General features: G+C 33.7%; 7 protein-coding genes across 10 annotated transcripts in view; 4 read left to right on the top strand and 3 right to left on the bottom strand.

Annotated features, from left to right (window-relative positions):
- LOC132704863 (inhibitor of growth protein 1) overlaps window positions 1-846 on the bottom strand; it is a 2,472-nt gene extending 1,626 nt beyond the window's left edge. Inside the window, exon 1 of one of the 2 annotated variants that reach the window (XM_060675158.1) lies at window positions 1-846. This exon is cut by the window's left edge and continues 63 nt beyond it. In XM_060675158.1, the coding sequence (XP_060531141.1) occupies window positions 1-73 (73 nt within the window). In that variant the 5' untranslated portion in view covers window positions 74-846. The other variant, XM_060675159.1, reaches the window with a different exon arrangement.
- A 1,457-nt stretch (window positions 847-2,303) lies between these two features.
- On the top strand, window positions 2,304-8,730 carry LOC132704795 (DNA polymerase subunit gamma-1, mitochondrial). Its single transcript, XM_060675048.1, has 6 exons — window positions 2,304-3,960; window positions 4,047-4,408; window positions 4,463-4,741; window positions 4,858-5,064; window positions 5,418-6,397; window positions 8,592-8,730. The coding sequence occupies exons 1-6, from the start codon at window positions 2,378-2,380 to the stop codon at window positions 8,622-8,624; spliced, it is 3,444 nt and encodes a 1,147-aa protein (XP_060531031.1). The 5' UTR covers window positions 2,304-2,377; the 3' UTR covers window positions 8,625-8,730.
- On the top strand, window positions 7,345-9,161 carry LOC132704796 (probable RNA-binding protein EIF1AD). The gene has a single exon (XM_060675049.1). The coding sequence runs from the start codon at window positions 8,594-8,596 to the stop codon at window positions 9,101-9,103; it is 510 nt and encodes a 169-aa protein (XP_060531032.1). The 5' UTR covers window positions 7,345-8,593; the 3' UTR covers window positions 9,104-9,161.
- Window positions 9,162-9,166: 5 nt separating this feature from the next.
- Window positions 9,167-10,220, bottom strand: LOC132704797 (cytochrome b-c1 complex subunit 8). Its single transcript, XM_060675050.1, has 3 exons — window positions 10,070-10,220; window positions 9,841-9,998; window positions 9,167-9,353 (listed from the first exon to the last, which is right to left on the bottom strand). Exons 2-3 carry the CDS (start codon window positions 9,992-9,994, stop codon window positions 9,259-9,261), a joined length of 249 nt encoding a protein of 82 aa, XP_060531033.1. The 5' UTR covers window positions 9,995-9,998; window positions 10,070-10,220; the 3' UTR covers window positions 9,167-9,258.
- Window positions 10,221-10,500: 280 nt separating this feature from the next.
- LOC132704775 (cytoplasmic 60S subunit biogenesis factor ZNF622-like) lies at window positions 10,501-12,120 on the bottom strand. The gene is made up of 5 exons (XM_060675012.1): window positions 11,857-12,120; window positions 11,292-11,800; window positions 11,040-11,233; window positions 10,715-10,929; window positions 10,501-10,658 (listed from the first exon to the last, which is right to left on the bottom strand). The coding sequence occupies exons 1-5, from the start codon at window positions 11,955-11,957 to the stop codon at window positions 10,547-10,549; spliced, it is 1,131 nt and encodes a 376-aa protein (XP_060530995.1). The 5' UTR covers window positions 11,958-12,120; the 3' UTR covers window positions 10,501-10,546.
- Window positions 12,121-17,193: 5,073 nt separating this feature from the next.
- Window positions 17,194-29,425, top strand: LOC132705462 (uncharacterized). The gene is made up of 4 exons (XM_060676049.1): window positions 17,194-17,333; window positions 26,005-26,151; window positions 26,689-26,818; window positions 28,708-29,425. The coding sequence occupies exons 1-4, from the start codon at window positions 17,268-17,270 to the stop codon at window positions 28,869-28,871; spliced, it is 507 nt and encodes a 168-aa protein (XP_060532032.1). The 5' UTR covers window positions 17,194-17,267; the 3' UTR covers window positions 28,872-29,425.
- A 2,793-nt stretch (window positions 29,426-32,218) lies between these two features.
- LOC132705427 (bombyxin B-2-like) lies at window positions 32,219-64,724 on the top strand. 3 transcript variants are annotated; one of them, XR_009619427.1, is made up of 5 exons: window positions 32,238-32,617; window positions 33,255-33,328; window positions 34,453-34,599; window positions 34,802-34,940; window positions 35,033-35,194. XR_009619427.1 is itself a non-coding variant. In XM_060676013.1 (4 exons), the coding sequence occupies exons 2-4, from the start codon at window positions 33,269-33,271 to the stop codon at window positions 63,297-63,299; spliced, it is 411 nt and encodes a 136-aa protein (XP_060531996.1). In that variant the 5' UTR covers window positions 32,219-32,617; window positions 33,255-33,268; the 3' UTR covers window positions 63,300-64,724. The 3 variants fall into 3 exon arrangements, 1 of the variants encoding a protein (XP_060531996.1); XM_060676013.1 differs by lacking the exons at window positions 34,453-34,599; window positions 34,802-34,940; window positions 35,033-35,194 and adding exons at window positions 58,878-59,055; window positions 63,127-64,724 and having other exon boundaries at window positions 32,219-32,617; XR_009619428.1 differs by lacking the exon at window positions 34,453-34,599 and having other exon boundaries at window positions 32,598-32,617.
- Window positions 64,725-71,930: the final 7,206 nt, after the last annotated feature.

Below are 71,930 nucleotides of genomic sequence, written 5' to 3'. Positions count from 1 at the left end.
TTTCCACGCAGTCGAGATAATTTTCAACATAAGTTGCAGAATAAACTGCCTCCACAGATACTTGGTTCAACATTTTTTATTCCGCCATTTACAACTCATTATTTTCAAAACAGTTTCCCTCTAATTTTAAAATAATAGGAGATCGAAAACCACAGATCAATTGAAACAATTTTTAGATATATAAGAAAAAAAGAATTTTGTTCCAAAGAACAAGAATGAAAAATCTTGATTTGCGCATAACTAAGCCAAAGAACAGTAAGTGCTTTTTTTTTGAGTTAATTGACTAGGATATCTCTATATTTCGGCTTGTGCAGAGAAAAATCGAACTAATAATTATTTTTACGGCACCCAAAGCTCTTGGTGGCCTCGAACCCACAAGTGGCTGCAACTGGAGTTGACAGGTGTATGTCTATTGCGTTGCCAACCGAGCTGGTTGTCCTCCAAACAAGCTCCTTGAGTTGTATGGTCAAATAGTTTTCTTCTGCTATGTTTTGCTGGCAATGAAGTTTCCGAGGGAGGCAATACGATTACGGGTTAGCCCAAAGAGAATAAGATAGACTGGAAGGCTCCCATTAGTGGCGATGTTAAAAAGCGTACACGAGTTTCAATGTCTCTGGTGATTGTATTCAGTCATGAAAACGCGTGATAGACAACTATATTATATTGGTTGCGTACGGTTCAATTCAGTTTAAAGTTTGAAAGGTAAAATGTGAAAAAAACATTATGTCGAAATAGTTTTACTTTTTTTTTATTAAAATATAAATCAAGTGCTGTTATCCGTTACAATACTGTAGTATTTTCAGTGTGACGCATTACTTTAAACCGCCATGACAGTACTTTACTACTTGGGCACAAATAATAGATGGCATTCGTAACAGTATACGCGACCTTCCCAACTATCTTATACTCTTTGGGTTAGCCTTTGGTTATTATATCCAAGCGAACCGTTCTCTTAGGAACGGACTATATCTCTGGAACGACTTTATGTTTAGAGACTTCAAGTTACCCCTAAACCTAATAAAGAAGAAGCCTAATGTCAGTCAGAACTGCGGTTTCGGAATGAGAATGGTTCGGCTGGTAAGACGTTAGACCTGCCTACTGGATTTGCCGAAGGTTGTGGGTTCGATGCCCACTGGGTGCCATGGGTAATTGTTAAAAAAAAATTGTTTATAAGTTATAACTTGGTTGTATGCTGGCCGAATTGCCTAATGAGACACAGGCCAAGTAAAGCCTAATTTTAAAAAAATGCGGTTTTATCTGCCATTCAATTCCATTCCTTACCTACATCCACGTGTTTTAATTTAGTTTTATTTGTTAAGCTGTTTCGTCAGGGCGCAATATATACATGTATTTTGAACAGATACTATTAAAAATGTATGTATTTTTTACGGGCAATTTTTTGATAGTAGACACGATGACATTTTGGTGCAATTTAAAGTTTTTTTTTTTAAATTTTGATAGAGTAAACAGTACTTTTAAACTTTTATTAGCGTTAAATGATTAGTTTTGGGTTGTTAAATTAGTTAAATGGTTAAAAACATAACGTTGATGCGATTGAGGATAGTGGACGGGTTTGTTTTATATTTTTCAATTGTGCTGGCAAATTGCTTTGATATCAATGCCAAAAATTGAGAGTGTGTATGTGAGTGTTCTTGAATGTCTCCTGTTTCCACGTACTATATTCATAGAATGTATAAGTTTACTTGTCAACAAGGACGTTAACTCCCCATCCTCGGCTGGGCGTATGATCTTAGTATTATTGCCCACCTTAAGATAAAAGCATTTTCTGTTTTGTTTTTATATAATTTATATATCTATGATCGAGAGCATTGCACGCGGCGGTTTAACCTCCGTTCGCTCCCGACAGAATCCCCTGTATTCGTCCTCAAAAGTTTGATATCGGTTTCCACTGTGTGGACTTAGTGTTGTTAGTGTTCAGTGCATGTTTTAAAGTTATAATCGTCGTCGGGCCCGTCGTTTTTCCCCGTTCACGCCGGTATGGAGGCCGGATGGGCCCGGATGGTCCGCGGTGGAAGCGGGGGGTGTCGGTTTTTTTTGGTATCGGTCAAATTTGTTTTTTTGCTAGTTGAGCAAATATTGGTTATGTCTTCTTTGTACGTGTTGGTCAATGACCAAAAGCGAAGATCCTCGACGGAAGTCGGCAATGGGCGAATGATCCTAGCAGTCGAGCCCAACATTTTTTTGTGAAACGCATCATTGAATTGAATTATATCTATGATCGACTGTCGTTACTCATTTGTTAACCAATTTTCAAGAAAATCAGCAAAATATTGTTGGTAAGTTCAAAAATATTTAATTTCCGAATACTGGGACCTCCTAGATTAGTACAGAACTGTTTTCACATGAACTCTAAAAAATGATTGACCTCAAAGGCTTTTCATATAAACAATTTCTTTTGAAACTTGGTACTTGGTCACAATACAGGAGAACAATATCTCTTATGCCAAAATCGAGAAAAAAGATATTTGCCCCTAACCCAAATAAGCGAAAACTTGTTATAGAAAAAGCTCTGCCAAACGCCCCAACCTTTGTAAAAGAATTAGGGCCCAGGAAAAACAAACTCGGCATTCAAATGCTCTCAAAATTTATCTATGATCAGGTTTTCCTAGAAGATTATAGAGAGAAATGCAGTGACCAAGTTTTAAATGAAAGTAGGCAGGAATTACTCAAGCATAACATGTCTTGCAAAAATGTTGAAATCCAAGAAGATGTCAACTTTAAGATACCTCCCCTTTATGGCCGCAACATTGAAGAACATTTTTATAAAATAGGGGAACAACAGCTGAAGCCATATAGAGACCTTATGAATGATCTTGTGGAGACTATTCCTCAAATACCCAAGAAATGGTTGTTCTGTCAGGGTTGGACAAGATATGCCCCTAATTCTTTGCCAGAAAAAGTAGATTTTCCATTAGAAAGAGCATTAGTTTTTGATGTAGAAGTCTGCATGGTGGCAGGAAAACTCCCCACATTAGCTACTGCAGTTTCATCCAAAGCTTGGTACAGTTGGGTAAGCCCAGCACTTATTAATGGCTCTAGTAAAGCTGATGCTTTACACCATTATACTTTAAGTGAATTGATTTCTTTTGAAAGCACATCTCATGATGATGGCAGCATTTTAAATGATTTTCAGAAAGAGCCAAAGGTGATAATAGGACATAATATTTCCTATGACAGGGCCAGAATCAAAGAGCAGTATTGGTTAAATAAAACTGGCACTAGATTTGTGGATACAATGAGCTTACATGTTTGTGTTAGTGGTTTAACTAGCTATCAGAGAGCTGTTATTAAATCTGACAAATTTTTGGAAGAAGATGAAAGTTGGAAAAACTGTAGTTCTCTTAATAATTTGATTGATGTGTACAAACTATACTGTAATAAAAAACTAAATAAGGAAACAAGAGATATTTTTGTAACAGGAACATTAACAGACATAATGCAAGATTTTCAAAAGGTTATGAGATATTGTAGCACTGATGTGCTTGCTACCTATGAAATATTTCAGAAGCTTTACCCCTTATTTTTGGAAAGGTTTCCCCATCCTGTTACGCTAGCTGGTATGATGGAACTAGGTACTGCATATTTACCAGTAAATCAAAATTGGAATACCTATATTTCTGAATCGGAACAGACATTTCAAGATCTGGAAGCTGAAAGTAGAATACTTCTCGCTAGACATGCTGATAATGCATGTCAGTTACTGCACGACAACAAATACCAGGAGGATCTCTGGCTTTGGGATCAGGACTGGGACACCAAGAGTCTACGGTTGAAGAAGTTGCCTGAGCAAAAAAAAAATAAATGTGAATCAAAATCTATTAATTCAGAAACACATACCGATGAAGATGTGGATGAATTAGAGGAGAAATTCAAATATTTATGGAAAACTAAAGAAAGCTTGTCTAGTGTGCAAGTACTTTTACCTGGATATCCTAATTGGTAAGTAACATTTCTGAATCCAAGTAGCTATTATACAGCCTATAGTAGCAGTAATTAATTTTTCTAGAATGTAATGATACTTTCAGGTACAGAAAAATTTGCACAAAGTCTGGATCTACACCTGATTGGATTCCAGGTCCTCATTTAATAAGTACATCAATGAAAATAACACCCAAATTACTTCACTTAACTTGGGAGGGTTATCCGCTACATCATGTAAAGGAAAGAGGTTGGGGTTTTCTGGTCCCTTATTCCGACGACTGTGAAGTTAAACGCAGCCTGCCCCTGAAGCAGTTACTAGAAAAATGTCCATTGTTAACAGAAAAAAGCAAAACAGCTGATGGAGATGTTGTGTTATCAAATATAACAAAAGCAGTTGAAGACCATTTAATGAGCAAAGAATATTACTCGAAAGTAAAAAAGGATAAAACTGGAGGGCTTTATAAAGGTAGTATGCATATTTTTCAAAGTTGACTTTACTGACTCAATTAAATAATGGTAGGTGCTGGAGTATGGTGCAACATACAAGTAGAAGATTGTTGTTGGTTTTTTAAATTACCACATAAAGATGGAGCTTCGTATAATGTCGGTAATCCCTTGGCTAAAGACTTTCTAAATAAATTTTCAGAAAATGTGTTGGCAAGTGACTCAAAAAGTGCAGAAAATGTTTTGACTATAGCTAGAAAATTGTCATATTGGCGAAACAATCGCAACAGGATTTTAGATCAGATGGTTGTCTGGTTACCGGAAGATAGTTTTCAGAATCATTTGCAACATAAAGGTAAAAAGTCCATTTAAAAAGTAAAAAGTTACCCAAGTTGACATACATAGATTACTAGAAATTTTGTGTATGTATGCTTTGTTAACTTAACCTTTAACTTTTTTTTAATTTTGAAGGATTTACGTATGGAGCAATCATACCCCAAGTTGTGGTGTGTGGTACTTTAACTCGAAGAGCTATGGAACCAACCTGGATGACTGCATCAAATGCTCATTGTGAAAGAATCGGCAGCGAGTTGAGAGCAATGGTTCAAGCACCACCAGGTTATTATATTGTCGGAGCAGATGTTGACTCTCAAGAATTGTGGATCGCCAGTGTACTTGGTACTGATATTTTTTAATACGCTTGGCATAATATAAGAAAAAAATTTAATAAAATTTATATGTCGTTAGAGTATAATAAAACCTTTTTATTACCTACATTGGCTGAATAGTTCACCAAATTTGATGTTTTCCATGCTTAATAATCATATTAGATTTCTACTTTAAAATAGATTTTGTAACATACTTATACTTTTTTTTCAATTTATGAATCTAAGTTAGCTTACCTGTAATGTCACCCTGTTGGCCCATCATATTTAGTAATTATTTGCAATTTATATCAGTATTTTTTCTTAAACTACTTTTTTAAATGCTTGATATATTTTAAATGTTTGATATATTCATGTTCATTCCAGGAGACTCTCATCATGCTAAAATGCATGGCGCCACACCATTTGGTTGGATGACTCTTTCGGGGAATAAGTCCAATGAAACAGACATGCATAGTGTAACAGCGAAAGGGGTCGGTATTTCTCGGGACCACGCAAAAGTGATTAATTATGCCAGAATATACGGAGCAGGTCAAAATTTTGCAGAAAGATTACTAAAACAATTTAATCCGTCCATGTCAGAGACTGAAGCTCGCAGCAAAGCTCTAAAAATGTTCACCCTAACCAAAGGAAAAAAAATCTACTACCTTAAGCCTGAACATTTACTTGATTTTCCGGACAAACCTTACAACCAGTGGCAAGCCTTTGAAATAGCAAAATCTTGTCGTAAAACAATTGACGAAATGTTTTTGAAATCCAAATGGGTAGGAGGAACTGAATCAGCAATGTTCAATCGTTTGGAAGAAATTGCAAACAGTCCTAGTCCATGCACACCCTTTTTAGGGGGTCGCCTAACGCGGGCCCTAGAACCTAAAACCGCCGCAGAAGATAAATATTTACCGACCCGGGTCAACTGGGTAGTACAATCGGGAGCGGTTGACTTTTTGCATTTGATGCTGGTGTGCATGAAGTGGATAATGGGAGGCAAAGTTCGGTTTTGTATTAGTTTCCACGATGAGGTCCGCTATCTTGTGCCCGAACAATATAAATATCAAGCAGCTCTGGCATTACACGTCACCAATCTTCTCACGAGAAGTTTTTGCTGCTATCGATTGGGTCTGGCAGACGTACCACAGTCGGTTGCCTTTTTTTCCAGCGTCGAGGTGGACACAGTTTTAAGAAAAGAATGTGGTAATGACTGTCAGACTCCTAGCAACCCCCACGGGTTAGAGAAAGGGTACGGAATTAAAAGCGGAGAATCATTGGATATTTATCAAGCTATTAACAAGGCTGCCGGCGCTCATACCTGCTGGTATGATGATAAGAAAATTAAAGAGTTTGAGGAGGTGAATCATTTTTGAGAGTTCCTTTTGCTTCTTGTGCCTGTTACTGTTTTCAACTTTCACAGTTTACCGTTTCACTATATTTTAATACATTAACTTTTAGCAGAGTGTTATGTTTGTTGTTTCTCATTATGGAAGGTTTCAACCATATTCGAGAGTTGAAAATCATCACAGTTAATAGAAAACCACGAGAAAATTCTTCAATAATTTGTCATTATTTTGACTCTAAAAACTCTTATTTCGCTAGTTAAATTAAATTCACGAATAATTATGTTTCTTCCGTCACTAGGTAAATTTAATGTAGAGGCCATAATTATGATAAAAATGTTACCATCGCCATGCCATCTTTTTTTTTTCTGCAAAATTTAATACGTGTATGTTAACTTCTTGAAAAAATACCACAAATTTTTATTGTTACAAAAGTACAAAAGTATTATTAGCATAGGCAAAGATTCCATATTCAATATCTAATTGCCATGTGGAGCATCAAGCGTGTTATATTTTTCTATGTGGAACACCTTAAACAACCTAAATCGATAACCGTTTAATAATTTAAAATAAAATGACAAAAGCTCAAACGCGCCGAAATACAAACACCGACCTTCAACATCGGAAAAAACTTGATTAAAATCTCAAATTTAATTAATGGAAAATTAAGTTTTTACTTGTTCCATTGTTGTAACAGTATATATTTACTTGAACATCTGTAAAAGTGGCAACGGTATTATGAACTTTTAGAATGACGTATAAATTTTCTCATTGAACATTAAGGAGGTCAATTGGATTTGAGAATTCGCGGAAATATGAGAGTTATATTCATAACTCGAGGCTCTTTCTATTGAAATACGTTTTGTATTAGAAAAAACATGTGACTGTATACAATATTTTTCTCATTTTTAATTAAAAAAAGCTCTAATCATTAACATTTATATCTTACTAACATTGGTCTCTACTCCACTGTTGGGTAAAATTTTGGTCACCAAATGATCAGGTATCGCAAAAGTCTGATACAAACCGTCCTCAAATGGAAAGTTTACCTTAATATCACAGGATTTTGTTGTAGTAATTCGTGTGTCCAAAGATTTCTCTGACATATAGAGCCCAATTTTCTCACAAGATATTAAATCCAAACCAATTACTTTTTCAAAACAATGCAGATTGCATTCTTGACAGTCGGTAATCTCAATTCTTGTAACTGATCTCAGTAGCACAGTCACCTTATTGCACATGTCAAGATTTACCGATTCGATTGCATTTTCTATAACTACTGTACAGTCTTCACAGTTGTAAAGAAATATGCAGTCGCCTTTCTTTGCTGTGTTTATTATAACACCATGGTTGCCCCTCTGATGTTCTATTTTCCATTTATTTTCAAAGGATGTGATTTCATTAGAGGTTGTAGATCTATGTTTATTAAATACTTGTTGACCAGCATCATCTTTATTTATTTCCTTAAGGAGTGCTTGATGTTCCATCATTTTCTTTAAATTAGGATTGTCTCCCAATGGTTGAGAAGCTGGCAAGTTAAGCGTTCCCAACCATAATATACCATTTTTAAAAAAGCTTATTATAAACAGTGATAATTCTTCATAAGTTTGCATCCAACTTGTAAACCACTCCAAGTGGACTTTTCCTAAAGTTTCGATTTCAGTTTGAGCCTTCTGTTTATAAAACTCAATATAATTATTTAGTTTTGGAATAAATTTGTCCACTTCGTCTTCGCAAAACCATTCAAAGATTTTAATACTCTTGCTTACCAATGTAATTTGAAAAATGTGGTCGCTAGCTTTGGACTCTGCTGCAATTACTTTGTGTATTTCCCGAAGTATTGGTTCTGTCAGATATTGTTCATTTGAGGGGTTGAATGGCTTTTTGTATTTACAAAGGGTTTCCACCAAATTGATCGTCTGCCGAAATACATTGTCAACTGTAATACTTTGTTTGTAAATGAGACCATCAATTGACTCAGAATAGCTTTTGTATTTCTTGAAGGGATTTCTGTATATTTCTTTTAACGTGGTTACACTCATAATTTTGATATTACTGCTTGACATTTGAAGTGACTTATCGACAACTAAAAAAAGTGTCACTAAGAGCGGAGGCAGGGGGTAGGTGAATAACGCAATTAACGCAAAGAATGGCGACGAATTAGTTACTGTTGCCTAATAATTTGGGATCCTTACGGTATTTATTTCAGAAATGTCAAGGGCAACGAAAAGGAAGCACGTAATGTTGGAAGTTTTACATGATGACTTCTCACACCCATCAGAAAATCAACAAATTGTTCGAGTTTTGGTTAGTCGAGGGAACAATTTACTTGAGGTTGAAAGTACAAATGGCAACACATTTCTTGCGTCAATGCCAACTAAATATCGAAAAAACGTTTGGGTTAAACGAGGTGACTTTGTTCTTGTGGAACCTATAGAAGAAGGTGATAAAGTTAAGGCTGAAATTGTCAGAATTTTAACAAATCAACATGTGAAATACTTTAAAAAGGAAAAAGTGTGGCCAAAAGAATTTGATACTCAAGTCGAGAAGGAAAACAATGAGGATGATCTTTTCGTTAATACTAATAGACATTTTCCAAGTAATGAACCGAGCGATGAAAGTGATACTACCGAGTCAAGCCATGAAAGTAGAGACACTGAGGATGAACAAAACAGTGATAATGAAACCAGTGAAGAAAAGAAAAACTTAAATGCAAACTAAAGGTTTGTTTAACAACCAATTTTTTGCTTTTCATTTTAAGGGAATAAAAATCTTTTAATATGATTAACTTTGTTTTTACCTGTCATTGTCAATAAAACAATCCAAGTTACCCTAATCTAATAGGTATAGGTACTACTATTTATTAAATGGAAACTCTATTTATCATTTTCAAAGTCTGCTGGGTTTTTCCTCAACAATCGACGATGTTCCTTTTCTGTTTGGTCATATATTATGTAAGCCAGAGCAAGAGCTGAAAAATATCCTTTTGTAAGTAATGTAATTTAAAGAACATTGAAATTTTAGTAACATCGGGATAAAAAATACAAGATGTTCTGTAATAAATGTGTCATAGCATGAAATAGGTGATTATAAGGTGACTAGTGCCTTCTACATTTACATATTTTAAAAAGTTACATGTAAACTACCAAATTTCTTTTGTTACATAATTAAAAACCATCACAAGTGGTTTTTCAATAAAGTGGCAACACTCCAGATTTGGCAAACAGAATTTAGTCGGTTTCACTTTTTTTAACCATATTTAATTTTAATGATGCAATATTATTCTCACCAGTTTGAGCTTTGGCTCACTTATTACATTATTTTATAATATAATACATTCCATACGGTGTGCACACTAAATATAGAACTTCAAATCTGCAATAACTGGCAGACAACATACTCGAGTAGGGTGTTCTGTTCTTGGCAATTTTTTATCGAGCTGATGTTTAACTACTTACGTGGTACTACATATGGAGCTTGGTCCATAATTCTTCTAACCATATTGGGAACCCCTTTTGATATTATTCCCTTAAATGCTTTCTGTTCGAATGGAGACAGTCTGTAGTAAACAATTCCACGAATTTTAGCCAAATGTCCAAATCCGTGAGCCATTACCCTATAAGAAACATTACATAATCAATAGAATATTGATGCCATGTAATACGGCACTGTGTAAATGGACGTTACCTATGTATGCTTAAAACTGCGTTATTTGTTGTCGATTAATTTGAATTAATTAAAATACTAGACGCGTCTGGCTTAAAATTTGAGAATCTAAACCTTGATATAAACCGATTTACTATACAACACAGATTAATTTTGCTTGGTTAGGCTAAAGCATATGTCACATGTCACTCAGTAATTAGGACAGAGCAGCATGAGCTGCAATTTCCGACAGTTAGTGGAAGCGTGGTGACGTCACCTCGCCAACTCATGGAGAAGAATAACTTTACTTTGACTCCTAATGTATAAGATGTTGTATTGATTTTATTTTTTTTAAGGACCTTTAGGATTTTGTTTGGCAATTTAGAAATTAGTATTATACATTTTTCAATAGATTTCATCGGAAAAAAAACTAGGTACCTGTGTGTTTATAAAAAAAAACAATCAAATCTCTAGTTAAATTTATATATAATTTTTAAGGAAATAATGTCATAATTACACTTAAAAATTAACTTGTTGTCTAAAATGCTTCTGTAATTTGTTATTCTTAATCCCTAACTTGGTCATATATTTGGATTGCAATCGTTTCATATAGTGAATATCTCTGGCTTTCCTGAAATTAATTTTAGGTCTATGCATACTTTATTTGTAAGAAATATTATTACTTACCTCACAACAGATTCCTGTTCAGCAGCAGTCCATCCCAAAGCTCGATATTTGGCAAGAACTTTATGGAGTTTTTTATTATTATTATTGGAAACAGCTAATGCCTTGTTGGGGTTTAAACTTTGCTTATAATATCTCATGAGACTTCTGTGTCCAACTGTTATGCCTGATGGTAGAACTAGTTGATAATCTGAACCATCTAGTTCAGCCACATTAACCTAAATAACATATTTCTAAAGCATTTATACTTGATGATGTGAATATTGATGTAAAGAAATTTTAAACTTTTTAAGAAGATTTGAAGTAACACAAGAAATGTTTTACATACGTCTTCATCTGGATTAATATCTTCATTGTCTGCATCTTCATAAGACGAAGAGTAATCATAAAAATCTGCATATTCAGCTAATGCAATTCCCTCATATAACATTTTACAGTGCCCTTTGTCTATCATATGTTTTCTAGCAGCATCTGCAGAATGGAAGGTTCTACCTTTTTCATTGCACCATAAACACATGAATCCTTTAATAAATTAGAGAAACCAGTAGCAAGAATAATACTTCAAAAAGAGTATACCTACCACAAGTTACCTTTTCATATAAATAGCCCAAAAGACCCTCCATATTGATGCAGTACTCAATGTCTGGTATAAAAAATGAATGCACACTGGTGATGTGTTCCAAATTACTAATAAAATTTCGACTATGATGTGTGCAAAATAAACAATCATTGCTCTCAATAGCAGTATTTATATCTTCCCACTCATCAGAACTCAGTTCCTCAGAATCACTGTCTAATGCAGGATCAAGAACATTGTTTTCATTAAACGATTTGTTTTTATTAACAGAATTATGGTGGGTCACATTTTGCTCTGATGGATTAAAACTTTTCTCATTATCTTTGTGCTTTTTTGAATTCAGGTGATTATTGTATGCATTGCTATTTCCATAATTTTTTTTACATATGTGGCAGTAGACATTACTGTTTTGCTGAAGAGCTTCATTCAAGTTCCGTTGGTTTAACACCTTAAACTGAAAGTCTTCACTGTTAACTGGCGGCAATTCAGCAACTTTTCGTTTTAAATTATATCTGTCAAAATATATCGATTTGAAAAGTGAGTTTATTTTTATTATCATTGTACCCACCTGTGCCAATCTGATTTATAGTGTAATCTTTGAATTTCTGGATCTTTAAACCCAACTCTACAAGTTATACACGTGAAGGAAGAGTGTTTAACAAGGTCCATTTTATTTTATAAAAGAAATAAAATCAACTTGGAAACGTTGTAACTAGGCATCAGAGCGAATAGATATAAAACGTGGCTCCTTCGTACGTTCACTGATGTCAGATATCACTGATATGACTGATATAATAGAAAAACACTAAATATGATTATTCTTTTTGGACCCAACAAAACTTGGCCTAGATTGCTAGAATCATTGGCCCATTACCGATATCTGGCGAGAATTACTATTTACTGGTTAAAAATTAATAATAAAGTTTTTTGATTGATTTGATATTTACACGATGTCGATATTCAAAAATGGAATTTTGTCCAACTACTGTGTGGATGAAAAAAATGTGACAGCGCCGTACAAAGATGTTAGAATTGAAATATGCATTAAAACACAGCAACCTCGCTCTTAATCGAGTCTGTTACTAAAACACAATAAAGTATCTTTTTTTTTTAAATTAATTTACCAACTTACAGATCGTGTGGCTGACTGGGTTCAAAACAGCAAAATATGGAAACAACTTCAGCAACCGTTCTCTCAGATATATTTTTTAAAACAACATTAAGTTACTAAACGCATAAATATTTTATAAATTTAAATTTTAAAATTACAAAGCAGCAGTCGTTTTAATTTATATGCACATTCTAAGCTTCATAAAAAAATAATTCTTTTGTTTAATACGTAGATATGCATTCCATATCCAGTAGAGGTGCATTAATTTATTTCGTACTAATTACAAAAAGTACAACTTTAACTATAACTCAAGTATAATCTGCAATCACAAAAGTGAGTTGGAGTTGGTTTGGCTTTTTGCAGGTCGTCTTTTAAACACATTTTTTTCAATCGCAGTTTCTACCCTTTTGTAGCTGGTAGTCAAGTGTCGAGAATAGAAAGTGTCATAATCAAAACTCACCTAGGTATCTTAATAAACTTTTTATATCCGGAATTCTTGATTCTATTACAAATAATCATTACAAATTTGATTCTCTATTGGTTCTTTGATACAACATTATGTCATTGTCATTATGTCATAGCAAGGTAATCTTCGTTTTAGTTTTATGACTTTTAGTCTTTGTTTGATGGAAAACATACTTATATGACTATAGAAATATATTGTCCCATAATTTATATCTAAAAATTATTCTTTGGTGTTTTAAATTTTTAAATAATTTTAGGAAGAGGGTGTAGGTACGATTTTAGGATGGCAAACAATTCGGATAATAGTGTAAAAATATTTCCTGCAAAAGTTATTGGTGTTGCTGGGAATATTTGTATTGTGGTAGGTATCTGCTAAGAACATTAATTTTATATTTCAGAAAAGCGTTTTTACACCTACAAATTCTTGTTGGGCGAACTGATACAGCTGATTAAATGCCTAGTCATTTTTTCTAATTGCGCATTTTTAGTACGACCAAAATTTCATAAGCAATAAGCAACTATCTGAAAAATATAAGCAGTATTTATTTAAATATTACCTATATATATTCTTATAGGGAAAAATCATTTTTTCCCGCAACCTGCCGCCGCATATATAGGCAAATTATGTTGGTTTTAGGGTGCAAGACAAATATATCGAGGTTATATAGGTAGTTGATTTGATTCTCGACTAGACAAGTACACAAAAAAATAGAAATTGGCCATAAAATAGGTACTTTTCGCAGAAATCCATCCTTCACCATTTAATTTGCTTGTAGTTATTATTGTTCTGTTATGTTGAGAAAAGCACATTCGTAGATGATTTTTCATGAAGTTCCTACAGTTATAGCATCGATTTTGGATGCTACGGCTAGTCCAGGCCCATCTGAAATAGAGTCTACAGTGGGTGGTTTATTTAATTATCTTGTGATTGTCACTATGCCCGTACATTGAAAAAAAAAAATGAAAATTTGATCTTCTGGTGCTTAGTGAAAGTCTGGTAAACGGCATTTGAGTTACGAGTTTACCAAACTTATTGCATACTATGCTTTTTCTACGACCCTTAGTTTTTGGGAACATTTTTGCAAAAGACGGTCCATTCACCGGCATGACCGTCAGAATTGACAAATGTCAAAATTCAAGCCATAGGAAATATCTCCGAAAACATCCGATTGCTCCTAAACCCATGCGGTAAACCCCGGAAATATCCGAAGTGGCTCGGATCCGTAGGAAAAGAAACTGGCCTGGTAAAATGACACTTCCGCATGCTAGATCGGTGTGTAATTAGAAATTTTACAGAAGGGTGTAGAAAACATTTTTAATTCCTACTCTAAATGAAATACCCATTTACGGCTGTGCCCAAAGTGTCACTTTATAAACACTGTCGTGAGCCATACGTCCCTCAGTGTTGTTTTGAAAAATGTACTCATCTAATTGTCGTAGAAACAATACAATTTATAAACTCCTTCAGACACTGGTTTACTAAACAGTCGCTCTGCTGCACTCTGCTCGCTCCTAAACAGACCAAATTGTCGTTTATACAACTTGTTGCATAATATAGTATTTTGAACGTTCGTGTTTTCTAAACTATAGATGCTCTTTTGTAAGTAAATTGATTGAAACTTGAAAGACAAATTGCAGCTATTTATTACTTTAAATAAATATTTGCCTTTAATTTTTATATTTTATAGGTATTGGGGTTAGCAACATGTGTATTGTGCTATTTGCAAATAAAAACCGAAGAAAATGTTCTCAGAAATGCTAATTTTATTGCCAAATACAGCCACATCATTATTCATATTTCCTGTTTGACTATCATTTTATTAGATGTTTATACATTAACACGAAGCATATTTTTCGTGAGTATACCATTTATATTTAAAATAATTTCCTTAAAATGTTTGTGATCCTAAAGTAATCACATATTTACTTTTTTTTTTTCAGAAAAGAAGATTTCACCGTATTTTTGCTGGTATTGGTGTGTTTTTATATTTGCTATTTGAGACAATAATGGCTGTAAATGCTTTGACCTCAAAATTTTACAAAGCTCTTGTTTTTCGTATTCTGGTTTTGTTTATTTTCCGTAAGCAATCTAATTACTAATTACTGCATAATCGACTCTAATAGCTAATAGTTAAAATTATAAGGTAATAATCAGTAATACCCGGTAACATAAATATTTTTAAATACAGATTTAGAGTGTAAATTGTAATTTGGGCATTTTCAATTAAATCTTTGCATTAGTCATATTATTTACATTGTATTTATGGATTTAAAAAATTATTAATTGCGGTTAAATTTACAAACTAAGTGCTGCCGTGTTTCTAATGTGACCCCTATACCGACTTCAGTGTTGATTTTTAGTATTTTTATTTACCTTTACCCTGGCCATATCTAAATTTTACCAAGACGTGAAAGAACAAAGGAGGCGAATAAAGGAGCAGATTTTTGAAAGGCAAATAGCTAGACACCATAAATGTACGTTTTTTCCATCAAAACGTTTCCTTCTAGTATTTAATTGCATCCTTTGTTTTAGTTGAACGGGTTTATATACCACTAAGACCACCAGAACAATCCACATCTTCGGATCCCTAATTGAAAATAAAAGTCATTATTAATTTGTTATTTTGTCTTATGTACTTAAAACACGATTTTATTATTGTTATTTTCCCTGTCACGATCATTAACTCAATGCAAATCAATATACAATATAATATAAATAATAATTAATAATAAAATAAATATAATATAAATCAAAGTATACAATATGATCCCACTGAATTATACCAAAAACAAATTAAACTAATAATAATGAATCCTCGATCTCCAAAATTATATTCTTTAATTAAATTACGCAAACAAGAAATGCCAATTAGTTTCTTTTGCAACAGCACCATCAGTTAAACTTTCAACAAGATAAATAAAAATTTTAGAATATCATACTGCCCTTAAACCTAGATATGTTATAAAAAATTCGTTCGAAATAATCAACAAGCTTAAATACATTAAAATTCCTCCTAAGGCAATTCTAGTTTCCTTGGTCGTAAAAATCTATTTCTTAGTATTTCACCGATTGACGTAATAAACATAATAGAGAATATTCTTACTCAGAGACAAGTCAACCCTATCATGAAACAAGACTTGTTAGATAGTTTAATAGTTCATTTAGCCCAAAATTATTTTACATTTAACGGTCAATTTTTTATTGCTAAAGAAGGATTAATTATCAGAAACCCACTTAGTCCACTACTTGCAGAAATTTTTATTGAAAATTTGAAAAATATCATACTGAGTAAAAGATTTCTTTGGTGGTATAGATACGTAGATGATATTGTTGCTCATTTCACTGGAACGGAAACACACCTGCAGTCCTTGTTGAATCATATTAACTCAATCCATAAGCGTATAAAATTTACTATAGAGATGGAACTAAATAACTCATTAAACTTTCTGGGCTTAAATATAACTAAATTACAGATCAAATTAGATTTTTCCATTTACCATAAACCCTCACACACGGACACAGTAATTCATAATAACTCAAATCACCTTCACACACACAAAATGACTGCCTTTTATTCTTTGATTCACAGACTACTTAATATACCACTTTCCACAGAAAATTTTGAAAAAGAATGAAATATTATAAAACAAATAGCATTTAACAATGATATATAAGATTATAACTAAAAAGCAGTTTGAAATAACCGGGAACTCTATCTATCCCATATTAAATACCGAACCCAAAATTTATAAAACAATAAAATACATTGGAGAATAAAGCAAGAAAATTTATAAACACCTATCTAAATTTGATCTACTTTTAAAACTGAAAACATCATTTTAAAAATTTTTAAAAAACAATAAAACTAAATTACGAAAAACTCAATAGTCTGAAGAATAATTTTCAAATTTTACATAATGAAACAAAAATTAATAAAATGAGATATTGGAATCTATTACTTAATGACCAATTGGATTTAAATGCGTATCTGTTGTAAAAGGAAACTTTATAACCCTACACCGATAATTAAGAATCAATTACTACCTGATTGTATACATAGATGTCGGAATATTTCATATTTTGTATTTGATAAAGGTGTTGTCGAAACAGTTGTCATAAAGTAATAAATAACTGAAAATCTGAGCATTTTTTTGTTTTAATTTTATTGTGCAATGTAAATTTTATAAAGTATATAACTAAACAAACTCCTAAGTAAATCGGTATTGAGTGCACCCTATCGTTTCCTCTCATTTTTGGCGACGAGACGTCTGGCGTCGGTTTTTCGCTCGCCGAGAATCTGCACTCAATATCTGGTCTCCGTTCGAACCAAAACATCGAATCCTTTTCCTGTTATCTCTTTTCTATATAGAGTCTATTGTGTTTGACAACAATTTGGTTTGAAATGAGAGGTTTAAAATTGTGTTGTAGTTATAAGACGTGGGCAATGTTCAATGCGTTAACGAATTTGGTGAGTACAACATTTACCCTCAAAAACTGAATTTATAACAATTACCTTGATGTCTTTATTTATATTGTTATATATACTAGACGATTTTAATATGTCTACGTAATATACAAATGTGAAAATAATATATTTTTTAAATATTACAAATTTATTTTCTATTTCTCTTTTATTGTTAATAATTGTTTATCAAAATATTCAAAAATGTCTAAAATAAACCACAGAAAAGCTTAAAAAGTCATTTACGCCAGTAATGTCGATACGGTATGTATTTTACAAAATTGATTAACCTGACTGTCTATAAGATTTGCGAATATCATACAGGGTGTGCAAGATATCCGGCGCTATGCTAAATGTGTCAAAAATTGGCAGTTATCGACTTGAAATTTGGCAGGGTGGTGGAAGTTTACTTTCTGGGCGTCATCAAACTTTACGAAGCATTTTTTTTTTGGTTTATTTTCAATCCTAGATTATTTTTTCTCGAAAATGATTTGCCCGGTCAGAAAAACCCTTGAACCAGGAAACGCGGGAAATATGGGGCCATAACGTTTTTTTTTAGTTAACTTTTCGATTATGTACAGGGTGTGTCGGTTATAGGCTGAACTAAAAATTAGCCTGTCCGAGGGTAAATTATTAGCTCCAGGTGAAAAAAAAACGTGATCTGGCTTAGGCAGTGATATAGGCTATATCGAGGACAATAATTTTCTTATTTACAATTTTCCTCTATCTAAGCGAGATACAAAAGTATGGCACGAATTTCCAGCAAGTTCGACTCAGTAAACACTGAGGCAGGAAGGATCCAGTACCGAGACAAATTATTTTTTGAGGTTTGAATTTATTAGATTGGCAATGTTCGTGTTAAATATTTAGCGGGACCCTGTATAGTTTTAATAGGCAAAATTTTTCCTGATTTTTTATTTTTGTTTTTCAGAGTTTTATTTAAAAATGTTTGCCGATGGTACTGCGGATCACTTAAAACATAAGCGGCCCATAGCTTATTTCGGTAGATTTTTAAAACAAGGAACAAGTTTTATTCACTCAAATAGTTGATGGATATAAGGATTTGTACACTGATTTTGTTAATAAAAAATCTCAACGGTAATGTCAAATAAATTAGTTTTTACTGTTACAATTTCTCTTTCAGAGATGTGATGGTACGAATTAACGATAACCCCTGTAAAATTTAAAATAGTTAGTTCATTTAGGCAAAAATATATTAAGCTTTAATAAAGGCGTATTTTAGTTGTAAAATAAATATATATATTTTTTTCGAAGTAAGGAAATGTTAGCAACAGTTTAGGCGAAAAAACGTACTAGTAATATCCAGTTGAACTGGCAACGCTGGAGGTGAGTAATTATTTCCGAACGAGAGCACACCATGATCATAGTTGAAAGAAAAACGATTTCGGTCTCCAGCCCTTCTAACAGCCCTTCAACGAGAATCATCTTTTACAATACAGGTTGTTCTTTCAGAATTTGAAACCTATAGACTATATACTGCACCAAAAATATAACAAAATTAACATTCACAAAAAGTATTGTTATTTTTGAAGGAATTTTTATATTATAACCTGGCAGGTATACAGATTGCCCAAATTTCTATGAATAGTCTACTGCTTTTTTCCTGTTTGGAAATATGGTATTAATATAATACATATCAGGAAACAAATTATAGAGTGTGATCAGAAATTAATCCGATCGGGATTAAAATCATTTAAAAGTCGGTTATTTTAAACATATAACAATACTGTTTACCTTATTACTATTGAATAATATAGTGGCATTGATAGTTTTGTAGGGGAGGGAATAATGAACTGAACACTAGTGTAAGAGACTCAATGTTTCCTAGACTTCCTTTTAGAAGCCGCGTGTGGAATAATAGTATACAAGTTCATCGAAATAAATTCTTAATTTAAAATTTGATCACAAACAAAACAAAACTACGGATAAACCCTCGAATTATAAAATAAACGGCCTACCTTATGTGCACTCTAGTGTAAGACCCCCGAGGCCTCTCGGATTTTCTTTCTCCACACCATGTCCATTGCAGCAATGTAGTGGGGGTTACCAATCGCAAACACGCGAAAACTATGCGCGGTAATTCGGCCAAACAAAACCCGAGGGCTCATATTATCGCGGTGAAATGACACGCGTTTTTTACCATAAAGTATATAAAAAATTAAATTAAAATTAAAATTGATAAATGTATTCGATTAACCCCGAATCATAAAGAAATCAATATATAGAAAACCGAGGTAATGAATTAATATTTAGTGTCAATATACAAAATAAATAACCAAAACTGAACATACCGCCCACCAAATACAACGGTATTTCAAAAAACAACAAAAAAAAAAGAAAATAAACAAAATATGCTAATATTAAAGTTTATCAATTGTGATTAATTGGCCGGCAGAGGACATACCTTAATAACCGGTCGTTTGATTAAACCGTTTTGGGTTCTGACAGTGACTACTCGTGGAACACCGTCAGCACCAGGGTGAATGGAATCAATCCGTCCCAGTCTCCACTGGAGGGGAGGTAAATTATCCTCCTTCAGTACAACTAGAGTACCCGGCGTGATAAGAGTGGTATCTTTATCCCATTTAGCTCTCTGTTGTAAAGAATGAAGATATTCCATATGCCATCTTTTCCAAAATGATTGATGCATTTTGGTCAGTAACTGCCACCTATCAAGTCTATTCATAGGAACACAAGTGAGGTCGTGATCGGGAATAGCTGATAAAGGAGCTAAGGAGAGAAAATGACCTGGTGTTAAACTGGATAGATCGTTGGGATCACTACTCATAGCGCAAAGTGGTCTAGAGTTGAGTACGGCCTCAACTTGAGTGAGAACTGTGTAAAATTCTTCATAGGTAAGTAATTGTTCCCCTATGATTTTAGTAATGTGGGTTTTGACGCTTTTAATGCCAGCTTCGTGTAACCCACCAAAGTGAGGCGCTGAAGGAGGGAAAAATTGCCACTCGATTAATTCCTCAGCGGCTGCTTTAGCCATGCAATCTGCTAAGTATCGAGCTGCACCAACGTAGTTGGTACCGTTATCACTGTGCAGTTTGGAGCATCTACCACGTCGACTGATGAAGCGACGCAATGACGCAAGAAAGGCAGAAGTGGATAGGTCTGATACCAGTTCCAAATGCAGGCACTTTGTAGAACAACACACAAAGAGAGATAGATAAGCCTTTTGAGTACGGCAACCTCTATGTCTTGACATCAGTATCTGAAAAGGGCCACCGAAATCCAAAGAAGTACATTGAAAGGGCTTGGCTTGGGTAATGCGGAAACTAGGCAAATCGCCCATTTTTGGTTCTATTACCTGAGGATGTGTTCGAAAGCAGCGGAAACACTTATGGACAATACGTTTTATAGCTCCTTTAGCACCCAAAATCCAAAACCGTTGAGATATAAAATAGCGCAAGGCCTGCTGTCCACAGTGAAGGTATCTTTTATGAAAATCCTCTATTATAAGATCAGTCAACCTATGTTTGTTGGGAAGCAAAACGGGATGCTTCTGATCGTAATCAAGTTGAGAGTGAGTAAGGCGTCCGCCTACCCTGAGAAGTCCTTGTTCATCGATGAAAGGAGCAAGCTTTCTTAACGGCTTGGAACAAACACTCTTATTCGAAAGATTGGAAATGTCTTCATAAAAGGCTTCTGCTTGTACTTGCTTCACAATGCGGAGAAGACTCTGAAATAACTCGTACTCCGTGAAAGGACCCTTTTTAACCACTGAAACCACTTTAAAACGAATGCCAAGAAAACGACGCCAATAAGTAATAAGGCGAAGTATTTTCTGTAAGCATGAATACCTATTCAAAATATCACCAACAGGATTATAGCCTTTTATTACCGTGAGAATGGTCGCTCTTTCTTCTGGTAGTGGTTCGTCCAATTCACCAAGTTCGTGTTTGGGCCACTCTTCGGAGGGACGCGACAACCAAGCTGGTCCCGCCCACCATAAGGGACAGTCAACTAAATCAGACGGAAGGACAGGGCGACTCGCAAGGTCAGCTGGATTGTCTTCTGATTTGATGTGAAACCAACGTTCAGGTGCTACATTGTCTTGAATCTGACTCACCCTGTTTGAGACGAAAGTGCGCCAACGACAGGGCGGTGACCTTATCCAACCTAGGACTATAGTCGAGTCAGACCAAGCATAAATATTTTGTACGTCGGGAATGTTGTAGACATTTAAGGCATATTTAAGCAATTTGGAAGCCATTAATGCAGCACTTAATTCCAATTTAGGAAGACTCAATCTCTTCAATGGAGATACTTTACTCTTAGCATAGAGGAGATAAGTAGAAATTTGGCCATCTGGAGACACGAGGCGAGAATAGATACAACTTCCATAACCTAGCTCTGAAGCATCCCCAAAAGCATGGAATTCTAAACTAACATACTTTGAAATAAAACAATAACGGGGTATTTCTAATGCTGACAGACTTGGCAATTCATTTTTGTAGTCGGTCCACCTTTGGGCAATATCTGCGGGCACTTCACTGTCCCAGTCGATACCTCTCGCCCATAAAGATTGCATTAGCTGCTTAACTAATAGAGTTATGGGACAAAGTAATCCAATTGGATCAAAAATTCTGGAGATTTCAGAAAGTATAGATCTCTTAGTACACGTCGAGTTGAGAAATTGTATGTCGTATGAGAAGATATCCTTCTCTGGAGACCATCTGAGACCCAAAACCTTCAAGTAAGGATCGGATTTAGTGTCAAGTGCGAGAGGTTTCTGTAGAATATCTGAAGGTATAGTAGATAAGAAGTCAACACAATTGCTAGACCATTTTCTAAGGAAAAAACAACCCTCATCCAATAGAGCAATAAGTTGTTGTTTGATATCCACAGCATCCTCTAAAGATTTACAAGATACACATATATCATCAACATACACTTGGGACGCTAAAATTGCTGCGGCCCTAGGAAATCTATCTCTACCCTCGGTGGCTAATTGTAAAAGACATCTCAGAGCAAGGAAAGGAGCTGAATTTAATCCGTAGGTTACGGTTTTTAGGCGAAAATCTTGAACAGGTTCTCGAGGGGAGAATCTCCATAAAATACGTTGGTAGTCTTGGTGGCTGTCATTAACAAGTATTTGTCGATACATCATTTTGATATCGGCAGTAAATGCTACAGGAAACCTTCGAAAACTTAACAGAATACTTACAATTTCATTTTGTAGTTTGGGACCAATCAACAAAGTGTCATTCAACGATCGATCCCGCGGACTGCAAGATGCGTCAAAGACTACGCGCAATGCAGTAGTCGTACTATTCGAATTAGTAACCCCATGGTGAGGGATGTAGAAGTGGCGCTGGGCAACGTCAGAGACAGGAGCAGACACGGGTTCCATATGATCCAGCTCTAAGTATTCCTTCATAAATTTGGAATATATCTCAAATAATGGAGGATCCTTAAGAAGACGGCGCTCTAAGCTATAAAACCTTTTTAGGGCTATGGAGCGTGAGTCAGAAAATAATGGCTCACCACTGGAAAACGGTAGAGTAACGATAAAACGTCCTTCAGGAGTTCGAGAATGAGTCTCGTTAAAAGAAATTTCAGCGGGATCGTCAAGGGTTAATGAAGACTTGCTACTTGGAACTTCCTCCATTTCCCAAAACATTTGAAGAGTTTTATTAATATCCCGGTTTTCTTCCAATAGTGTGCAACAGGAATATGAGGACTTGCTTTTTATACGATCAATTTTACCCATCACTACCCAGCCAAATAATGTATTGAATGCGACAGGTTCCAACTCTTTACCGCACACCTTCTCAGGCAACAAAATTAAAGGGAATAACTCGCACCCGATGAGAGCATCTATAGGTCCAGGAGTATTGTAGGTGTCATCAGAAACGACTAAATTCTCCAAATGTGACCAGTTCTCGCGACTGAAAGATACAGAAGGCATGTAGGAGCAAATCTGCGGTAAAACGATACATTCTATGGGAAAAGAAGGTGTGTTCTTACCCACCGGGCGGACCGTACAACAAGTAACACCATTCGACGATACAGATGTCATATTACCTAACCCATTAATTGGAATGTTCAAACGAGAGCGGGAAAGTCCTAATTTCTTAAAGCATCTTTCGGATATAAAATTGCCTTGGCTTCCACTGTCCAGTAGTACTCTAACTGTGTGGGAATAACCTTGGCTGTCCAGAAAATCCACTTTTGCAGTCGCAAGGAGCGTAAATGCACTATTAGAATTTATGGAAGTGGTGCCACAATGTGGTTGATCTACGGAAGAGTCATTAGCACTGGGCAAAACATCGTCATTAGGTGGACTACGTTCATTACCATGTGCCGACTCGAAATGTAGTAAAGAATGATGGCGTTTCGTACAAGAAGAACAGGTCTTATTAGAACTGCATTTCGAAAATTTGTGAAACGAACTCAAACAATTCACACACAAACGGTTGCGTTTAACTAGTAAATAGCGCTCATGAGGAGTCTTACTTAAACCGACGGAGCAGTTTATAATGGAATGCTGGGTCCTACAGATACCACAATTCAATGTAGGAACGTTATTAGAAGGAGTATTAGTAAAAAATGCTTTGGAGTGATCACCATTATTCCTAGAACCTGACTTATGTTGACGGTTACTGGCAAAAGACTTACTATTATAAATGGTTCCGGCATTTTTTGATTTATTTTCTTCCTGAGTATAGGTCAACGTATCTAAAACCTTACACCTGTTATTCAGAAATAATTTCAACTGCGCAAAAGTGGGTATATCAAATTTTGCGTGCTCCATTTCAAATCGCTGTAAGGTATCAGAATCGATTTTCATTAAGAGTAAATTAAAAAGCAAAAAATCCCATTCCGCAGTAGGAAAGTTCAATAATTTTAATGCCTCCACATTTTCACAAAACTTATCAACAACATTACGCAGTGCTTGATTCGATGGATTTGAAATTTTGGAAATGTTCATTATTTCATTGAAGTAATGAGTCGATAAAAGCCGTTTATTGTCGTATCTTTTTATTAAAGTATCGTAGGCTACTGCGTAATTGTCATCAGTTATAGGAATATTTCTCAACAAACTGAGCGGTTCTCCGGTTACGAGAGTAAGCAGTAATTGAAATTTTTGTGAAGCGGAAAAGTTCATATTATGCACCGAACTCCTGTATAAATCAAAAAATGTCGGCCACTGTTTTAAATTGCCTGAGAAAACAGGTATATCTAAACGGGGAAGATTAAAATTTAGGTAAGGCGGCAAATTATGGCTCTGGCCTGGTGGCGAAGGTGGTACCATCATGGATATTTCAGATTTTATACAAAGTTCACTATAAATGCTTTTAATTGAAAAGTATTGATCATCAACTTCCGCTCGAATTAGCTCCTGCTGCTCAAGCATTACATCCGTTACTCTTTTATCAGAAATTATGTCCAAATGCAACCTATCAAACTCATTATATGTTGATTCTAACGCCGAATATCGTATTTTAAAATCATTAATTTTAGCTGGGTTCTGTGTAGCAGCAGTAGCTAAATCGTAGATTTCTTTCAATCTTTGTATAAAAACGCTTCTTCTATTTACTTTTGAATCTGCCATGGTTTAAAAATATTTTTAGAAATTTTCTATATCATAAAAAAATAGCAAGAAAGAAGAAATTAAATTCAATTATATTAAAATATGCGAACAACCTCGTAAAATCCACCAAAACCACAATTGATAACAAAAAACAATCAAAATATCGTACACAAAATCAAGACCGCAAAAAACTCTAAACGATTTAAATTCTTTACCTGTTTTCCGATACTTCGTCAAATTTATTCAAGGTCGTCTTATTTAAACGCCTTTATAGTGAATGAAATCAAATTTATTTTTACCAATTTAGTATTAGAAAATGAATTTAGAAAAGACAAAATAATTTTATTTTTGAATTACTGATTCTTTAAAAATCCGGGCTCGAAGACCATATGTAAGAGACTCAATGTTTCCTAGACTTCCTTTTAGAAGCCGCGTGTGGAATAATAGTATACAAGTTCATCGAAATAAATTCTTAATTTAAAATTTGATCACAAACAAAACAAAACTACGGATAAACCCTCGAATTATAACATAAACGGCCTACCTTATGTGCACTCTAGTGTAAGACCCCCGAGGCCTCTCGGATTTTCTTTCTCCACACCATGTCCATTGCAGCAATGTAGTGGGGGTTACCAATCGCAAACACGCGAAAACTATGCGCGGTAATTCGGCCAAACAAAACCCGAGGGCTCATATTATCGCGGTGAAATGACACGCGTTTTTTACCATAAAGTATATAAAAAATTAAATTAAAATAAAAATTGATAAATGTATTCGATTAACCCCGAATCATAAAGAAATCAATATATAGAAAACCCAGGTAATGAATTAATATTTAGTGTCAATATACAAAATAAATAACCAAAACTGAACAACTAGTTTTCCCAAAACATTAAACCAGACCTAGGTATATTTTGAGAAAATACTTCTATAAATGTGTCGCATCCGACCTTTTAATATAATTGTTTGTCATAGTTGCACCATTAGTTGTATCTCTAGTATCTATATGCTGATTACAATTGGTTGCAAAAAATGAAAGTCATTGAGTCTGAGCGATATTATACTGTTGATCGTGTCCCTCATATGTTTCTGTAAACTGCATTGTTTCAGGCCCTTGGAATTACGATAATAGTCGGAGGAAGCGTTTGGATGACTGGGAGATATGATATGGAATTCAAGGTTTATTTTATTTGTGGAGTTGTTCTAGGAACATTCAGTATTATCGCTGGTTGTCTCTTAGTTGCTGCCATTGTTCAGGTACATAAATTAAACAAATGGATAGCCTCAAATATTTCATAAAATTTTCAAAAGCAACAATAATGTATTATTATTTCAATGAAACAATATATATAGAATAGAATAGTTATCTGATTTTTTTTTAATTACAAATTTTTCGTCCTCTTTATTTTAAATAATAAATAAATATATTCAGATCGTTATTTTTCAAATCTATTTAACACTTACCAACTCAATTTTCTAATTAAGTAAATTAATACGAACATTGAAAAACATTTTTGGAAAGTGGTGATACCCGTATCTTCTCAGAGGTCTAGCAGTATTAAATTATTGTCCATTAATTAATGGTTAATTAATTATTGACACAACGGAGAAGGAAATCTGGATTCATACAACCAATGAGTTATGAGAGATAAGTTTGAGATAAGCGTAAAATTCCTGGAAAAATGGTGTAATTGGAACAATTTTTGAAATTTTTAACTTACGTGGATAACCCATCACCAATGATTTAAAAAAACGGGTAAAAATAAAATAACAAACTCTTTATCTTTATTTTAGGGCAAGGAGATTCTGGTCTTGAGGTACATTGTAATGGACTTTATCGTAAAATTTACGCTTACGATATTTTCAGCAATGAATGTTTACAAGCATTTCAGTATCGCAACTTTCGGAATACTGGCACTGTGCCGTAAGTCGAACACATTGCCGCATATACACTTCACACCAAAATTAATGCACCACTAAAACTTGGATCAGTTTCAAAGATGGATATAAATTTTCGGAAACTATGTTACAAAAAACATGTTTATTTAAATTTAAGATTTAGGCATGTGCAGAATGTTTACAGAAAAACGAGTTTTTTACTCAGAGTTTGTCACATTTTGTGGGTATTCCCGTCGACGTTAACTCTATTAAGTGTCTTGTGAACTTGATTATTGTCCTAATAGAAGCAGAAGTCAATGGACAACCTCTATATTTAGATGTTATAGTCAAATGTAGCAATAAGCAATCACCACATCAGTATATAGAAAGCCGACGTACGCTGGACAATACCTTAATGCTGCTTCAAACCATTCCCAAATGACCAAACGAAGAATAATTATGTCACTTCTGGAAAGGGCATACAACAGCTTCAAAGAAGAAAAGGAAACAATCAGCTGACCAAGAAGAGAAGATTATCAGAAGATACCCAACGCATCGGCCGCCATAATAAGATTAAAACAATCTTCAGATCTTGCGATAGATTCCGCTGCCCACTCGCTAACATAAAACTCTCTGAGCAGAAAGATACCAAAAACTGTATGTATAAAGTCCCAGGCCAATCTGGATAGTTGTCCACTGGCAGACCTATGAAAACTCGCATTAAGGAACACAGCAATAATGTACAGCGAGCCGAAACAACAAACTCCGGAAAAGCAGACCTCTGGTCAGAAGCAACAATAGTTCATAAAGAGCAACACTGGGAACAAAGGGAAATTAAATTTTTGTCCAGGAAAGCAAAGAGGCCTTTAGCAGTCCATCAGTTGAGGTAAAGAGGCTATGGATACCACAACTAACAAATTTCATTAGGTCTGGACTGAGTGGTCGAAAGTATGTTCACGTCATTTAAATAGAAATCGGCCCATTGTGAACTTTTTTAGCAACTCATCACTTATTTTTTAATAATTGGTATGACCCCCTCTTGCCCCAATAGCATCTCTTACTCCATTAGGCATAGATCTAATCAAGTTCGTTATTGGTTCTTGTGGAATGTTAAGCCACTCTTCTTCTACATCAACAATAAGCTATGGAATCGAGGTTGGGGTACGAAGTCTAGCTTGAATTCTCCATATTAACACATCCCATAAATGTTCGATCGGATTGTCATGAATAAAATGAATTCTTCTCCAATATAGTCGATATATGGTACGCATCAGTATTGTATGACGTTTTTATTAGTAAAGTAAAAATATAAAATATCAACTGACACATTTATTGTATGTGACTACGAGTTTATTTTTTATTTTATTTTCTTCAAAATTCTTATTTTGCTCTTTGTTCTTTTGTGAGAACTATAGGTGCTTTAATTAATGGGACCAAAATTGCCCTATCAGTTTTTCCGCTCGTTAAGTTGATAACTATGTACGGCGATCGTTTTTGCTTCCGCATTTTGTAAGTTTTTTTTTAGTCCCTTTCTTTAATTTGCCTTCCGTGCTCAATTACTTGACGTCGGCGTACTGTTTTCTTTTTATATTATATATATAAAAAAAATTGGCTCATTGAAAGAGAAATACCATACAAAAACTCTAACATTTGAAGACTTTCTCTTAACGTCTTTCGAAAATATTAATAAAAAACAATTTCTATACCCATTCGTTTTTTTGGGTCCGGTAGGGGTCGTTTCTCGACATATGTTTATATAGAAAACTAGAGCTTATGTTGGACATAACATATGCTAATACTCTTATAGTTTGGCTCACTAATTTCGGGACCATCTTATACATCCAAATCGAGTCAACAGTTGAAGTGGATTCAAATTTTAGTGGTGCGTTAATGTTGAAGTTTATTTAAATCATTTTAATCATTATATTATTTCAGCGTTTTTCTGGCTTGGCTTAATAAACGTATATTCCTTTTATAATGAACTACACGACTACAACAACAGCGCAGTACGTGTCGGAGTGGATGAGATTACATGCCACACTAATGCCAATCCGCTAGCAACGTTTCCCGAAAAATCCATTGAAAGTACGAGCGTCTAGGAACAGAATAATCTATTTGTTTTTCTTTACGTCATTATATTCGCGTTAATCTACAGGGCGATTTTTTATAAAATTATTTCGATGTATCTTCATTGATCAATCACAAATACTTGTAATTGATTTTGTTACTATAAAACTGCTTTCATTACGGTACGGCTCATTTGATATTGAAATTAAACAAGTCACTATATAAAAGCAAAACGTATTTATGTTCGCCTATCTATGCACATACTATTAATAATTTATCTAACGTCTGCGACTTAAATCAGTATGTTATTTATATTCCCTGCTCTCCTTAATGAGCGACTTGCGATGGGTATCGAATATTTCAAACGCCTCGTGCCCGGTCGGGACATCCTTTGTACATTTAAAGGTCCAGTGGAATATCTTAAAAGTATGCGTTACTAGAAGTCTGCAATATTGTCACAAGGATGAAACAATTTTTTTCTCAAAAAGAAAACATTTTTTTATTAAATGATATAATTAAATGGTTGAACTGAGGTAGGTGGCTTTTACTTGATGAAAATCCATTTAACAAAATAAATAAGAACTAAAAGTTCAGATTTTCACGAAATTATATATTTTGGCATGACAATTGTTTCGACAACACCGTGTCTTTATCACGTTTGATTGATAAAGACACGGTGTTGTCGAAATAATTGTCATGCCAAAATATATAATTTCGTGAAAATCTGAACTTTTAGTTCTTATTTATTTTAATTAAATGGTGTTATTTTCTAAACCTATGGCTTGAACCCTATAATTCTGTAAAAGCCATAGCCATATTTTTGCCTTGCTGAATTTTATTGAATTTCGAGTTAACCATAGTGGAAAAATATTTTTTATATACCTAAGCAATGACGTAATGAAAATTTTTTGTTACATAGTTATAATCTTTCCCTACTTAATGGTATGACTTATTGATAAAACGTAGCCGAAAATAGCAATGGCGCGTTTAATTGGATGTGTCACTTTTATTTATGTACAGCAGTTTAGTTATAAATATCAATCTATCTGTTTTAAAGATGATAGTTATGTCGCCATTCACTAAAATATTTTCATTATTGATTTGTAACTTTTTTATTATATTCATCTTAAAGTTCTTGAACTTGTTAAAATGTTAGCTGAAATGTAGGTTAAGGAATAAAAATACTTCATGAGTTCATATATAAAAATGCGCATCAGTATTGTATGACGTTTTTATTAATAAAGTAAAAATATAAAATATCACCTGACACATTTATTGTATGTGGCTAGGAGTTTATTTTTTATTTTATTTTCTTCAAAATTCTTATTTTGCTGTCTTTGTTCTTTTGTGAGAACTATAGGTGCTTTAATTAATGGGACCAAAGTTGCCCATGAGTTTTTCCGCTTGCTAAGTTGATAACTATGTACGACGATCGTTTTTGCTTCCGCATTTTGTAAGTTTTTTTAATCCCTTTCTTTAATGTGTAATTGTGTGCGTGAGATATTAAAATCACAGACAAAATAATTGTTATTTACAAGGTCAATATTTACTTTTTTAAAACAAAACTTTGCTCATTGGTCTAGTTATTTTTAGATAGTCCTAAATACAAACCTCCCAATTTTAAAAAATCCCTAAAAATGCTTCTACATTTTCGGATTCAAAAAACTGCGTCAACTAGCAATGGATTCAGTCGATTCTATATGAGAAAGACCAAAAACCAAAATGGAGCCGTAATCATTGTACAGCACCCTCTATTCGAGCTTCATGGAAATTAGTATAGTCAGGTTTTACGCAGTCTCGAATTCGTTGACAATTTCCTAAAGAAATCTCTAATAGCCCTTCTCGATATTTGGCATTAAAAAATAGTCCCAGTTGGCTATGACTTCAGGTTGATGTAACATAAATCCTAATAGTAGAGGAAACCAACCTAGGAAAGTATCATTAACAACAATATATTTTTAGTTATAAAGCGGTACGCGCTATGCTGACCTAATTAGTATATTATGCAACAAGTGCGGTAAACGGCATTTGACTCACGAGTTTATTTGACACGAGCGGAGCGCAGCGGAATGACTTAAAAAGTTTACCGAACGTGTTGCATACCCAAAACAACACGAATACAATCACTGACATGACCGTCAGAATTGACAAACGTCAAAATTCAAGGCGTGGAAAATATCTTCGAAAACATCCGATTGCTCCCAAACCCGTGCGGTAAAAAAAATCCCGGAAACGAAACTGACGTAGTAAAATAGGATCCCGGTAAAATGACTTTTCACGCGGTGTATAATTGGGCATTTTGGAGAAGGGAGTAGAAAAAAAAGTATAATTGTGGTAAACGGCATTTGAGTCACGAGTTTATTTGACACGAGAGGAGCTCAGCGAGTTTACCACACGAGATTCTTCTACGACCGTTTGTTTTTGGATACATTTTTGCAAAACAACACTGCGAAAACACCCGATTGCTCTCAAACCCGTGTGGTAATATCGGTGTATAACTGGGCATATTAGAGAAGAGAGTAGAAAAATATTTTTTCTACTCCCGTCTGTAAAATGCCTAATTACACACCGTCTAGGATGCGGGAAGCGCCACTTTACCACTTCAGTTTCCTTTCCCACGGATCCGAGCCACATCGGACATTTCCGGGATTTTACCGCACGGGTTTGGGAGCAATCGGATGTTTTCGGAGATATTTTCCACGCCTTGAATTTTGACGTTTGTCAATTCTGACGGTATTCGTGTTGTTCTTCGAAAATGTACCCTAAAACTAACGGTCGTAGAAAAAGTATAGTATGCAACACGTTCGGTAACTACATACACACACATACACACAATATACTATTTTTACTCCCTTCTGTCAAATACCGAATTATACACCGACCTAGCTCGCGGAACGTCTCGTTTTACATGTCAGTTTTGTTTCCCAACGGCGCTCAAATGCCGTTTACCACACGTGTTGCATAATATACTACTTTGCACTTACTATTTTTCGATTCGAATGAAATTTATGAATATTTAAAATAAATAGAAATAATTACCAAGGAAATAATGAATAGCAGTCTAACCCGCCACTGGTGGCAGTTGCATTCCGAGGTTTTAGCTGTGTGACTACGGCCGTAAGCCAATTCTCGCGAATCGGATTGCATCTGGCTGTAGCTTTCATAGATTGGTTCTACTCTACTTCTCTATTTTCTTAAATGTTCCCGGTTGATCATAACTATGTATGCATTACTGCATTTTTGAAAGCAAAAAAGGAAATCAAAATCGAACATTGTACAGTTGTATATATTTTTTTTTAATTTTGCCATACATTTACTTGGTGATTGTTTATTTAAGTTTTTCAATGTTGTTGTTGTTTTGGACAATAAACTATACTTCATTATCATCATTGCACAGAAAGTATGTCGTAAGTAAGATTCAACAGTGCCGTCTGCAGATAGGCAGGATGTCGTTTGTTTTGAGAAATTCATCTGGATGTTTCAACTGTATAAATAGCAGGCGGCTGTTACAAATATAAACAGTCCGAATATTTAATACCATTCAAATGGAGATATGAATTTTATCGCATTATTTATCACTTCTACGTTACGGCCATGATAGGTGTATGTAAATTAAATTGCGGTCGCTTATTTTTTTTAGCCAATCTGCGTTCAACGGCATGGTTTATTTATAAAAACCCATTGGCGGACCAGTTCTTTTGCTGATGATTTCGTTTGCTGACCTTTATATAATTTCTTTCCAAACACCGGCGGTGTAGTATTTAGCGGATTTTCTTCGGTAAGTTATAAAATTGTTGGTTCATATTTGGCTGCCCATGTAGGCATAAAATTTACTTTGGCATATTTTAGTTAGCTTTTCGAGATTAACGAAAATTGTCGGTCTGTAGGCATTCCGACTCCGATTGTAATTTATCACGATATATTTAGCATTTGCCAAGTACTAAAAATAATCATCTTCGATTTGAATCTTCTTTGGGGATAATATACTGGATGTCCCACTAATAATTGTTTTTGACTGACAGATAGGTCACTGTTTCCCTGTTTAACAATCCATACGGAATTATAGTATTTTTATTATCCTTTACTTGTCATATCTTCTTAGAATGATCATTATCGAAAACGCGACGGATACTTTCTTTTTAATAGTATATTATGCAACAAGTTAGTAACAAGAAAATGAAGTTATCAACGACCATTAGTTTTTCAGTACATTTTTCCAAAACCGCACAAATACGTCAGAACTGACAAACGTCAAATGCTGACTCCTTACGGTGGTACTTTCCACATGCTTGATCCGTGCATAATTGGCTTTTCATATTATGTGACCTTTTACCGACATATATATTTGCAAGTTTGAAGATTTAAGTGGAGCTTTAGATTTTTAATACAATTGTGTCTCCATAAAAATGTTGCAGATTGGACTTTTGCCATGAAACCAGGATTCAGCTTGATGAATAAGAGTGCCTATCTTGTCGGATTTGTGCATTTGGTAAGTTCAACCTTATGTCAAATAATTCACAAAGGGATGCTCCGTTCGGTAAATATTCGAAAGATGTGGCTAGTAAAAAAATCAATTTAATTTTATTAACGCAGAATATTTACAGGAACGTGCTAAGCATTTCATTTACTCATATAAAATGTCAACACCAAGACACACATCCCGTTCGTATTAAATCAAGCAAGTGACTAACGTGGTGTTAATCAAACTTGTTACATAATATTATTCATTATTATTCTTTCATTTAGGTAAGTACAGAGTGAATCAATGATAGAGTAAAGTTCATTTTATCATTGCTTTCAAAAGTTATGAAAAATATTGTAAAAAGAGATCAAGTTTGTTAGGATGCACAATTTAAAATTATTATAGAGTATACAGGGTGCTTCAAAACAGCGTGACGAACACCCTATTTTAAAATTTTGAATTTCTTTTTTATTAATAGAAGAAAGTTCTTCCTCCTGTTCATTTTTTAATCTTACCAGTTCTTACCTGTTGGCTAATAGTTTTGTCATGGCCAACTAATATTATAGCAGTATTCTTAGACAGGAAGAACGGGTAAATATTCGATAAATTAAAATAAATCGCAAACTATAAAAAATGGATATACGACCAACTTAATAAAAGTTGTAGGTTTTTGAAAGATCTTTCAGCATAAATAATAATTTATCTGGTGTGCCATTAAAAAAAATTAATTTTTTTTCTATTCTTTTATTTTGACCAACCTGTAGTATCTAATTCAAATTACGTTGCATATATCTTTTACGTCATCTTCGAATAACCTTTGGCAAGTGTGGAAACTAGCATTTTTTAATAAAAATTTAAATATTGGAAAAACTATTATATATGTATTATTATTAATAAAAAAGTTGAAGGATTGAATTTAAAACAAAAATTAAAAATGTACACACTAAAAATCTTTACAACATTTGTATTTACCATTTCCTCATAAGTTTTAGATTCATTGACTCATCCTGTACATTAGATAGAATATTTTTCTTTTAAATTCTAAACAATTACCCAGGTATCTTGCGTCAAACGGTGATCAAGTAACAGAGAATCACGATAATAATTTATTAAATTGATTTTAAAACGTCCCTTTTTCTTTGCGATTTTAGATATTGGTAGTTTACGGAATATACGTGACAATTGTTAACTTGGTTGAGGAACAATATCCAATAACTCTGGTTGAGATTTTAGGGCTTCTGGTTTTTTACTTGGGGCACTTTTTGCTAATATTTTGCTTATGGTTTGGCGCATACAAGGTATGGACAGATACATCATTTTAAGTGTGTCTCTTGAAATATGATTCTCTATTTGCTATTATTCGGTAAACTTTTCTCAAAGATAAATCAATGTATACTTAATTAAAAAAAATGAAAATCGATTTCTAGTATAAGACTTAAAATGATGTCCCGGTAGTTATTCGACAACACTTGACGATTTTCTATGTAATATTATTTTTAGGAACGCTACATATTTCACATACCCTGGTTGATCATCGCATTTGCCATTTTTGCCACCATTACGTATTTGGCAATAATTTTTTTTTTTAAGTTTCGAATCAAGTATGGAATTACGCATTTAACGAACTTCGTTTATATAGGTAAATACAAAAAAACCGTTCCCTTGATTTGCTTGCCTGTATTTTTCTACTAATCGATCGTAAATATATTAATATTATCGAATATTTTCTAGGTATCTGTTGGCTAGGTTGGTACGTCGTTTGCAGCAACGTTTTGACAAATACTCGCGTAAATTATAAGAAATAAATTAAGGTTCTTAATTTATTCAGTAAACAACTGAATGCAATGGAAACGTCATGAGAACCAAAAATGAAATGACCACAAAAGAATAAAAACCAAACACGATTGGTTGTTATAATATCTAAAATAAATCTGATTTTAGGAAATAGTTAATTCTTATTGAAACCCAGTAATATCATACCTAGAACAATTCTCATAAATACATTGGAAAATATCGTAAAATTTTAATTATTTTTGTAAAGCAAAAATGGATATTTTATTTTGCTGGATGCGCAGGGCAATTTTATTTTGCTGGATGCGCAGGGCAATCCTTCTCTCTAATAATTTATTGATTTTTTTACTTTTGCGCATGTAAATCAACCCCGTTTCTGAAAGGTCTCAATCAATGTCAGCAATAAATGTAATATCAATAATTTTCATGATAATATGATAATGTATTAGGCGTACATTATTTATTTTAGTTGTCACAAACATTTCGAAAGACAATTTAAAAATTTTGCCTTTTTCTGTTTTGGTTAAATCGATATATTTAAATGTGCATGTGTCCTTCAAATTCTTTTTTAAATAATGCTCCTGAAAAATACGAAATGATATTTCTGATCAATCATTTTTTTTCAAAGCTAGGCGAGAAAATATTTTCAATTTCTATGTGTTTTTTCTGAGATTTTTTTTAGAAGAGGGCAAACGAACGTGATGTGTGCCCCGGCTGTGTTTTGAAATCAGCAATTTATAATGTAGGCTACGCTCTACTCTCTATATTTGGCCCATACTCAATATTATTTAATCCCCAGACTCGCGAACATCATCGGGGGATACATAGGGGGCGATGAGATGCTGATGGTTCATATGAAGCAGTAATTTGCAGCTCGAGACAAAACATTTTTTTTTTTCATGTCAAGTTAAATAAGCTCTTCATCATCGTTATACCAAGTTCATCTAATTCGTTATCTTTAACTGTTTATATATTTCATATTTCTATAAATAATTAATATTTATTTAAATAATGAAAAAGGTGTTGATCGTTTTTTACGAAAATATGCAAACCTCTTCAAAAAATTATGAAAACATTAAACAAAATATTTGTTTTTACAGGGCAGCTGTGACAAAGAAAGGCGATGGTTTCTATATACACTACCATAAAGATCCTAATAATTTCAATAAATTTTCAATTGCTCATTGTCTCCGGGTAAATCCTAAAAAGAGTGTAGCTATATTGTTTTGATAGTAGATGCACAAATACACAATATACAAAATATTCGACGTTCGACATTAAAAATTGTAGAAAAACTTTCAACATAACAGTATATTCCACAATGCTTGCGAATTTTCAACAAAGTTGTATGTCGAACAGATGTCCATAATATAAATATAAAATTTACGAGCCCTTCGATATCTACCTTGAAAGGCCATTTTTCTATCAAATGTCAAATATTTATAATAAATAAATATTTATAATAAATAACGCTGTGGAGACGTCCTTAACGTGAACTCATTTTTTCGAAACTTTTGACTGATTTGAAAAAAGTTGCGAAAATAGTATATTATGCAACAAGTGCGATAAACGGATTCGACTTACGAGTTTATTTGACACGAGCAGAGCGAGTGTTTAATAAACGAGTGACTTAACAAGTTTACCGAACGTGATGCATTCTATACTTTTTCTACGACCCTTAGTTTTTACTGACATGACCGTCAGAACTGACAAACGTCAAAATTCAAGGAGGGGGAAATAGCTCCAAAAACATCCGATTGCTCTCAAACCCGTGCAGCAAAATCCCGGAAATGTCCGAATGGGGAAACGAAAGTGACGCTTCCCGCACGCTAGATCGTTGTGTAATTAGGTATTTTACAGGCGGGAGTAGAAGAAATAAGCTAATAGTAGTCATAATCAAAACTTAAGTCGGTTTGATTCCTTTAAGGGAAAATGCACAACATTTTATCCTAATCTGTGTCTTCTATTTATTAGAATTCTAGGAAATTTTTATCAAATTCTTATTAGTAGTTATAGTTTTGGGTTAAGTTGAAGAATACCTCATACAAGTGTGAATTGAGGTGGACTTTTTTTTTCATGGAATTTAATATATTAATTACACATTACATTATTGGAATAAATAACAATTATTATTATTAATTGTAAAGATCGTTCAATATTTTTCGTAACTGTTAACGGTATCAGTATCTTCCTCTGCGCAAATTTAATACTGTCTTACTCCCACATTAATTGAAGTGATTTTACTCTCGTGTGTTGGTTACGACATAATTTTTTGATTACTTCTCCGGGTTCTCCTAGTCCATTTCAGGTATATACAGGGTGCATACAACGAGATGGCAAAGATTTTCACGATTTTCTATTTAGTTCCAAAGAAACGTTTTTCCAACGGTTGCAAAATCCCAAAAAAAGGAAAGCTTCGGTGAACATATTACTATTTACAAAACTTCTGGATCAATCTTTCGTCAGTTTCATCACAACCTGCCAAAGACAATGAGTCCGAAAGCAACCCCACACTTGCCACTGTTGTCCTTCCTTACATTCAAAACATCATTGACCACACATCAAAAGTTCTCAAAGGACATGAAAGAGCCTTAACCTTAACCAATCCTTCTACTAAGGAAAAGTCCGAGAATCTATAGAAATCTATAAGCAACTAAACAATCTTAACCGCGACTCAGGTCTTTACCTGTCACCAAAATGGGATTCAATCGTCCAAAACAATGTTCATCCCCTTCTTTTAGCTCCTCTCCCCTGAAACAATATATAAGCAGTTACAGAGTAGAATGCGAACTAGTTTCAGTTAAGGTCTGAAGAAGCCAACAGGATTACTGGCGAAACGTCAGCAAGTTCAATTCAACAATTGACCTAGGAGAAATACAGAAGGTTTTTAATTATCATTACAGTAGTCTGTTTAAGTTACTTTGGAAAATATATTTCGTTAACTAATTAGCAAGAAACCGTTGGAATTACGTATGAATGTGAAACGTAAACTGTAAACAGAAAAAAGAAAATATAAACAGAAATAACTGAACTTTTTAATAAGAAATTTTTTGGATTGCTACAAAATATAGATGCTATATAAATAATATATAGCTACATACGCACTTTCTATCTAAAATTGCATAAAGTGATAAAACACACACTTAACAATTAAACCTTAATCCTATATTATGCAAGTCTGTTTGATAAACACCACTTTAGTTACTAGTTTGATTTGACACGAGAGCAGCGAATGAACGATGAGCGAATGAAGGATTTTCTCAATGTGTTGCATAATATACTTTTTGTAACACCATTAATCTTAGGATACATTTTGAGATTCGTCAAAATTGACAAAAGTTCTTACGAAATTCCAACTCAACCAGCACTCGCACTACCTTCCTCTGTATGCCAAAAATAAGAGCAACGTAAGCTGTTTTTAATTAAATGCATGAGACACAGCTTGACAAACTCTTTAACACACTATTGCTTTTACTTCCAATTTTTTTGAGTGAAAAAGCAAGTTTTTTTATTTCATTTCATTTAGCATTAAGTTATGATGGTTTAATTCTTCCGCACCTGATTGTGCTATCGCCAGTTGTTCAACAACTGTCCCGAGCTAGCCAGCAGGCACAGTTATTGTGCAAAGAAGTGTAATGAAATGTAATTCGAAACGATGTTTATGTTTACGCTTATGTAAAACCAATGTTAAGAAATTCATAAATGTTCGGTTCACCCTATATACACGTACAGGCTCTTAGCGTCCAATCTACTTCATCGAAACAAATTGTTAGAAACATTACAGTCATTGAATACATTAATAGGGAATCTAGATTTTTTGGTGTGCAACTTACATAGAAAGTCGTGCTGGCTAAATTACTTAATTTTTCTTGTGATTTTGATTATGGTAGTGACTTGTGTATTCGTCAGACAGGTACAGAGTGTTTAATTTTAATAACCTATAAAGCAGCGGTCGCCAACCTGTCGATAGTTCGCGGAAGCAATTCTGATAGCTCTCACAACGAATTTAATTTTGAAAATACAAACTGCAAAAGAAGTTTCAGAATTCCACAAAAAAATCTAATTGTCATAATATTCCTTGTGGGTAGCTTACTGTTTATTCCAAAATTAACAAAGTAGCTCAACACATTACAGATGTTGGCGACCACTGCTATAAAGTAACACCGATATTTTTTGGGGCCTCCCTCACAGAGCTTTTATTTATTTTATCTACCCTGAAAATTAGCCAAATATTTTTTGAAACACGTAGTATTAAATTTCATTTCAAACAAAGCATGCGCCAACGCTCATCTGGATACTCTTCATCCGAGCGGAAAAGTTCATATATACGTTGGTATCGAAATACTTCAATATATGGAGTGTTGAAAATTAAAAAAATATTAAATATTTTTCCTCTAATTTGTTGAAATTTGGCAACGTCATTTTTTGCAAATATTATTTATTTCGAATAAGTCACAATAGCATTTGAGTCTCGATTTTTTTATTACAGGGCATGTTTTATGATTTTAAATTTAAAATTTTACTATAAGGAAAACTTCTGCATGTTTTTGCCATCCGAATTTTACACCAAACGACAATACCTAATTACACACCGATCTAGCGTGCGTGAAGTATCACCTTACCACGTCAGTTTCGTTTCCTACGAATCCGAGCCATTTCGGACATTTCCGGGATTTCACCGCACGGATTTGGGACCAATCGGATGTTTTCGGAGATATTTCCCACGCTTTGAATTTTGACGTTTGTCAATTCTGACGGTCATGTCAGTGAATGCATTCGTGTTGTTTTGCGAAAATGTACCCAAAAACTAACGGTCGTAGAAACAGTATGGTACATAACACGTTCGTTAATTTTTTAACTCACTTCTTTATTAAAAACTCGCTCCGCTGAGCTCCGCTCGTGTCAAATAAACTCGTGAGTCAAATGCCTTTTACCACACGTGTTGCATAATATACTATTGTCAATGAGCCGACTATTGTCAATTTTTCATTAATACTACACAGGTTATTCCTTTGGAAAAATGTTCTGCGTCTGTAAAATACCTAATGATGCACCGATCTGACGTGCGGGAAGCGTGATTTTACCACCTTAGTTTCTTTTCCCGCGGATATTTCGGGGATTTTACTGCATCGGATGTTTTCGGAGATATTTCCTACGAATTCAATTTTAACGTTTGTCAGTTCTGACAGTCATGTCAGTGAATGTATTCGTCTTGTTTTGCGAAAAAGTACTCATTTGTTAAACACCCGCTCCGCTGAACTCTGCCCGTGCAAAGTAAACTTGTGAGTCAAATGCTGTTGTGACGTTAGTCAATTCTGACGGTCATGTCAGTGAATGTATTCGTGTTGTTTTGTGAAAATGCACCCAAAAACTAACGGTCTAGAAAACAGTGCATTATACAACAAGTGCAGTAAACGGCCTTCTACTCACGAGTTTGTTTGACACTAACGGAGCGAGTGTTTAATAAACGAGTGCCTTAAAAAATATACCGAACGTGTTGCATATTATACTTTTTTTTACGACCGTTAGTTTTTGGATAAATATTCAACTGGGAACTGTTTTAGCCGAAATATGGAAAATAATTAACAACTCAAAAACCCCTAGACACAGGTACAGGGAAATATTTAACGAAAATGGTAAAAAATTGCTACTTTTCGATACAAGGTGACACTGCGACAATGACAATATTTTAAGTCGATAGATGTAGAGTGTGTCTTAAAAACTTATGTGACCAAATTTTCAGCAAATTGCTACTTCCTACTTTCCCTAAACGATGAATATTCAACCGTAATAAAAGAAGTAGTAGACATCGTTCGGATATTTGAAAGTGAGTTCCAATCGTTTTCAGAGGATTGGAAATTGATAAAGTAAATTTAGAATGGAGCGGAATTCAAAGGAAACTACTACTTGGAAACATTTACAGTAATAACCTGTAAATATTGAAACGTATAAAGTATTTTTACTCACCTATAATAAAATCTCCGTGGAAGAACTAAAATAAGATATATTTTTTAAATTTTTAGTTATTTTGAGTTCTGGTTCTTCAACTTGTAAGCGAACACATTCAATAAACACATAACAAATCATGCAGCCCTAGTAGCTATGCAAGTAAATTGCCCAAAGAGCAATCAATTCATCAGTTCGTCTATTCGCCAGCCTTCAGTTCAAATGCGATATTTATAACTGTAGCATCTTGTTAAATTCCCTATTAAACTTCCAAAGAAAAAAAAGTTAAGTGCGTGGATCATTTATTTCAACTAGAAAACCTTTTTCCGTTAGGAATTTGTAAAAGTAACAGTTCCGTGATTCTTGGCGACAGATCGGCGGTTTCTGTTATTAAAACAATATAAACGCGAAATCGTCTAGAAGAGCTTCTTGCTGATAGGTTACTGATTTTCGCAATCGTATTATGGCGATGACGGCGGCGTTTACTTTCATGGATCGAAAAACACTGGCGAATTTTAGGCAATAAGGAAAAATGAAATGTAATCATTAAGCCAACGATCTTTGATCTTTACCACTGTTAGGCAAAAAATTGCTGATAAAACTCGAAACTATAGTCGAGCATATTATATAATAAATATTACAAACACGTGTATATTTAGATATTTGTAAGTATGGATAGTAAACACATGCGGAATATTTAACGGTTCTCTTGCCAAACCTTTGGATCTTTTGGGATAATTGGATAATTCTAATTTAGTTTGAAGTAAATTATTGATCAACCGTTAATTATACATTTTAGAATAGGGAGTAGAGGAAATGTTGGCCTCATAACTACGTCTTTTAATAACTATAGCCATTAGCTTTGTGACCAAAAAGCTTCAAAGGGCCGATAACGCTAATACCGAAGAATACAAAATGGGTAGAATAAGTGCGAAAATCAATGTCACCATGTATACATAGCAAATTTCATTTGAGTTATGAACATTTTTCCAAGGGCACCATTTCATTTTTTTGAAACTGTGAACAAGTGACGAGAACTGTATACTTACACCATGTGACAGTAATTATTGTTGAAGACGACCAGGTATACTTCAACCAGAAATATAGTGCTTTTACAACCGACCCCGCGATTAACTTTACCTACTGTTTATTACTCCAAAACCGCAGTCCCTTATAGAACACCCTTACCCGTAAGTATTTCAATACCGTCCGTGGAATTTATCTATCTACACTAACAAGCGGCAAATAAGTATGTTTTCACTATTTTTAGATCTGCGTGTTGCTCTTTAAAAAATCGCGAACTTTTAGCATCTTCTCTCACTTTCCTCTTGACTATCCCATCTGCAACAATTTTTCTTACAGTTCATTTCAGAACTGTAACACAAGACATAAATGATTATTTTCAAACTTACCTGTAAGATAAATACCATTTGAACTATCCAGTGAAAACACCATCGCAGGGTCAAAGATCGAGAATCAGGTACATAAATACCTACTTACTGGAAGGATCACAGTCAAAAATACCTTCGTAATATATACGAACATATTAGAATTTATATGTTAAAATAAACGCTTCTACCACGCAGTAGCAATGCTTAATCAAATTTAAAACGGTCCATTTACGTTTCAAATAAAAATTTCAAGTTTTTACAAACATTCGTTACGGTTCATGTCAGGCAAGACCTATTTAATGCGGAATAAAGGTCTGTCGGGATGGGTTTTACCACGGTCCTGCGAAGGTCTGCGATTAAGGTACTGTAAAATATTATATTATTTACTATACTATATTGTTTATACGTTCATTGGTTTTCCCCCACACTAAGAACACAAAGAGACCTACTGTGTGTTATGAAAATAATATGTGGCGCAAAAAAAGAACCAAAAAAGCATTCTCTTTTTAGAAAGTTGAAAAACAATTATAAAAAATCCTTGGAATCTGCCAAAGGAGCTGCGTATAAGGGCACCAGATTGTTCTTTTTAGTTGTTTGTTGAAACGAAGAATTTATTAGTGTCTAGTAGCAGTAGGTTCACATGTGGCAAGGGATGCAAGATTCTGGGCGTTACCTTGGATGACACTCTGAACTTGTCGTTGGCGAGCTAAGTAAAAATCTTTGAAATATTCATTTTCTTTTGCGTCAACTTCGCAGAATGGTGAGTTTTGATGTATTGAAGTCAACTTACTTTGGTGTATTTCACTCGCGTATAAGCTATGCCACCATACTGTGGGTAACTCCTCTTATGCCATTAAAATATTTAGGATGCAAAAAAGGTACTACGGATAATTACAAATTCAAATTTTAACGAACGCCCATTGTTAATTAAACATAAAATAATGACGGTTTCATGTATATTTATATTTCAAAGTGTTCTTGAGTTACACTCCACTGAGAGGGGTTCTGATTCTCATAGGTATGACACCTGGAGTGCAAATAATCTCGTGCTTCCGAGATGCAGGTTGCAGAAGTCAAAACAAAACTCTCCTTATATAGAACTTTATAACGCATTGCCACAATATTTTAAACTTTTAAAGGAAAAACATTTTAAATATAAAATTAAAAGTTTTCTTCTAGGTAAGGGCTATTATAGCGTTGGTGAATTTTTTGAAGAAAACATCGGTAATGACGTGTTGCTGGGCGTTGTGCATTGATTATATTTTAATGATTGTTCTGTGCTATATACATATAAACTTATTTTTTATTTGTTGTCCTGTTAGGTTTTATTGTGAAATTATATACATTGTATATCTAGATTTAGTATATTATGACGTTATATACAATTTTATGTTAGCATATACTTACATATAATTCAATTTAAAAAATTTTTTTTTACTTTGTATGACTTGCTACAAACAATGATATTCTAAAGTAGTCAATAAACCATCTACCTATCTATCTACATATCTACTAAAACGTCAAAGCAATAAATGCACGATATTTTTGGTCGTATTATACCTAGTTTCAACAATGCAAATTCTCGATAGTCTACATTACGTGATTGAATCTTGATCCAACCCAAGGACTTGTCCTCTCTTCACACAGCTGTCGCCTCCGTAAAATAGGGAGCTTTATCCAGTTCATTGTTTAATAGGGTATTGTCTGCGGACAGTCTGGCGCTATGCTAACGCATTTTTGTCTTTCTAAAAATAGTCGCTTGATACGATTTCTTGAGACGAGGTTCGAAAACAATGACCCTATGCACTCATTAAAATTGTTTGTAATGATTATAAAGTGTTGCACTTACATATATTTACATTGTATTGTCTCGACATAAACATTCCTATTTATCGTAATCTAGGTGCAATAATTCTTGGACAAAACCTGAATTGACTGCGTGGACAAGTTTCTCGGATTTTAAGCGAAACGTGAATTATTGCCAGTCGTCCGAAACCAAGCAGACTCAAATGCATCCAATTGTTATTTAGATGTAGAGTGTGTCTCAAAATATAACGTCTTTTCGGACTCTTCCAAAAAGCAATTATGACCTTCATACCTATGGCTAAACCCAACAAACAATAATTTATTCACATTTATGGGACAAAATAGGGGCAGGTCAACTAGATGTCGACCACGTGGCAGTGTTGCATAATCCGTTTTACCGTCCGTTTCGAAAAAGCTTCTTAGGAGTATATTACTAATTTTTCCGTTATGTCGCGTCGAAATCACTTGTTATGCAAAACAAATTGTGATGATTATCGCACCTTTCTTGATAACGCACCAGCATTGTACTTATATCTTGGTGAAAGCTTGCACCAAGCGGCAGTGCGACTAATATACACAACAAGCTCATCAATTGTCTGACTTATTAAACAACATTTTTAATACAAAGCTTGTCTTTATTATTATTAATACTAATAAATGGTCCTTATTGGTTAAAAAAGCAAATAAACATATAATTACAAAATGAAATAGAGAGTTAAAAAAAGGAAAATTCTAAAAGGAAAATAACATAAATAACAAATTGGCCAAGAGTAAAGTTTATCCTCTTCTTCAACGCGCTGAAGCAGCCATTCTTACACAATTTTTGTTTAAACTTGCTTCGTCTGTCGCACAGGTCTTCAAAATTAAACTTTTTGACAGATGTTTTTATTTTTAAAACTGATTTTATATAATTCTGGTAGTTTGATTTCAAAAATTTAATTCATTTATTTGTATCACGTAAGGTTTTTCTGCAAATATTAAAGAAAACATTTATTCAGTAAAAAAGTCAGACTCAGACCTTTTTGAGTGAAATCTTCGTCTTTTTGCCATAACGCTGCGTTGTCCTTACATTCGCCTCTGTGTTTTTAAGGCCATATCTCGTTTTAACATCCAGCAGTAGTCCGCCATTCCTTTAATGTCCTGGTGAAACCTCTCTCCTTGTTCTTCGCTAACTGCTCCAAGATTTTTAGGAAAATAGTTCTAGAATGAAACAGAAAATGCCCTTTCAAACTCATATTACAACCTGGACGATGAAAGTGCTGTAACATATTTTGAACAATACTTTGGTCGTTGTTGTCCTTAAAGTTCCCAAGAAACTTATCAATTACTTCTTTAAATGAAACCCAGTCATTTCGACATTGGTCATGATGTTTTGAACATTACATGAACAAAAATAACAATCATCACAGTGATTCCTATCCTAGGCTCGCGCCATACCACAGCAATCAAAACGTAAACATTTATTCCTACTTTTTTGTCAGTTTCTTAATGCTTCAACGCAAACGAAACAAACAGTATGAGGAATCCAGGACTTGTCTTGGTCCGCAATTTTTACACCAAAATAAGCGCGGTATACATACCTTCTTAGGTAGCATCCTCCTGTTAAGATTGCTACCAGCCTGCGACCGAGACTGAGAGCCCACTTCGATCCTGATCCTCTTATTCAGTTTTCGTGGGCACACACCAATATCGCATAGATCTTACTTGTTCGGATAAATCCCCAGAGGCACAGATATTTTTGCCCTAGAAGAGCTGCTATATATACCAGCTGTTCCGACTCAGTCCGTATACCAGACTAGTCCCTGAGGCACAACAATATTTTCTCTTATAGAAAGACAGTCGTCATTTGTAGGGAGCCCCGCTCTGGATGGTGTATGGCAGCATAAGATCCTGTCCCTTTTAATAGAGAGAAAATCTTGGTTCCAATTTGAGAGAGATGGCATAAGGGATCCATCCACGTAGTTTCAAAAGAGTTCCTCACCATTATGCAACGCATCCTGTGACTAAAGAAGCTTTTCAACCTGTTACATACAATATTTATTTTTTCTACTAATTTTTGCAAAACACCATGAACATATACTTTGATGTCTGACGTAACCGTCCTAACTAACAAACTTTAAAATCCCATTGCTAAAATCTACCGAAAACATGTTACGATTAAACCACATGATATTTTCTAAAATATTTTGTGCAATATAAGAACCATGTACTTGTAGTACTTGAGTTGTAATTTATTATGGTGCTGTAACAGGATTCTACCTAGGGAGATTGTTAAGTGCCCCGAGAGTGGCAGGTATGACTGAAGTGGGGCAGTCAACAATATACCGATAAACGTAGGCCCATCAGGTCACCAAAGAGGAAGAAAAGAAAATGTAATAAATGAACAAAATAATGTCTTAAATGATTGCATGATTACATTCCAGTCAGAAATTGTAGGAAATAAGTATTCGTTACTAAAAAACTCAAAACAGAAAATCCCTTTTAATAGAGGAAAACAAAATTACCTGCTGGCGATAGCGATAATTGAGAGCAGGGAGACAATTTCGAAGGAAAAACAGGAATATCTATTATCTGGACGAAACTTGCGTAAATGGCAGCATAAAAATTTAACAACCGCGAGGCCAGCTTGCGTGGAAATATGGTTCAAAACGGACTGGGGACTATCATGAATGCTACTTCCAGCAAATGCTGCTTCCTATTCCATCTGGGTCTTTCATAGTCATGGATACCATTACCACGTCTGCTTTGGAAAAATTGACATCTTTCATTGGCTTATTTTAATTAAGAAGCTATTTCAGTAAAATATGCGGAAAAAGGAGCTGCTGGAGAATGGTAATTTGAAAAAAATTCTGTGTTGTCTACGAAGATAAACACCACAGAATTGGCATGGCTTAAAAGGGCTTGTAGCAAGAAGTAGCACCACTTTTAAAATGAGTTAGTGATTGTGAAATAAACTAAAGAATGTGGGAAGCTGAAAACACGCTAGAGAATACTGTAAAATATCTTACTATTTACAGTACTGAAGGACTGTAGATTTTTTTAAATAAATATATTTATTGCAATTTATCTATTTTTATATTACTATTATTATTTAAAAACTATTTAAGATGTGCAGTTCTTAAAAACTGAAAGTCTAATGATCCCTGTCACTCAGATTTAAATTTAATTTCTCTCTCTCATTAATAAACATGGTATTCTCATAGTATATTTGAAGCCATTTCAAATGGGCAGGCATTTTAATGCCAAAAATAGTCCGTTTTTATAGTGGAGTGATCGAAAGAAGAGGAAAGCAAGCACTGCAGTCTTCTAAAAGATCTATTAACAATTTCAGAAATCATTAATAGATCTTGTGAAGGAAGACAAAGTTTTTTTTCTTTTAGACATTTAATGCCATATTGGTAGTTTAAGAGCCGATTAAATAAATATAAATGTATCCGGCTTGACTTTTCGTTAAAGTACTGAAAAAAAATTGGAACTCTGGATATTGTACTTTCAGGACACCCGCATTGGAAAATAATTCGTCATTATTTAAAAATATATTATTATAGGAATAAGCGCGCGTTACACCCCCTCCACTTTTATCTCGCCTAATTGATTTTACAATACGAAAACTAATCAACGTATCACAGCTTTTTCGATCGGCAACTGAAGACATCCGCGTTGTTCGTGAGTGCGGCTGGGCTGTCACCGTCCGTATTAAAACAATTGAAGACGCGGATTCGCAGACTGTAGTCGAAGACACAACCGATCGAACCGAACATTGCGACCGCAATAGCCACCAATTTTTCGAATATTGTTTTACAAATTTCCCGGCAACAGTTTTTGCGTTTTTATCTTTGAATAGTCTGCGATGTATGTATTTGCCCGAAATCGTTGTGGTGGAATGTTTTTACAAAGTGGAAATCAGAATTTCGGTGGTCTTCATTCTTCGACCGTCTACGTCAAGTTGAAGAACTGGTCGCTCAAAGAGTGGGTTCATTACTAAGGTACCTCTCAAATTAAATTTGTTGTTGTTTTTATTATTATTATATCATATCTAATTCCGTAGAGTAATTGAAAATGCCCCAAAAATTTTGTTTTTCGTGGAATTTCTGAGAAAATACTTCAAAGTCATTGAATCATATTTCTCGGAGGAATTTGTTAAGGCAGTTGCATGTAAAATTGGCTATGCCTTATCTGGGTGTTGATGATCACGGAATCTTTAGGTATTGAACTGAATTTCTTTTTTGTTATTAATGTGGTTCAGAACCAAAGAATAGCCTAGACATTGAAAATGGTCCTTGGATATTAACGTTATGTCCCTTAGAAATTGTTATAAATGATAGGAAACTATATTTTTCAACCAAATTGCTTTTTCGAAGATTTTTAGTTGAACTTTTGTAATAATACTGCAATAATGCAAAAATCTAGTAAGCCGGTTGGGAAAATAGAAGGTGTTTGCCGAAACTTTTTTAATTAAAGATATCTCAACATTTTTTGTTAATTTTTATTTTTTTTTCTCGTCTCTGAACTCTTGAGAATATTTCGTAATTGGAAAGCTTCACCTCATTTGACTAATTTAATTATGTCGAAAGGACGAAGAATTATGTCCAAAATTATAAACGTAAACAAGATAAGTACAAGGATGTAGTGGCATCAATATCAATTTGAAACCATGGTTTAATTTTATATCGTTTTGTTGAAGTAACTTTAGCTCCGTCGTGAATAAAGCGGATAGAGTTGTGTGACACTTCTTGTTCTCTCAGATTTAAATTTTTAGATTTTAAAGAAAATTTAAATTAAAGACATGTTTTTTAAGTCGCATTTAAGTTGAATTATGGAGGAATGGAACGAAACTACGTTTAAGTAGTGGAGTAAAGGCAAATGGTCGTTATTTATTATATACTCCTAAATAGAAAACAAATCCAGCTGATAATATAACTTAATTAGTGTAAGTTTTCAATGGTTAGCTTGATTGATGGCGACATGAGTGTCGTTGTAAGACCAAATAATAAATACCTCGCAAAACGAAAAGTTTCAGTTGCTATAAATAATTAATATGTATAAAATTCAGGACCTAATCTAATGGAAAATTTACTTCATTGCAGGTCATACGAATGTAACATGACAAAGTCCGTATTTCAAACTTGACAATGGAGACCGCAATCTTAACATTTTAAGATAATGTTAATTTTAATATTTTAAATGAAACACTCTGTACTCTATGTTTTAGAGTCGAAAATTGAGTAGTTTGTGAAAATTTATCAGTATGAAGTTATGAAATTTAGAAATTAATATACCATTACATATATTTGTTATATTATTTCATTGCATTTCTATAATTATAGTAATAATCAAGCGTTACTTTTTGATGTTTATTGTCAATGTTAAACAACTCAGCATTAAACTGCGAATTAAATCCAACACCATAAAATAGTAGAGCTATAGCAAGGATATTAGACAAGACTAGACAAACAAGTGAGAAAAATTAACTTTTTTACTATTATTCCTATTTTTTATTAATACGTTATTGTTATTTTTTGAATAAATTTTAGTAAACTTGATTAAAATTCAACTCAAAAGAGTAAGTAAAGTGATCTTTTCCTACACAAATGATCAAAAGTAAATCATATCGTTGTCCAACAATATCCGCTTCGCTTTATTGTTTGTTGTTGGAAATATTATGTTTTTCTATTCTCTTCTCTAAAATACTTAAAACATTTTAATGCGTCAACTTCAGTATATCATGGCGAGCTATTTTAAGCATTTTGAGAAGCGATCTGATGTTTTCGGTAGCTTTTACCCAAAAATTTATTAATTTATTGAGCACTACTAGTTGGATTTGCACTGTGCTCCGCTCCTGGCAAATAAAACTAGTAGTTAAAATGGTGTTCACAAAATTTTTTGATTCAGATATTGTTAGCATATGTGAGCAATACCTTTTATCACTCGTCCGCACATTGCAGATATTCTTTGCTCACTTGTACTAAAAATAGCTATTTTATATCATAAGGGTTAAGTCTTTGGGGTGAAAAGGTTTATTGATTGTTATTGATGGTTTAAAAAAGCCCAAAAATTGATATCCATTCTTCAATTTCAACTACTATAGTTTCCTCAGATGAATTGCATTAAAGAAGCCAGACACAAACACTACTCAAGACGCAAATGATTATATATATATATATATATATATATATATATATATATATATATATATATATATATATATATATATATATATATATATATATATATATATATATATATATATATATATATATATATATATATATATATTCTCACGTATTGATTCACGGATGGAAAAATGTGATGACACTATATTCCGGGATATCATCCGTTCGCTCGTTGAACTCCGACTGGAATCCTGCATCCGACAGTGTTCGAAGTGTTTTCGGAGCGCGAGCATTGAAGATGCCAAGTGAGATTTTGGCGAAACGTCTGCAGGATTCCAGTCGGATGCAGGATTCCAGTCGGAGTTCAACGAGCGAACGGATGATATCCCGGAATATAGTGTCATCATATATATATATATATATATATATATATATATATATATATATATATATATATATATATATATATATATATATATATATATATATATATATATATATTCAATAAACGTTTATTATGAACACGCGAATGGCCAGAAAATGCATCTTTGTCTAGTTTAGGTCAACAATATTATCTGCAAATTACTTGTTTTGGTATGCACGTGTTTGCTTATTTAAAGATCAACAAGAGATTATTGCGCAAAAAAACTGAAAGTTTTATTTGGAAGACAAATTTTTCGTTTTTAAACGATGCAAAATCGTGCACCGCCATTTTTGACGGTAATATTATTGAGACAAAATTCGTAATTCCATTTCTCCCAAAAAAAATGCTATGTACCGATAACAAATTTGCACTTTTGTTATTGGGTTTTCGAATAAAGGTCAGCAGCTATATAGTTGTTTTTGACCAAATTTTAGAGAAATATTATTATGCATAACATTCGTTGTGTAGAGATTAATCAACTTAGAATACACGTGAACTGCATTGCTTATCAAAAATATTGTGGTTTTATCACGCAGACAACAGAAATCGAAAGTAAATTTAGCTGGGCAACTGAACTCGTCGGAGCTTGATGGAATAGTGTTAAAATTCTTTAGTAATTAATCCATATGGGACGAAATACATTTAAAGTGGTCATGATCAGTAGGCAACCATTAATTCTAGACAACAATTCAATAAATAAATCATAACCTTGTATAATGACGAAAAAGCATTCAATAAAATTATTGGATCTGTATAGGATATGCGATGTAGGTGATGTTCGAGGTTTGTTCAAAAAGATTCGATCTTCAATATATTCTTTTGTTATGTTGGTACAAATGTACCTGACATATGTTCACAGTTTCAGCCAGTTTCCACGTTTACTTTTTTGTGAGACAGGAGCGTTAAACATGTTTTGTGTGTTTGGCGATTTTCTCGCCTTAAAAAAATAGAACAAAGAATTTGCATAAAATTTTGTGTAAAAAATGGAATACAGCGCTGCAAAATACTCGAAATATTGACAACGGCATATGGCGAATCTTCTTTGAGCAAAAAAAATGTTTATAACTGGTGCAAGCCGTTCCAAGATGGTCGAGAAGACGCCGATGACGAACATTGTTCTAGACGGCCAAGCACGTTAATGACAGATGCAAGTGTTGAAGAAGTGAAACAAATCGCATTGAGTAATCGTCCATTCACTATTAGAGAAGTGTCCGAAGACGTCGATATCTCTATTGGGCTCATGGGGCTCATTGGGCTCCGAAGTTTTTGGCATGAAAAGTGTAGCAGCAAAATTTGTTCCGAACTTGCCTCATTTTGAACAAAAGGAGCATCGTTCAAGAGTTGTAAAAGGACGTCAATGACGATCCTGATATGCTCAATAAGGTTCATGGTTATGATCTCGGAACCAAAGCCCAGTCGTCCCAATGGAAGAACCTAGAATCGCCAAGACGGGAAAAAGCATATCAAGTTCAATAAAATGTCAATGTCTTTGAATATTATGGCGTAGTACATCAAGAGTTCTTACCACAAGGTCGTACGGTCAATAAAATTACCTTGAAGTTATGCACCGTTTGCGACAAGCAATACGAAGAAAATTTGCAGAATTGTGAGAAAACAATTCATGGATTTTGGTTCACGATAATGCACCTACTCACTGATCGTTGCTTGTGTCTAACTTTTTGGCCAAAAACAAAACCACTATCATGTCCCAGCCAGCATATTCATCGAATATGCGACTGTTCCCAAAACTCAAGAAACCCATGAAGAAGAACGTTGGCACAAGTTATATGGAGGGGGGGGGTTACTTTGATGGAAGCAACCTTAATTTGGATATATAATTAAATACTTTTTGATAAAACGTAAAAGTCACCTTATTTTTTGAACACACCTCGTATGTAGTAATTTGATCGCATTTACATTGAATAATCCAATCTCCTGTGTGTTGATTTTGTGGTATAGTGGTAATTCGCATTTGTTGAAACTATCCACTTTAAGTTAAATTTCTTCCCAAAATAAATATTACAAATATGTTCATTTTTTTCTTAAAATATCTGAAGGCCAAGCCAAAATCAATAGACAAAATTAAGTGATGAATGTTTATAATTTTCGTAATAATTAACACTCTGGTAGTCTTGATGTGTCACGTCACAATTGCGATTTAACCAAAACTCTAACTTATATTCTTATATTCGACGTCCAAATAAAAATAAATGAAGTAAAACACATTTTCGATAAGATTCATCTTTTATGTGATCAAATTGAATCCAACAGTTCGTAAATTCGATAGTTTTCAGTTTGGATGTAGCATTTTTACGACAGTATATTCAGCGGAAAAACGAGTGAAGTGTGTGGAAATCGCTTTTTAGCGCAATGTGTCTAATTTTTCGATTAACGAACATCAACGATATTTTATTTCTAAATTTAGTTTCGTATAATGGTAGCACATTCATTTTTACTGTACCAAAACATCCTTATATATTATAAATAACCGATTGCATATCTTCGATTTTAATAATGTTTTTGACAAATGGATTTGAATTCGTTGTCGACCTGACACACACAATGACCATATCCTCTATAAAGGTTAACAATAATTTCACAATATTATTTACAATCGACGGGCAACGTTGAAACTCTTCCTATCGATAAAAATAAGTTTGTTTTGTTCTTATAAATAGAAATAGGTACATTAACTTTCGATATCGACACAATTCGAAAGCAATAATAAATTTCTGATAAAAAGTACATGTTTTTATTCCGTTACTACAGAATTTACTACTATTTTGGAAGAATCCCGTTTATGGGTTTAAAATTTTGAAATAACATCACTCAGTTGTTGAAACTTACAAGCAACTTGTAGAGAGTGAGTCAATGGTTTTCTATTAAATAAGAATCCAGGTAAAGGAAAAACTATTTATCATATTTTATCGTCTCGGATTATGTAGAACCTTTAACGGGTTTTTTTTCTATTAAATAAGAATCCAGGTAAAGGAAAAACTATTTATCATATTTTATCGTCTCGGATTATGTAGAACCTTTAACGGGGTTTTTTTCCAGTTGGTATTAGGTGGTCAACAGTATTACCAATTTAAAATACATTTTGTGAGCATTGGAGAACTATTGCTATAATTATTAATTTTAATAAAATTGATATAAAACTTTTGGCAATAGGACCCTTTTTTTCACTTCATTCAACAAATGTACTCGTTCTGCTTTCTAAAAATTTAATGAGCCTAGAAATAGTATAATATGCAGTTTATAAAGTTCTTCAGAAACTCGTTTACTAAGGACTCACTCAAACTTGTTGCTTAATGTACTATGTTCTACATCTAGTCTTTAAATTGATTGAGGAATTCATTTGTAGGAAATATTGGATTTTTATTAAATAACACATCATCATGACTAATTGACCGTCAACTGACCACTTCTTCATTGATTAGTCAAAATCAATCAAAACGTTTTAAATAACATCCTGCAATTGTAGAGTATTATCCATCTTATTTAATAATAATATGTATTTTATAATAAATTATTATGCAATTGTGATGTTCAGTTTAAATAAAATATCGACTAGATTTAGTTCTCAGAAAATGCAACGGAGATGCACAATATAAATAATTATAATTTAATAAACATAAATTTCATTGTATTTTAAAAATAATTTCGGTCAATTGACTGGTCAATTTTCAATTTCTTTTTATTAAAATTTGTGCGGATCGCAGTATATTTTCAGGAATAAACGCATTCACCTGTTTCAATATCGCAAAGTGCAGTGAGTATGTGAAATTTAGGAACATGTTAAAAGATCTACTTTCTATACAAAACAAAAATGTCTTAGCCACTTCCTCCTCCTGTGTGCCTTATCTCGCGAGGTTGGCGATCAATATGACAATGGAAATTGTGGGCTTGATGAAATAGTGTGTTACTATTTGTGTGGGTCCAGTCTCTGAAGTTTCTGGGCCACGATTTCTTATTTCTGCCTATTCTTCTCTTACCCTCAATTTTGCGTCCCTGCAATTGTTCATACTGTTTATGGCGCATTATGTGTCGTGTTAGAACTTCTTTATTGGTTGTCCTAGAGGTCCATCTGATTTGAAACATTCTTCTGTTTTAATGCCCAAAAGCAAGGGCCATATGTAACATTTCAGGGTTCTCATTCGAACTGGTGTGGAAAACTCGAGGTGGCATAAGAAGTCAAGAATACAGCTCTTGCGATCTCAATTCTTCTGATCTCTTTTGAGTGGTCTAGATGGCTTTTGACCATTGTTTTTGTTTTTGTGGTGTTTATCTCTAAACCCCGTCTAACCCTATCTTTGGTCAGTCTGTTCATCAATCTTTGTAGGTGGTCTTCCTATTCGGCTATAATGACAGTGTCATCCATGTACTTCTTAGATTTCTTAGTACCAGACCCTTTTCTAAAGCCATTCTGAGATCTGCTTAAGTATACTTCACATTTATTTTGGATATGATTAAAAATGATCCTCTTGAAGATTTTTGCAGCGTGGCTCATTAGACACATATTCCAATGATCTTCGTACTTGCGAGCTTTGTTTTTCTTTGGCAGCGCTACGTAAGTTGATTTAAGCCAGTCTTGTGGGATTTTACCACTTTCATATATGTTATTAAAGAAGGGTCATTCGTTTAAATGCGTTTTCACTAAGGGGTTGAAATGTTTAGCCGTCGTGGCGTCTTCACCTGGTGCCTTGTTGTCTTTAGTCTCTCTAATAGCCCGTTGTAATGAGTATAGGTATGTTGTCGCCTTTGTCGGTGTGTTGATATTCTTGTCATTCATTGTCGCCAAATAGCTGGTCCAGATATCTTTCAGAAATTTGCTGCTGTTTATCTGGATCCATCAATTTCGTTATTCTCGTTAGTCACTAGTGAAAGTTGTTTGGGCTGTCGCTGGCTAGTGACGTCTCTGATCTCTTGATGTAGTTAACGATCTCTGTGCTGGTGTCGCAATTTTTCTACTTCATTAATTTCAATTATCTTATTTAAGCGTCTATACTCTTTTTTGTTTTTGTTTTTATTTTTACGTCTTTCATCCATCAGTTGTAATATATGAACTGTATTTTTCTTCTATTTCTTCTTTAAAACTTCCATAGGCATAAATTCTTCTCCTCCCCTTATTACAGAATTCTTAATATTTGTCTTCGCCCTCTGTTTGTTTACTGTTTGTGTCCGACTCCCATTCCAAACGATTTTCTATTTCTTTTTGTTTTCGTCAGTTTTTCTAGTTTAATTCGACCGGCAACCGAAATATGATCTGAGCGGGTATGCTTTTGCATAGCAACTTGGGGTGCATCAATTTTTCCAAATTTCAAGCCCCTATGTTATCTATTAGCTGTATACGTAGGATACAGTTGAATTGTGAAAAACTAGGAAAAATATGGTTTATAATAAAAACAAACAGTTTCAATTAAGCCACATTTTTTTTCAATGTTAAACTCACAACCGAATGTGAAAAAACGCTCCGTATAACGAGCGCAACGAAACAAATATTTTCAAAACTAAATTTTGTTATCCCTACTGATACTCGAACCAAAACACGGCTATTGGCAATTGGATTCTGAACTTTATTACCACTGCGTGATCGGTGCGTGAAAATGCCTTCAGAATTTAATTTATCTAAGAGTGGAGCCAACATTTTCGGGAGGTCGAGGTACACGTAATCTCTTATCTACCAATCGTGAGAGTCCGGATATCGATTTCACTTTTAATGAACGCACTTAAAGAGGCAATTTATCCAAAAGTAGCGGCTTGGCTAAAACAAGAAGTGTTGAAACGCATTTTTTGTATCTATATAATAAAGAAATTACCTAGTTTCTTGCAAGGCGGGTTAACACCAAAGGAAATTTAAATTTTGTTTCAGTAACTTGTAAACGGAACGTCCGGTATAAAATTTCTTGCCGTTTTCGAATTACGCATAAAAATTCGCGAAGAAAATGTTATTTCAAACTTAAGTTAGTCATAAAAATAAAAAAGTTACATTGATCGAAAAAAATATTCCCTTAAGAAAGAGTATTGTTTGGCCCACCCTGTACAATACTCTGGTGCAATCTCCAATACATAGTATGCTCCACAAGTTTAATAAACGAGCGCCTGGAGACGTGTAGCAACAATACCTAGAATTAGAAACCAGAATTAAGTTTTGCACACTTTTTTGCTAAAGGGCACTAATAAAATAACTGAATGATGTTTTACATATCTATCAGAACTGGCAAATTTCCAAATACCATCAGTCATCCCTGACGTCTTAAATGAAACACTTTAAGCACGCTTCATCAAGGCATAACTGAATGTAAAGAGGGGAGTAAAAAATATATTTCCAGTACGCGTAATGTGTGTGTGTGTAATGTAACTCCCGTCTGTAAAATACCTAATTATCCACCGATCTAGCGTGCTGGAAGCCTCACTTTACCACGTCAGTTTCGTTTCCCACGGATCCGAGTCACTTCGGACATTTCCGGGATTTTACCGCACGGGTTCGCGAGCAATCGGATATTTTTGATGTTTGTCAATTCTGACGGTCATGTCAGTGAATGTATTTCTGTTGTTTTTTGCAAAAATGTACCCAAAAGCTAAGGATCGCAGAAAAAGTATAGCATGCAACACATTCTGTAAAATATACAATTACACACCGATCTAGTGTGCGGGAAGCGTCACTTTACTCACGGCTTGAATTTTGACATTTGCCAATTCTGGCGGTCATGTCAGGGAAGGTATTGGTGTTGTTTGGCAAACATTCACTCACAAACTAGTGGTCGTAGAAAAAGTATAGTATGCAACTCGTTTGGTAAAATTTTTGAGTCAGTCGTTTATTAAGCACTTAAATGCCGTTTACTACACTTGTTGCAAATAATAAAAAACACGAAATAACTAAAACCTGTTTTTTTTTTTGAGTAAATAGCTGTTATATAAAACACAAACTATTCATTATGCAGCTTCTTCATCCACGACTTCCCTTTCACATGACCTGTAATAGTCACTGCAAAAAATATTCAGACCCATCTAAATTGGGGTGAAATATAAAAACATAAATATAATTTCAGATGTTAGAAATTAAAATATTATTCTACACGTTCTGATGACCATAATATAGTTTTTCTTTTTATCTAGCTTCTTTTTAAGTTGCAAATAATTTAAGCAATTGCTGTTATATAAAACACAAAATATTCTTCTTTAACCACGATTGCCGTTTCAAATAATAGCCACTACAAAAAAGATATTTACACCCACCTAAATTCTGGTGGATTATAAAAATAAGTATAATATGTTTTAAATTTTAACCATTTTTTGTCTTTTAGATTTAAAAAATTAAGATATTATTCTAAACGTTCTGATGATCACCAGGATGTTCAAAGCAACGCGATAAAAAGTGATTAAGAACCTTTTATGGAAATCAGTAAAATGTTTTTAAATTTAGAACCTATGGTTTGGTATCACTATATAGAAAATTGACGTCATCGATGAACGAAATTATTTCCGAACTACCTGATTTAACATACTTAAAATGCCGTTCGATTAAGAATTCCATTCATGAATATGACGTAGGCGACATACCATTTTCGTACAAAGTAAGGTTGCTTCGCCTCATTTAATCTGGCATACTACCAATTCTAATTTTGTTATTTGATTTGATAAACACCTAATTTTATCTAGGTACAGACAAAAGCTAAACAACATCTTTATTTTATTTTAAAACTCCAAGCTTCCACTATAGCAATTATTTTCTATATTCTATTCTAATATGACATAAGATAAAGCTGAATTGCTTATAATTCTTATGTTATTCTTCAGTTTCTCACAAAAATTAATTGGACACAATTCCTCCAAAATGGCTATGGAACTCCATTTTTCCATTAACTGGCTAGAAACTGACATTGCCGAATATAGTAACTTAAGTATACAATCTTCTTCAAAAATATAAGTATCATTTGTCGGTATTTTTAAATTATGAAAAGTTTTCTGCACCGCAACTAATCACTCTACATAGAATATTCAGAAATAAACGGAAGACGAATTTTGAGCAAAACTGATTTAATACTAAAAACCATGATAAATTGTAACTTATATCCTGTAACTTTTTGTTTTCTTTGTTCCAGATGGAATACCACATTTTTGTTTTATTATTCGTGTTAATATATTTAGCTGGATGCAAGTGTCAGGTAGATGAGCATTTAGAGCAGGACATATCCATAAGAAATAAAAAGTATTGTGGAAGCCATCTGGCAGAAACACTGGCTACAATCTGTCAAGGGAAATACAACACCATGAAGCCTGGTAAGTTTCAAAAATATTGATGCAATTTAATTTGATCTCATGATGTCTTTGTTCGGTTATTTGTTTCGGTTCTAATTTTTTTAAGCTTGGTCAACTCGAACTTCCAGCAGTATTTAATTGATTTTATTTCGTTCTTAAATCAGAGGCCTCGTTTTACAAAAAAAAAAATTAGGCGGTCCAATTTCAGAATTCCAGTATTTACATGTTCAATTATGGAGCTTTTTCCGCTGCGCTCCGCTCGTGTCAAATAAACTCGATACTATTTCCTATACGAAGATGATTCTTGCGATGATCTTAAAAACAAAGTGGAAAATGACGTCAGCAAAACACTTGAGCTGGTTTAAAAAGATGTCATGGCAAATGAAGAAAAATCAGTTTTATGTCATTTTCGTGCAATAAACGGGAATTGCCAGATTTTAACACTTTAGATGTACAAACAATGAACAATGAAAACCATTCAATAAAGTCGACAGAAAAAATAAATTACTTATGAATAACAATGGATACACAATTAAATTGAATAAACATTTACCACTGAAACAACCTAAGGCCACAGAATAAATGACAAAAAAAGGCAAATGTCTAAAATAAAAAGACAAAGAATTAGATATAAGATTTGCTTGTTTTAAATTTAAAGTAGTATTTGTGTTTAAACTTTTTATATTATGTACTTTTTATAAATTATGTAGCAATTCCTTTAAACTAAACTAAACTAAGGGTTTTAGGGAGAATTTTCACTTGTTTATTTTATGGATACACAAAATGTTATGTATTATTTTTCATATAAATTTGTCGTCGTCTACAGGATATTCATATTATGATTAATATTATTATTATTATTATTATTTTTTTATTCTTTAGCTCGACGTTGTCGGTTTTTATTTTTAATAAGAAGGTACGGTCTGAGACAAATACTCTTCCTACTGTAAGAAATTTCTGACCAGGTGGCAAGTCTGTAGTATGCTGGCTTTTTGTAGTTCCATATAGAGATATTGTTGAAGGCCGAGAGATTGAAGTGAGTTATGAAGTTTTTTTGGGTATTAGGCCTGTAGAAGATAGGACCACTGGTATTGTATGAACCTCCCTTTGGCGCCAAACTCTTTTGATCTCGCTAGCAAGCTCAGAGTATTTTTGTATTTTACGGTTGTGAGTATTTGAAAGATTTCTGTTCCAAGGTACTGCGATATCGATTAAGTAGGTTATCATTTCATTTTTAATAGTGAGTATTATATCTGGCCTATTATGTTGAATTGCTTTGTCTGTTATGATAGATCTGTTCCACATCAGTTTATGGGTATTTGACTCCAGAACGGCTTCAGGTGGATATTTAAAGTAAGGACACTTTTGTTCAAGAAGGTGATGTTTAACTGCAAGGTTTTGGTGAACTATTTTTGCTACATTATCGTGCCTTATTGTGTATTCTGTGGGTGCTAAAGTTGAACAACCGTTTAGTATGTGTTCAATAGTTTCTCCATTTTGGCCACATCTTCTGCACTTATCTTCTGTGTGAGGGGTATTAAGGATATATTTTTTATAATTTCTTGTTGGTAGTACTCTATCCTGAATAGCCAGCAGGTAGCCTTCGGTCTCGGCGTACAAGTCTCCGTTGCTCAGCCATTTGTTTGACGCTTTAATGTCAACATCTTCCTGATGCAGGTCGGAAAAATGCCCGCCGTGGACCGCCTTCTGAGCCCATTGATGCAGGATCTCATCGTTTATTTCAATTTGAAATACTGCGTTTCTATCTGCCATGTTTAATGGAGTGTATTTTTTATCTGCCTCTATTACGGTTTTATGTAGTGCAGCATCTTTATTGTAGAAATACTCTCGTAGCTTGTTCACTTGTTTATTGTGCATATTGAGTAGGTGTATTACTCCTCTTCCCCCTTCACTTCTTGGAAGAGTCCATCTCTCACGGCACGAGTTGGGATGGAGGTGACCGTGTTTTTTATATATTGAACGCATTTTGCTTTCTATTAGCTTGATGCTGGTTTTTGACCATTTTATAATGCCGAAAGAGTAGGTCAGTACTGGAATAACAAAGGTATTAAGTGCCTTGCTCATATTTCGACCATTTATACAACTGTTGGCTATTTTGCGCGTTCTTTCGTACACTATCTTCTTGAGTTTTTCTCGAGTGCCAACATGATCAATATTTCGCGCCTGCTCAATTCCAAGATACTTGTAAAGATCCGTCTCTTGCATGTTTTGAATCTCTGATTCTTGTATGTTCACCACGTTAGAAAACTTTCCCTTGTTTATATGGATAGTTCTACATTTATCCAAACCAAACTTCATTCGGATATCCGTGCTAAACATTTCCACTGTCCGGATCATACTTGATAGTTGTTGTTTTGAAGATGCGTATAGTTTGAGATCATCCATATAGAGCAAGTGGCTTAACCTATGGGATCTATTAGGAGTCTTTAATTCGAAGCCGTATCGGCTGTTATTCAGAAGCAGGCTGAGAGGATTTATTGACATGACGAACCATAAAGCGCTCAGACTGTCGCCCTGGAAAATTCCTTTTTTAATCCTCATCCTCGGTACAATCAGCGACTTCCCTTGATGGTGGAGTGTTAGGTCAGTATTCCACTTTTTCATGCAAAGACCAAGAAACGTCCGTATTTGGGGGTGGATACCATAGAGTTTCAGTACATATTTCAACCAGGAATGTGGCACAGAGTCAAATGCTTTTTGATAGTCGATGTAAGCCATGTGAATATTTCTATTGCTTTTTATTGCCTGGTTTGATATGACTGAGTCGATGACTAGTTGTTCTTTACAGCCATACGCTTTTCTAATGCACCCTTTCTGTTCTTCAGCGATCAAACTATTCCTGTCTAGGTGGTTGTAGATTTTGTTAGAGATGCATGCCGTGAGTATTTTGTATATAGTGGGGAGGCATGCTATTGGTCTGTACTTGGACGGATCATTAATTTTCGTTGTGTCCTTAGGGATAAGATGAGTTATGGCTGTTGTAAAGAATGACGGTAGTAACTCTGGATCAGACACTATTTTGGAGAAATGCTCGGCTAGGTACGCATGTGTGACCCACAGTCGTTTCCACCAAAAGTTTTGTATTTTGTCTGGACCTGCAGATTTCCAGTTGGCTGTCCTAGATATTGCTGCTCTAACGTCTGTTTCTGTTATCCTGGAGTATTCCATTGGATTTGCAATTGTAGAAGAGATTTCAGATAGCCACGTTGCTTGTTGGTTATGTTCATCCTTGTTTGTGTATATTGGGGCCCAGAAATTTTCTAATTCTTGGGGTGTTATTTTGAGGTCTTCATTACACTCGTGTTTCTTTTTATCTAAGCTACGGTAAAAGGCTTTTTCACTTACATTAAATAGATGATTTTGGGTTTTCCGTTTATAGCTTTTATTATATCTTGCCAATCGGGCTGAGTAAACTGAAAGCTTCTGCTTCATAGTGTCCATGATTTGTTGGTCGTTAAGGTTAGGAACTTCTCCGTGGCGTCCGTACTTTTCCCTAATATTTTGAACTTGCTTAAGTAATTTAGGTGTGTTGTGGGATTTTTTCTGGAAGCTCGTTAGCCTTCCGATGTCTGTCCTAAGTGTGTCAATAAGTTGGCTTAATCGTTTCTTCCATGCCGGCTCGCCCTGTTTATTCAGCACTCTAGAGTCGGACGTAACTTTAAATCCCATCGCTCTAGCCGTTGCAACTGCGGAGCAATAGACTACGGCGTGAACTTGCGCAATATTTTTTGCGTCAAGTAGGGCAGATGGGAGAATTTCAGTATTTAATAATTCGACAATCTGAGATAGTTTCACAGAGGTATGTAGTGTTGGTATCTTAGGTCTATATTTCGGCTCTTCATCTTTATATTGGATCAGCGCAGTATGAAATTCTGTTTTATTATTATTATTATTATTATTATTATTATTATTATTATATTATTTACACTTAAAACAAATCGGAATATTCTATTGCTTATTTGTTGATGATGTTAGAGACTTCTTGTTCAACTAATAAGTAAATAGCACGGTTCCATAAATAAGCGATTCAGATAATATTGTTCAAACTCATCAATGTCCTTTTGATTGCAGCTCACCGGAGAAAGAACATACCGTCGCCAGAGAGGACATATTTCTCCGCGATGGCGACCACGTTACTGGAAAATCTTGGAAAGAATCGCAGGCGACGGGGAGTGTATAATGAGTGCTGTGAAAAATCGTGTTCAAGAGAAGAACTATCGTTGTACTGCGCAGCTAACAGATAGGCCCTTACACACTTTATCTTTGAAACTGTTTTTCTATAGTCGAGAAGGATATGGTATCGTTCAAAATGATTGGGCGCACCACGTGTTAAGTGTGACAGGTCTTTGAAGATTTTAGTGCAAATAGAAAACATCTGGATGTGATTATTATGTGATGTTACAAATTTGACTATTTAAATTCGACTGAAATAGAACGCAATCCAACAGTAGTTTTATTGAGTTAAACTGTATAGCTAGTAGATAATATAGTAGCCTAAAAATTGAGGCAGGAGAGACTTTGAGCCATTTTCTTTCTGAACAACTCGTTTTCCCAGAACATATAACGAAATCTTCATTTTTTGTGAAAACGACGAACTGCCATTGTTGTCTAGGTCTCATCGATTAGTTTGAAATGGCAAATGTTGAAAACGAGATTTCAAATGACCGCACCCTTCTTAAAATCCTTTTTCATGGTTGTTTCAAAGGTCCTATATTATCAGCATAGGCAGGACCTCTATATATCTAGTAGCTATGTGAGTTAAACGAAAGAGAAACGCAAAAATGTAGAATACGCTTTCGAATTAGTTTTCATAGACAAAAAATTACTTTTTTTTGTAAGAATAATACCATGCTTATAGTAGGAAATTTGAAAATAATGTGATATTGAAATCGGGTTTTCCACTATGTGGAGGTGATTAGGAAAAATGTAAATTTACTAGTTTTACTAAATTTGTAGTGTATTGTTTGGACTATCAAATTGTTAACGCGTTTACTAAATTAAAACAATAATGTGACGATTTAGATCTCATTAGTAATAAGTAAAACCATATTGACATCTATTCATTATCAAGCCTTACGGCACAAATAGTTGCTATTTCAAAACTGAACAAACCGCAGACCAAACTGTCATTGTAAATATTTTTTATTTATTTCATTTTCCGTCAATTAAACGCTCGTTGATTGTTTAATAACAATCTCTTAAAGGCCCAAATAGAGATAGTAATTCATAATTAACTTTTGCATAGTTTCCAGATCATCAAAATGGTATAAAATGCGTTGATTGGTGGATTGAACAAGCTAGTTGTATCAAAATACACTTGCGGTCGAAATCACGAAACATGACGAAAACCTAACAACGGCACCCAAATAAAGAAAGGGACGTACGATGATGAAATTTATGAAATAATTGATATCATTACTCAAAAATAATCCGATCACATAATCGTCAACTTTGGTGATCTCGACTGTCATTATTCTGATTTATTCTATTAAAAAATCAATTAGTTTGTTGTGAAACACATTGCCATTAATAGATTTTAGTTAAACTTTTGTGACATTTTGTGAACGCAAAAATTGTACATATAATATTCTCCTCAATGAACTCTCGTATGAAAAAATGAGCGGGTGCTCCTTGTGATATATCTCTAACTGAATTGGAAAATAAATTAACTACTCAATATAGCTGTTTATTTATCACAATACGCCTTTCCGGAAAAGAAAACAGTAAACAAAACTGCCTTTTTATTCTTTTAAGAAAAACAACCAACATTTGGATCTCAATAAAAATTGATCAAGCTGCTACAATCTGACAAGGGACATGTTTTGGTTAACTGCTTACTAATACATTAGGATGAAGAACAAAGTTAATTAATGAAAAGTAATTAACTTTCGTATACATGTACTACATTTGATATCCAAAATTTTTCCATTTAATATTTAGGTTCAATTATTTCCTGCCAAGAACATAATAGATCTAGTTTCATTAATAAAAAAACAACCCCTATCAGTATTTATATAAAAATATTTTATATTATTTATATAAAATTCGCGGTATCGGTTATACATTTCTAAACGATATTTCCTATTTTATTTTTTAATTATATTAACTTTCACTGGAGGAACGGTAAATTATTTTGTTAAACTTTCGTTTACTATAAGGGTCAAAGCAAATAAAAAAAAGCAAGCTATGAAATAAATATAATAAAATTCTTGATGGCGTTTCTAATAAATGTAGAGCACAGTTATTCAACGATATTCTTGACATTTTGGTGGTTGACGTTCAATTTATCCAAGTTGTTTTACTTCTCATTCAGATACTCAATAAGAACAACAAAACAATATGGCATCAGATTTCTAATTCTAACCATTTAACTAAAAACAGAGATCCGCTGACTTGTAAAATAAGTAATTACGTAACATCAACTTAAGCTCATTCAAATTATTTATTTAAAAAAAAATAATAAAAAAATTATTTATTTTTTTTTATGAAAAACATATCGATAAAATCATTCAGAATGACGAAAAAAATATCGACAAAGTTTGAGCACTCATAATTAATAGGAAGAGGTCTTGCATGTGTATTTTCTTGTTCTTTTGTCCTGATGTCATTATTGATTCGAAACAGCCAAACGATTGAAACAAAGCAAACAAATATTTTTTTATACCCTTATATAAAATGCCTAATTTAGTAAATATACAGCGATCTAGGGTGGCGAAAGTTTCATTTTACCGCGTCAGGTTCGTTTAACAAGGTTCCGAGGCACTTCGGGCATTTCCGGGATATTATCGTACGGGTTTGAGAGCAATCGGATGTTTTCGGGGATATTACAGCACGCTTGAATTGTGACAGTTCAGTGAATGTATTTGTGTTGTTTTGCAAAAGTGTACCCAAAAACTAACACGTTTGGTAAACTTTTTTAGCCACTCGTTTATTAAACACTCGCTCCACTGCTGTCCAAAAACTCGGGCCTCAACTGCCATTTTCTACAATTGTTGCATGGTATACTATTATTTGAATATATTTTTGTAGGCTATTGAATTCTCTTTGAGAAAGCTGATGAAAGTTTTAGTCATACGAGCCATTTTTTGATTTAATTTTTTTCGTTATGAAATTTGGTAACTAATAAACAACCCAATATTCAAAACAGAGCACTAGTGATTCTGAAAGGGAATCAAATTAATGCTTTGCAAAAAAGGTCTATTAATATTTTAGTGTAAAATATTTTTTTAAAAAGTACTAAAAATAATCTTCAAAATAACAATTATATTGTTTTACTCAATACTCAATAATATTTTTTTTACTCCCGTCTGTAAAATACCTAATTACACACCAATCTAGCGTGGGGGAAGCGCCACTTTACCACGTCAGTTTCGTTTCCCACGGATCCGAGCCACTTCAGACATTTCCGAGATTTTACCGTACGGGTTTGGGAGCATTCGAATGTTTTTCTAGATATTTCCCACGCTTTGAATTTTGACGTTTGTCAATTCTGACGATCATATCAGTGAATGTATTCGTGTTGGTTTGTACCCAAAAACAACGGTCGTAGAAAAAGCATAGTATGCAACACGTTCGAAGAACTTTTCAAGTCACTCGCTTATTAAACACTCGCTCCGCTGCTGTCCAAACACTCGGGCCTCAACTGCCATTTTCTACACTTGTTGCATGACATACTATTATTTGAATATATTTTTGTAGGCTATTGAATTCTCTTTGAGAAAGCTGATGAAAAATTTAGTCATACGAGCCATTTTTTGATTTAATTTTTTTCGTTATGAAATTTGGTAACTAATAAACAACCCAATATTCAAAAGAGAGCACTAGAGCGAATCAAATTAATGCTTTGCAAAAAAGGTCTATATTTTTTTAAAAAGTAACTCGTATGCTACATCATCGAAAATTCTTATATCATCAATAAAACCACTAAAAATAATCTTCAAAATAACAATTATATTGTTTTACTCAATACTCAATAATATTTTTTCTTACTCCCGTCTGTAAAATAAAAACGAGAAATTAAACTTACCTCACTATCAGTCACAATAAAGCATACGTTTGAACGAAAAAACATATGAACAGAAACAGTACAATATATTACATATTTTCTTTTTTATTATCATATAAAAAATGATATGGTCCGTTGGTCACGCCCCAGCGATACAAAGGTTTGATTCGAAGTTTTGAGTTCAAACAATAAGTTGGAGGAGTTGAATCTCACTTATCGATCAAAGTGAAGAGACCACTGCTCCACTTACTCCATGTAACTCTCATTATCCGACGCTGGATGCCATCTGCGACATCGTGTTCGTGTATCATTTTACAAATCGTCCTCGCATGGAAGAGTTAGATCTGGCAATGAAAATATATGCTAAGACCTACACCTTCCACCTAAGGCCAAATTGAACTTCTCCAATATTGTTTTCCATCCTTTTAACCGGTTGCAAGGGCTAAAAATTTTCAGGTGGGCGGATTTTGTATTTTTTGATATTTGATGAAATTAGAATTACAATATAGATCTCCAACAAACTCCAAATATACTCAGAATGTCAACTCATCCTAGTTAGTAAAAAATTTCGACCATAATTTGCAACAACGCTTTCATACCATTAAAAGAAGTGCGAATTTACAATTTAGTTGCTAAGAGAAAAAAGCGAGATCAAACAAGCAAGACAAAAAATGATAAGATAACATACATATTTCATACCCATATCCTTTTGCGAAAATATTGTATTCACTAATGAGTAAACATTTCCAACAAGCCCAAATGGCGTTTTTTTAAATTTTGGTGAAAACGCGCTTGTTTCATTCGAAATCACGTGTTTTAAGGCTCGTGATTAATTTTTAGGTCAAAGTGACGACAGTTGGAAATTGTTTTTCTGGTTTGAAGTGAGATAAAATAAACTCGACAAATGTACATTGTTTATCTTATCTTAAGATTTCGAAAATACGTTTTTACCTATTTTAATACAATAGCGACAAATAAAATCAGCAAATATTGGATTGATCATAAAGATGAGATAACTTGTAGTGTATAAAATAAAGTGCTTGTGACATTTATTCAAAACGAAGTACTCAATTTTGAACTAATTTTTTTACATATATAAATACACAGTACAATTTATCTTTTGTTTCATTGACTGCAAATTAATTTGAACCAATAGATTCAACAATTTTAAAATGAATAAAATTTAACTTTTCCAGCTTTTTCGAATACAGTATGTCCACGCCCTAGTAAAATAAAATAAATATAATATAACAAAAATAAATATTTTATCAATTTTGTGAATGTGGAATTTTCTATGAAATCACGTCCAACGCCAACCAATTTTATAAGTTAACCGAGAAAAAAATTGCAATTACTTTTTCCCCAATTTCATCATTTATTTACTACTAAAAAGAAATTGATATTTTTAACTCCCCAAAACTAACCCAACCGACACTACCTAGTTACCAAATATAAAGTTTAAGGAATCGTTTTAACTTATACATTTTCAAAAAAATAAACTTAACTCTTTATTGGCAAATTTTTGTTTTATTTATTTAAGTAAAATAAGACATTAACGATAAGAAAAAAATCTTGACGGAATTGGCGCGAATACACAAGATTTAACAGCATCAGCAATCAAAAATTATATTTTTGTATAATATTATCACACCAGAACATAACGAAATATCAAATTAATTAAATAGTTGCATAAACCCTATTTTTTATTGTTCCACAAAGCAAAAATCTAAGGTCGTAATGTCTGGAGATCTCCGCGATCAATGACTGAGAAGATTATTTCGTCTTAATCAACGAGTTGGTTAATTAAGTTGTAAATATAAATTATACAGATAATAAAGAGGGAGGTTTATTTGGTTTACTCTATGTGTTGTGTTTCCAATTCTTTCCTTACTCTCTGAATTTTACTTCTTTTAAATTGTTTAATACTGACACCCTTTTTTATTGACCAATAATAATAGCAGCATAGCACAATTTTGTCTTGATATTAAACAAATTAAACATGTACCTATTAAATTGCAAAAAAAGGAAAAATCATGCTTAAGTAATCATGTAATTCAACTTTGATTTAGTTTCATAATGGGATACAATAAAGGTACAAATAAAAAAAAATCCTACCCATAAAATAAAAAAATAATTTTTATTTTATGATTCTTTCTCGGACACCCTGTGCTTTATGACAACGACAATCGGTATAAGTATACTAAAAAGATTGAAGAAAAAAGTCTATCAAAATCGAAAAAAAATTACTTATATTACGTATAGATTAAAAGGTGTAGACAGATGTCCTGAAGATGGAGAATTTGTACGATGTCCGGTCTACAAAATTTGACTAGCGACTTATCCCTCCACTCCAAGTAAATTTTCTCAAATTCATTACAACGCTTACCTTTTAATCGCAACAATGAAATGTAAAAATTTCCAGTGGCATCGAATTTGGAACGAAATTACACTTAAATCACGCAGTCACACCCATGCGATATACTAAAAATGATAATATGGATCACAGCGGTAGTATTTATATCTTCACACCTCTCCCATGTTGATATTGAGATATCGATAACGGTTTTTTCGTTTCTGGAAAATCGATACCTTATTACTATAGGTGCCGGTTGCGTCAGAGCAGCAAATTTTGTATTTTATAAGACACTGCTCTCAAGATAAACGACATGAAAAAGGAACCAATAATCGAGCGACAAGTATATTTAATTCGACAATATAGATAAAGTTTTTATTTCTATAATCCCTTATCAGATGAAAAAATCGTTCGTTTAATCGACCTTATTCCCTCTCAGTAAAGTTATCATAAAACAAAGTTTTTTGGTACTATTAACATTTACCAGTAAACTTGGAAGGCACGAATATTTGCATAAAATCGATAATTGCGTTGTTTCTTTTTTTTTCTCACTGATTTCTAAATAAATAAAAATAAACAAATAATGTCAATTTTTAATTTTTGCATTCCAACATTTACAGCAAGTCCAAGAAATATTGCCATGTTTATCTCGGCGTTGTCCATTTAACTAACTAGCAAAGAAAACAAAGGTGTGTGAATAGATACTTGTTGTACCTCGTGACTAAAAATAGTTTACCAAATGTACAACAAACTCTAAAGTATGATAAATGTTCTACGAAATAAAGTGAGACTCGTTTTGGTTGTCCTTTTTGCGGCTCCATTTAATTTTGTGAGAATTCTTTGGTCCATGACTCGCGACTACCAACTTTATTTTTTATAGATAACACTGCAGCGCAAGTGCCAACGATTTTTTAACTTTTTTTGCATTTTCCGTTTAGTTTATTTCAATTGGAGAAAAAATCGTAAATCGCTAATTTAATAATTCAAAAGAAATCACATTATGGTGATCGCTTTTGTGACCACCACCAAAGAAGAATGTGAAATTTATTTTAAAAGTGAAAGTTTTCAAATAAAAAAAGAAAACAAATAAAGCAATTTTCAAAAATGTCGTTTTTTTTTCTTTTTAAACTACTAGAGATACTTTCACTTTAAAAAAAGATCAACCTTCCTATTATTTAGTCAACTGGGTAACTGGATTTCGAGATCTTGATGATAGCATTCTAATCGTGGGCACAATGTATATAACCAATTAATAAAAACGTTTATCAATTTTATTACATTGTTGCCCAAGGACTTTCGTTGACGGTCCAAAAAAATAAACGTACCGAGAAATCTAGATATGACAAATAAAATACAAGATTTGAAACTTCCTTAAACACCTCACTCTGCTGAAGATCAAATTAAACGTACTCCAAAGTATCGAGCTTAGACACAACACTAACAGAACAACGCCACGAGACGTGGCAGTATATCGATGAACATGTGAACAGCTTCGTTGATGTGTTGTAATATTTGCATACAGGTGCTGATAATTTCTTGTGAAAAGTAAATAAGTGCGCCTTTTATTTCGTTATCTTCATCTTTTAGTTATGCGTAAAAATAAAATCAGTTCAAACACTTTCGGGTGATAAATCGTGACCGACAATGGCACATGTTTTTCACTGCCGATTTCATTTTCTAATACTAATTGGTGTTGCAGTTATACCGGACGCTCTGAATTTCAATTAATTTATCGTATGATCCACTACGAATGATATTAAATAAACTCAGCTTCCTTGTTTGATCTAGTCTATAGATTTCGCAACAAATTTGAAATTGATAGGAACAAAAAGTATACTCACACAAAATCCATCATACAGATTAAGATAACGGCTTATATTTTCAAAATATTGAACTAGCAACTTACGTGATACAAATTCACGGGCAAATTCGAAATTCTATTTTAAAACATTTGTGGAAGGATTCGTCTGACGCGGCCTAAAATTATAGCGGATAGATTACGGAGATATTTGTTCTAGATAAGAGAAATTAGACATATAAAAGGATTACAAACTTTTTACCTTATCGAAATAAAATATTATACCGCCGAATAGTGCAAAAATATTTTTAAAACCACTAACAAACCAACCAACTCACCAAAACTAGAATGACACTCGCATGTTAGAATAGGAAATAAAAAAAAAACGCACTTTGAAGATGCTTAACGAAGTAGCAAATAAGTCGAACGAATCGATATACGTTTCACTTTGATTGATGGTAAGGGTAAGTAATGTAGCAGAGGTATTTTTGATATGCCATATATAATCTACCAAATTTTGAGTTTTCCAATTAGCTTCTGTGGATAGTAAGCTAGTTTAGTTAGTACAGATCCATCTCGCAGTTACAATATAATTTGAAATATAATAATTAAATAATATTTCTCAAACTTTGAAATCCGATCTCAAATATTTATAGAAAAATGATAAACATGCCACTTTAATCACGAGTTCGATTTGGCACGAGCGGAGCGAATGTTGT

This window comes from Cylas formicarius, unplaced genomic scaffold (genome assembly GCF_029955315.1).
Source record: "Cylas formicarius isolate icCylForm1 unplaced genomic scaffold, icCylForm1.1 PGA_scaffold_7__23_contigs__length_41026272, whole genome shotgun sequence".
Taxonomy (NCBI): Eukaryota; Metazoa; Arthropoda; class Insecta; order Coleoptera; family Brentidae; genus Cylas; species Cylas formicarius.
The sequence above is the reverse complement of the archived record's forward strand: the minus strand, read 5'-3'. Positions and strand labels throughout refer to the sequence as shown.

Coding starts and splice junctions, on each gene's coding strand:
- LOC132704795 (XM_060675048.1), top strand. CDS start 2,378: ATGATTGACCTCAAAGGCTTTTCATATAAACAATTTCTTTTGAAACTT. Junction 3,961..4,046: donor TTACCTGGATATCCTAATTG/GTAAGTAACATT, acceptor TGATACTTTCAG/GTACAGAAAAATTTGCACAA. Junction 6,398..8,591: donor AAATTAAAGAGTTTGAGGAG/GTGAATCATTTT, acceptor TATTTATTTCAG/AAATGTCAAGGGCAACGAAA.
- LOC132704796 (XM_060675049.1), top strand. CDS start 8,594: ATGTCAAGGGCAACGAAAAGGAAGCACGTAATGTTGGAAGTTTTACAT.
- LOC132704797 (XM_060675050.1), bottom strand. CDS start 9,994: ATGGCTCACGGATTTGGACATTTGGCTAAAATTCGTGGAATTGTTTAC. Junction 9,354..9,840: donor AGCTCCATATGTAGTACCAC/GTAAGTAGTTAA, acceptor GATATTTTTCAG/CTCTTGCTCTGGCTTACATA.
- LOC132704775 (XM_060675012.1), bottom strand. CDS start 11,957: ATGGACCTTGTTAAACACTCTTCCTTCACGTGTATAACTTGTAGAGTT. Junction 11,234..11,291: donor ATATGAAAAGGTAACTTGTG/GTAGGTATACTC, acceptor AATTTATTAAAG/GATTCATGTGTTTATGGTGC. Junction 10,930..11,039: donor ATATTAATCCAGATGAAGAC/GTATGTAAAACA, acceptor TATGTTATTTAG/GTTAATGTGGCTGAACTAGA.
- LOC132705462 (XM_060676049.1), top strand. CDS start 17,268: ATGAGAGGTTTAAAATTGTGTTGTAGTTATAAGACGTGGGCAATGTTC. Junction 17,334..26,004: donor TCAATGCGTTAACGAATTTG/GTGAGTACAACA, acceptor GCATTGTTTCAG/GCCCTTGGAATTACGATAAT. Junction 26,819..28,707: donor CGGAATACTGGCACTGTGCC/GTAAGTCGAACA, acceptor ATATTATTTCAG/CGTTTTTCTGGCTTGGCTTA.
- LOC132705427 (XM_060676013.1), top strand. CDS start 33,269: ATGAAACCAGGATTCAGCTTGATGAATAAGAGTGCCTATCTTGTCGGA. Junction 33,329..58,877: donor TTGTCGGATTTGTGCATTTG/GTAAGTTCAACC, acceptor TCTTTGTTCCAG/ATGGAATACCACATTTTTGT. Junction 59,056..63,126: donor ATACAACACCATGAAGCCTG/GTAAGTTTCAAA, acceptor TTTTGATTGCAG/CTCACCGGAGAAAGAACATA.